This window comes from Phytophthora cinnamomi (assembly GCF_018691715.1).
Source record: "Phytophthora cinnamomi strain GKB4 chromosome Unknown Contig21, whole genome shotgun sequence".
Taxonomy (NCBI): domain Eukaryota; phylum Oomycota; class Peronosporomycetes; order Peronosporales; family Peronosporaceae; genus Phytophthora; species Phytophthora cinnamomi.
In genome coordinates, this window is record NW_027150954.1 from 1,575,464 (window position 1) to 1,645,566 (window position 70,103).

A 70,103-nucleotide genomic window follows, 5' to 3' on the forward strand; every position below is an offset into this window, starting at 1 on the left:
AGAAGAACTATACTTCTCATGTGCCGGACCTAAGCGTGCCGATCACGTATTTAGTTGGAGAAGAAGGGGAGATTATCTCCTCCGCCAGGTCCACCAGTACTCACTCCGTCTGTTGACCGATAACACACAAGCACCTCCGGGCATCCTTTCTCCACTAAGACCTCTTCCTTCGGCACTTTCATGATGTCCTCGGCTGCTTTATTCTAACACGTCCGACCCAAAACCTTAACATGCTGAAACTCGTACATGTATTGGTTCTGTAGCTTAAAGGTTCTATTATACGATATACCTCGTCACAGCAAATGCACCTCGATCTTCTTCCAATTTCGGTCACCACCTGAGGTGGCGACCTCTCTTTGTTGAGTCCAATTTGTACGTGAGCGAGTCCCATGTTCTCCGGACAACACTAGCACGTAGGAGATGCTCAACTTTAGCAGCCCCCCCCCCTCCATTGGGGAACGGATGTTGCTTGCTAGGTTGTAGTTTGCTTAAGTTTAGGCAGTATTATTATGGCCTTAGCACTTGGCGTGGGCAGTTTGTGACTTCACCGTTGGTGCCGTGGGGCTTATTTCGCCTGCAGGGTGATATGCCAAAAGTTATTGTGCTAAATGTTTGGTTATTTAGTTTGAGCTATGGTGGGCTAGTCAGGAAACCTATCTTGTGAAGAAGAAAACCTCCAGTTCTAGGACAACTTGTAGCAATTGTAGATGAGTGGGTCCTTCGACGCGAGCGACCACTGAGTTATAGCGACACGGTCGAGTTATCATGTTATGGTAACATGTTTTGTGGTAATACAGTAAAGCATACAATCCATTCTCCGTAGGCTTAAGGGCCCACCTGAGGATTCAACGTTGTACGCGGCCGTGTATCATCAGTGTGCATGTCGTAGGCACAGCAGCCTTTAATTCACTACATACTTAGTAGCTGTGAGTTGCACAAACGCCTATAATGTGTACACTACGCATGGTTTTCACCAAAGTGGCAACGGTGCACTGCATTGTTCATCTCACAACTATTCTTACACAAAACACTTAGTGTTTCGAATGATTCATCTTTTCAGTGTTGAAGGCCGATCTTTCAGCTTGTCGTTGAGAGCAATGAATGCTTCTTTTTTATTGATATGTACTTCGAAGTATTTCATTCTTTTTTCTAGTATGCTACATTGACAGAGGCTTTGTGTGCTTGCCGTGTATGTTATTGAAATGAACGCAATCGACAGATGCTGTGTGTAGCTTGTCGCGCATTACAACTGGGTAGATCTTAGTTTTAGTTCAACGACAGAGGCTTTATGACTTTTTTTTTTGTTCTGTTTGGTTTGGTTGTCGCTCTAGTTATCGACAGCAGTTTCATATACTTTGTTATCGCTTTGCTTGTCGTTCATATTCATGCGAAATGCTATTTTGACAGAGACATTGTGTAGCATATCATGCAGGCAATTCGATTTATTGACAGAGGCCTCGTGCATGCGAGCCTGCCGTTCATTTTCAGATAGGAACAGTATGGATTGACAGGGCATTGAGTAGCATGTCCACTACTAGTACACTGGATATTCGTGCCTAAGGCCTGTGACTTTGCGGTGTTATGCAAGTCTCTCATGGGCGTATTTACATAGAAGTACACTTCGGTAGGTTTCACACGAGAAAGTGGATACAACGGTATTGTATCTTGCTTTGAAGTACTAGTACATGACCTCACAACTCGGTAGTAGCCGGCTAGCAAGGTATGTGTCTGACTCGTGCGGCGCTGCAGCTCAGTGGCTGGTGCAAGGGGGAGGGGGGCAGCATGGCCAAATAGAGCAGGATAGGCAGCACGACCTCGCGATGGAATTGCCTTGTCGCGTGGTAACCGTCGAGCAAACTCGGTCCGCTGGTCTTGCTTGACACGTGGTAGCTTCGCGCGGGTCATCTTGTTAGTGTTGAGTGCATGACCTGTTAAGGTTTTGGACCGGACGTGTTAGAGGAAGAAAAAAAAATAGCAGAGGAATAGAACAGCCGAGGATATCGTGAAAGAGTGCCGAAGGAAGAGGTCTTGGAGGAGGAAGGATGTCCGGAAGGGCTTGTGTATTAGCGGTCAAAAGTAGAACTGAGGACTGGTGGACCCGGTGGAGGATATCCCCCCACCCCCTATTCTGTAACTAAATACGTGGTCGACATTGTACGTGAGCGAGTCCCATGTTCTCCTGCCAAACGTGAGCACGTCGGAGATACTCAACTTTAACAACGTCGATCACACCGGAAAGTCTCTGCCAGTGTCTTCAGTATCCTCAGTATGACAGACCTCCCGTCGTCTCTCCTTTCGCCCGGCTCTCGTAGCGTGTACCTATTCGAACGAGGAGCGAGAGCCAATTTAACGCACGCCACCTCACATCACACCAGTCTGCGTGGTATAACGCACACGAGAGCTCCGACCTCAATTTATCACTCAGCAATTCGCTTCCTGCAAGCTGCTTCTTGCCGACTTTTCGTCTCGAATGCCATCCCCCACCCATCGTCGCGTAGCACCTCGATGCAGCATCCCCGGGTGCACCAAGCAAGCACAGACTCGCCACTTGTGCAAGGCACATGGCGGTGGGGTGCGCTGCCGCAGCCCTCAATGCCAAAAGCTGGTTCAAAGCCGCGGACTCTGTGTCACGCACGGTGGCGGTCGTCGCTGCCAGTTCAGCGGCTGCGGCAAACTGGCCCAGTACAAGGGCCTGTGTCTCGGTCACGGAGGAGGTCGGCGCTGCCGCATGCCGGACTGCAATAAGTTTGTCCAAGTGCGCGGGTGCTGCAAGTCTCACGCGAAGCTCCTCGACGCGGCAGCCGCATCCACACGACCTCCGTCGCCAACACGTTCTCCGTCCTCCAGGCCCGCTTCAACGGCCGATACGCACGACTTCGGCAATCGTGCAATGGAATCAGCAAGGCGTCCACCAACAGTTCAGCAAGGACTTCACCCACCGTTCAGGAAGACCCCCGTGGACACTAACGCGCTCCGCTTGCAGGGCGGTGGACTTGGTCGCGAGTTCTATGCAGCAGACTTCGGGTTACAAGCGGAAGAGGGCCTCTCATTCTCAAGGCATGGTCAGCATTTCACGGAAGCACCGGTGACAGCTACGTTCGAGCGTGCTTCGTTCGAGTTGTATCGCCCCGCTTGCCGTCGACTGTACTGCCAAAAGAGGACGTCATATGTGTATTAGTAGCACAGACGCAAGGAGTTTTTCTTTTTGCTGCAATGGAGAGATGTAGAAATGGAAGGGAGTCGGATATGTAATTACACTGCTTCCTTAATAGATGCATATTTCTGAACCTTGTATAGAAGAATGAAGTTGATTGACTATGAGGTAGTCTTGTCGAAGTGCTAACCTAAATTGAACCTGAGGCTGAGGTATCCATACACGCGTAATTGCGAATGTGAACGTCGGCGCGAACAGGTTCCGGGAACCCCAGGATGCGCAACACTGTCCTCGTCTCGTCACTATCAAGATTAAACTCGGTTGATCGGCGATAGAGGTGCTGGTAGTGTTGCCGAAACTAGCAGCTCAAACGGCGAATGGTTGGGCTGGTCGCACGCACAGCGTGGAAGTAGATATCGTTCCATAGCGACTGGAACACAATGGCTGTTTGGATTCGCTAAAAAATGAGAAAAGTCTCGCGAAGATGGCGCCATTCGTCATGGACATCGTGGTCGGACGGGAAGCACAATAGCCTCCACCCCAGGAGCATCAAAAAGCTGGAGCTCATGATTCCCATATCTTCTGCCACAACACCTGGACGGGGTCGCACTCGAAGAAGAAATGCGTAGCAGTCTCGATACCACGGCAACCGGGGCGCACACAGTGTGGCACCAGCGGTGGCACTGCATTCAGATAGAGTAGTCGTGCACCCAAAGTCAGGTTACGGAAGTAGAGCCTCGAATTATATGAATAGGCACCACCTGCTCAAACCAAGCGCTCGGAAGCTGTTGTTGTTAATCAATTCGAGGAGGACGGCCGGACCTCTGCCCAGCGAGGCCCCGTGTAACTGCGGAGCATTTGCTGGTGTCACCTATGATAGCCGGCACTCCACTCGATGAAATGTAAGCATCGGGGCAGGACATTCTCTAGGTCGTTAGGAACTAAATGACTGTAATGCACCTCACATGAAAACGAAATGTTAATCAATTCTGCAACAATAACATCCCGACTGCATTCCCCACGCTTTTAGAGAATGTACAGTCGTCGGCAAGCGAAGTATGTATCTAGTAAGGAAACGATGCAATAACATCCCGGCTGCGTTCTCCTCGCTTTTAGAAAATGAACAGTCAACGGCAAGCGGGGCGATACAACCCGAAGAGAACACATTCAAAGTAGTTGTCAGAAGTATGCATGCATTAAGGAAGCAATGCAATTGCGGCTCCAATACACTTCGTTACGTCTGTGCTACTAATACACATATGACGTCCTCTTTTGGCAGTACAGTCGACGGCAAGCGGGGCGATACAACTCGAACGAAGCACGCTCGAACGTAGCTGTCACCGGTGCTTCCGTGAAATGCTGACCATGCCTTGAGAATGAGAGGCCCTCTTCCGCTTGTAACCCGAAGTCTGCTGCATAGAACTCGCGACCAAGTCCACCGCCCTGCAAGCGGAGCGCGTTAGTGTCCACGGGGGTCTTCCTGAACGGTGGGTGAAGTCCTTGCTGAACTGTTGGTGGACGCCTTGCTGATTCCATTGCACGATTGCCGAAGTCGTGCGTATCGGCCGTTGAAGCGGGCCTGGAGGACGGAGAACGTGTTGGCGACGGAGGTCGTGTGGATGCGGCTGCCGCGTCGAGGAGCTTCGCGTGAGACTTGCAGCACCCGCGCACTTGGACAAACTTATTGCAGTCCGGCATGCGGCAGCGCCGACCTCCTCCGTGACCGAGACACAGGCCCTTGTACTGGGCCAGTTTGCCGCAGCCGCTGAACTGGCAGCGACGACCGCCACCGTGCGTGACACAGAGTCCGCGGCTTTGAACCAGCTTTTGGCATTGAGGGCTGCGGCAGCGCACCCCACCGCCATGTGCCTTGCACAAGTGGCGAGTCTGTGCTTGCTTGGTGCACCCGGGGATGCTGCACCGAGGTGCTACGCGACGATGAGTGGGGGATGGCATTCGAGACGAAAAGTCGGCAAGAAGCAGCTTGCAGGAAGCGAATTGCTGAGTGATAAATTGAGGTCGGAGCTCTCGTGTGCGTTATACCACGCAGACTGGTGTGATGTGAGGTGGCGTGCGTTAAATTGGCTCTCGCTCCTCGTTCGAATAGGTACACGCTACGAGAGCCGGGCGAAAGGAGAGACAACGGGAGATCTGTCATACTTGGGACACTGGCAGAGACAATGCGGTGTGATCGAAATGTAGTGATTCACAAGTTACATGTGCAAGATACATGTGATATAAACAGCGTACGCTCAATTGGTTCTCGCTCTTCGTTCGAATAGGTACGCGCCACCGAAAGCAGGGACGACGGGAGATCTGTGATACTGAGGACACTGAGGACACTGGCAGAGATCATGCGATGTGATCGAGATATAGAGAACACACGGTGCGTATATGTGGCGAGTTATCACGCGATCACTGTTTTCAGTTGCCACCTGTTCGACTCAAGTGTTCGAACTTCGACTCGAAGGGCTCATGTTGTGCTGCTTCCCTCCATTTACGCGATCATTGATGTTTCGCCAAATCCCTCATCCTGCCTCTCGTAGGTGGTAAGCTCTGATGACTCTCTTGTACATGCTGCTCAACGTACTTGCCGTGTGCCCATTTTACGCAGTGACCACATGCTCGCATCGTGCCCACTGACAAACTTCCTTCGAGTCCGAGACCCGAGTCAGCAACAGCTATGCACATTATCATCTCTCTGGCCCTGTTCATGGTTGGCTCCCCTTCAAGCTGCATGGCCTCCCAAGTGCCAAAAACGCACTATACTTCTCAAGTACAGGACACGAAGCAATTGGATTCAACCAACAGGGTTCGCCAACCTTAGGTGGAGACCGAAATTGAAAGAAGATCGAGGTGCATTTGCTGCGGTAACGTATACCGTATAGTAGCTACTGTGACCAAAACCAATTTTAGCACAAAAAAGCCGTTCCGAAATTTTCGAACTCATAGCTTATACAGTAAGGCGCTTACTGTCCTACCCCTGGAGACGAAATCAACCTTTTGTATCCAGGGGTAGGACAGTGAGTCTCCCCGCTCGTATGGGTAGGCTCAACTTTGACAACAAAGGTTGAACGGGCTAGAATAGACAAGCGAGATAGACAAACAGAAAGAGGGAAACCTAGAAAGTAGTCAGCTTTTTGCTTCGTTTGATTCAATTTATACTACATCGTGTCAACATTGCAGTCGGAAGACAAATCCATAAAAGTCACAATTTTTGTTTTGTTTTGAGAAAACTAGAGATGCAACGGAGAAACGGCTTAGTACAGTGGAAAGACGATCGCTTAGAGTGCTAGACACAACTTCATGATACTTGAAGCGAGCAAGGGTCGCATCAACAAGATACTTGAAGCGAACCAAGTTTTCCTCAGGCCGAGATCGTCAAATCTCGGATCCCTGTATCGTTTTTGCTATCCATATGTAATTCAATACAATCGTCCATATTAAATTATCTCTAAAGAGTCGGTTTAGCATTAAGCACGCCACTTGGCGCATCGAGGCAACACGTCGAGCGACGGTGCAACTTGGTTTATTTTTACCAGTACATCTATGTTGTCGTTGCACTCGCTGTCTGCACGGCTGAGTCCCTACCGCGAGGCGCACGGCCTGCGCGTGCCACTCGAGGGTGCATTTGAATATGACTGGATTTTGCAACCTGATTCGCTGAACTACATTATAAGGGTGTGACCACGTTGTGGTGGTCAGAGGCAGTCAGCACGGCAGTGGACTTAATCAACCGGTCGACCAACAGTATGCACCAAACGAAGACTCAGTACGAGTTGTCGTTCAAGGCGAAACCTCGGTTGGACCACTTACGTGTGTTTGGATCGATCGGGTATGCACACACTGGCAAGGCAAAACGCACGAAGTTGGAAGCAACGAGCTTCAAGTGCATGTTTCTGGGGTACGCCGAAGACTCAAAGGGTTACCGAGTGTACGACTTGGAGTCAAACAAGGTGAAGGTGACCAAATTGGTGAAACTCGACGAACGAGAAGTAAATGGCATCTACGACACGTCGTCCACCGAAGACTCGGTGACCATACAAGTGACGAAGGATGGCGAGGATGCTGCGTTACCTGAACCTGCGCAGCCACCTACGACTGATAACCCAATGGAGTGAGTCAGTGGGAGAGACTGCCGAAGACTCGGAGATGCGAGAGGAGGAGCTGAACGAGTCATAGGTACAGGATCTGACGAACTTCCAAAGGTGGGGAACCCAGCGATGACTGAGGAAATCGTGTTCCACCCAGAATCGGAACGGATCCGGCGTGTACGTGAATCTGCGATTCTTGGAGATGGATTAACAGATGCCGAAGACTCGAGGATGCACAGCAACGAAGACTCGGACAACGACGATCACTTCTGGCCTCCATCGCCTAAGCGACCAAGGTTTGACGAGGATAACCTGCTTGTAGAAGCTGTGTTGGCGTACGCTGCAGATGTCGGTGATGCGGACGACGCACCAAGCACGTATCAACAGGCGATGCGTAGCAACGAGTCTTCGGAGTGGACCAAGGCGATGAACGCGGAGATAAAAACACACGCTGATAATGGGTGCTGGATGATGGTTCAAAGGACAGCGAATGTTCGGCCGATCGGATGTCGGTGGGTGTTCGTGAAGAAGCGCAACGAGCACGGACAAGTAATCAGGTACAAGGCTCGCCTGGTGGCGAAGGGGTTTAAACAAAAGTTTGGCGTAGACTTCTTTGAGACTTCTTCGAGACATACTCGCCCGTGGCCAGCATGAACTCAATCCGAGTTGCGTTGTCGGTGGTGGCGGCGAAGGCGTACGTGGCCGAGCAGTTGGATGCGGACACTGCGTTCCTCAACAGCGGACTCACGGAGCGCGTGTGCTTGGAGGTGCCCAACGGCGTCGCGAACGCGAGGAACATGATGTGCAGACTCGAGAAGGCGATCTACGATCTGAAGCAAGCAGTGTATGCTTGGCACAAGACAATCCACCGAGTCTTCGTGAACATCGAATTTCATGTTGCGGTGCCGATCAGTACGTCTACGTTAAGGGTAAGGAGGGCAAGTACGTGTACATATGCTTGTACGTGGACGACATGATTATTGGGGCCAAGACGACTGACGGAATCCAGGAAGTTAAGGTGGCGCTCACGAACTCGTTCAAGATGGTTCATCCTTGGTATGGAGATCAACCACGACTACACGGCCAAGACGCTCATGATAAAGCAGACGGGTTACATTGATGACGTGGTGAAGAGGTTCAACCAGCAGGACGCCAAGATGGTGGTCAACCCGTGCGAGTCGGGCCTGACGCTGACGAAGCCTCAGTCACTGACGACTCACGCCGAACGTGCGACAATGCAGGCAAAACCATATCGAGCTCTCATTGGATGGCTGTCGTACATCACGACGCGCACTCGCCCGGATGTGGCATACGTAATCACGCAGTTGTCATGGTTTTTGGAGAATCCTGGGCAGCAGCATTGGAAGGCTGCGATCCGAGTGCTCCGGTACCTGAAGAGTACCCGAGACGTCGGCATCGTCTAAAATGGCAACGGGGAGAAGATCGTGGTGGAAGCGTACACGGACGCGGACTGGGGCAGCACTCTGGCCGACCGCCGCTCGGTGTCCGGAACGATGGTGTTGATCAGCGGGGCGCCGGTGTTCTTCAAGTCGAAGTACCAGCGCACGGTGGCGCTAAGTTCGGCGGAGGCCGAGCATATGGCACTCGGACTATGCACCCAGGAGGTGCTGTGGACCCGAGCCATGTTGAAGGACCTGGGCCACGAGCAAGTGGGAGCTACGCTTGGGCCGCATCCCAGATCGTTTGGGCCAATCCCATGATTGGCAAATTGGTTTGGGCCGCATTCTGGACCGTTTGGGTCGCATGAACATGATACTAGGGGGGCATTGCAGACAGTAGGAAGTGCAAGCAAGCAAAGACACTAACGTAAAACGAGCTTACTCTCGGATTTCCTTCCAACTACCAACAATTTCAACTGATTATGAGCCCAAACTGCGCGGACACCGTCAAGCTCTTGGAATACAACTAGTTCCTCCGGGAATGCAACATCGGGATGAAGCGCACGAAGGACTGTCACCCCACAACATTAAGGCCGAGTTCGACTCGGGGAGCAGTTGCACCACGGACCCATCCAAGGAAGACCGACGATCTGAAATACCTTAGGGTTATCACTGGGGCTTGAGTTCCAAATTTACATCTGTTGTGCGATGACTGGGACAGACGCACGGACCATGCTTCAGGAGCCGTTTAACCGGAGCGCCCTCAAGGACCGACTTCCCGTCACCAATAAGCTGCATTACTTCAAGACGGAACCGGGTATGTGGTTTAGGACTCGCGTGGACCGATTCAAGGAAATCGTTCTCCAGATGGTGACGATTGTTGAGACTCACAACGTGACCCGCCTGCAGTGCTGCTGCTCGGCAGTTTGACCGACGGGTACCGGATGAGCTGTACCGTGCTCGAGAACACACCGATTATGACGCTCTCGTACGTTATTCAAGCGCTCTCTGATTTTCAAACTCGGGTGAATCGTCATCGCCTCAAGAGAAGGTGTTTTCTACGAAGAAGAAGGACATCAGTTCAACGGCAATTGCTTCTACTGCAAGAATACTGGCCACAAGGAATCCGAGTGCCGCAAGAAGAATACCGACAACGAGCGTGGCCAGGTTGCGCAGGCTGCGTCGGACTTCGCATTTATGGAAACAGGTACGGTGAACAAGTCGGAGTGGCCCGTGGATTCCGGTACCAGCTCGCACATGACCAGCGTCCGGGACAAGTTCGTGTGCATGAAGGAGCTGAAGACACCTGTATGCATTGCGAGTGCGGATGTCTCGACAATCGACGCAGTTGCAAAGGGTACTGTCGGAATGAAACTGGTAGACAGCACGTTGGTCGCGCTGTGGGATGTGTTGTACATCCCTGAAGTTGGTGGAAGCCTCATCTCGATTTCGAAGCTAGCCGAGATGGACATCATCGCGTAGTCCAGCAAGGACAAGTGTGTCTTTCGCTATGGCGATTCTTCCGTCACTAATGTCAAGCGCTTCGGGAACGTCTACATGTTGAAACCGGGGGGGGGGGGGGGGCAAGGTGTGCCATGCGGTGATGCAATTTCGTACGGGGCTATCGAGTCGTTGTGCACGCCCGGTTCGGCCACATCCCATTATAACGCAACGAACACTTGTTGATCATGGCGGACGGAGTGCCTCGCGTTTCGGACGGTGTCACCACTGATGCCGACTGCGCAGGCTGTTGCATAGGCAAGATGAGAGCCGACGACTATTCCCAACAACCGGAGACGCTCGTCAAGAGTGCAAACGGACTGGGTCGGGTACACACAGACGTACGCAGACCAATCCCCCGGTGGTTGCACATACGCGGTAACCTTCATCGTGACTACTCACGTCACAGTCTACTTCATGAATGCCAAATCGGAGGTGCTGTCGACGTTCAAGACCTTCAAGGCAGCAATGGAGAACGCAGCAGGCACGGCGGTCTAGCGCCGACATTCTGACAATGATGGTGGGTACACAGATAAGCCGTTCAAGGCCTACCTCGACCGCAGTGGCATCAATCATGAAACGGCGGTGCCATACACGCCTCGGCAGAATGGACTGGCTCATTGAACCGAAGCCTGGTGGAAATGGCACGCTGTATGCTCTTCCACGAAGCCGTCGAGAAGTAGTGGTAGGCCCAAGCTGTGAACATGGTCGCGTGGATCATCAACCGGATCTCCAACTCGGTGAACATCAAGATTGTAACGGGGTTACACGCACAAGTGGCTACAAGACGCATGTGAATTAACACATAAAATATCTATATATTTTTTAGATACTTCATCAACTTGGTGTAAGTCACACCAGTGGATACAATGAAGTGGACCACCGCAAGGAGGGGTCCACACCTACCCAAAGATCCTGTTGGTAGAAAACAGCGTCTTTCTACCAATTTGAGACGTGCATATTGGAAGGGCTCTGACAGCTAGCCGCTGTCAACCCTTTCATAGATGATAAACAATTTTAGCAGATTTAGGAGGTAGATCAATTTATAAACAATACAGTTCTCATTTTACCCTAATTAAGCTACTTGGTGTTTTATTTGATTTATAGTATACTTGTGGACTCAAGTATAATTACCTCAAGGTATTACTAAGTACCTACGCTTCCTCGTACACGTAGCGCAACGTGTAAGCTAAAGCAGTAAGTCAAGTTAGACCCACTACATCTTGACACAGAACGTCGGAGAAGTGTGTGGGGACTTTGACTCCCGCACTTGTCCTGCCTTGCCACGACTTTCAAAGAAGTCATCGATTGCTTTTGCTTGCAGTGGCCACTGCCGCGTGATACAATACTTCGTGCCCGGTACGAGATCAATCTCGTGCTGAATGCCTTTATCCTGCGGAAGCTCCGCAGGAATCTCTTCCGGGAGTACGTCTTTGTACTCCCTTAATAATTCGTAACAGGGACTCGACTTCAGCGAGTCCCAACCTTGTTCCTCGAAGCGCTCTCGCTTCGTCTTCGCACTGAGAGTGTCTTCACTCTCAGTGGTACTTCCCATGAAGGGCTGTCTCACCTCATTGCTCTCGCTCTTCGTTCTTTCGCTATCCGAAAGAACGCAGACCTGCTCGATGCGTCCATCGTGCAAGTCGCGCGTGAAGCGCTTCCAGCTCATAGCTGGAAGTGAAGTCAACTCCGACGCCGTCGTCGGAGGATTAGTGAGTTCCATTTCGCGATACTGGAATCCAGTATCGGTGCGCGTCAAGTGGTTGCCCATTTCAACGTTTGGTATCACCGCCTCAGTCTGTTCAGCAGACAGGTCTTGTCGCGTCTCGGTCCCGGACCGAGCCTTGCGCAGCGTTCTTCGCATGCGCCGTCTTTTTGTTGTGCGGAGCCGGGCTCCGCACAGTTGTTCTTCTGGTCCAGGCCCGGCCGTGGACAATTGTTCGCCGGCGGACCCTGTCCGCGGGCGCGCGGTGGCAAGCCCGGCTAGACCGCATGGCACTTCGTCGTGCAGCCCGGCAGCATGACAGCATGCAATTGTGTCAGTGCGGTACGTTTGCAACCGTCTGTACTGTTTGCATCGTCAAAACGCCTTCGTCACCTCGACGCCAGTTATTGGCGGAGCCCCTCATGACCGAGGGTGCGTCGGCTCCCGGAGCCGACTCGTCATTGTCGACCTGACCTCTTCGGGTCAGGAAATGTCCCTTACACACTTGAATGCGAGTGTTGGCTTCCGTAACTAGCACATCTTTTTCTTCTGACGTGGGCAGCATTGCCGACGATGGCCCCACTCGTGCGCGCCCTCGCGCACTTCTTGGACATTTCAGGACAGCAGCATTAAGCGCTGTCTCGACTGATGAGTCGCGCGCACCTGTTGGTGCGTGCGCTACGGTAACAGGGCCATCGCTCTCTGTTCCGCTGTCTCGTCCGAAGCGCACGAGCGTGCGCTTCTTCCAGTCTATCACCGGATCATGCCGTGCAAGCCACGGCATGCCCATTACTACGTCGAACTTATCGTCCAGGTCCAGGACGATAAAGTGTTCGACAAACACTCGTTGTTTGTACGAGAAGCGCACGTTCACGACGCGCTTCTCGGTCTTTACGATGGCACCTGTTGCCAGTCGTACCTCCAGAAGACTTCGAGGTACATTTACTTCCTCGAAGTCAAGTCTCGACAGGCTCCGTAGTCGAACAAAGTTGCTCGACGCGCCTGAATCTACCAAAGCTCGAAGTGAGTCACTCGCTCTCTTCGAGTAAACCTTCAAGATGACTAGGTTCGGCCTGTCATCTTGTTTCTTGCAGTGAGAGCTGGTCTCACTGGGGGCTGCAGTCCTCAGTGTCGCGTGCCCGATGTCGGCACGCGTGACCGCGTTACCAGTAGGGTGCCCCGCGCCTTCTGGATGTTCGCGTTTTTTGTTGGTCCGCGGCGATGCCTAGCATCGCCACGACAGCCACCTCCAGGGGGTATGTAAGCTGTGCGCTCCCGTGCAAAGTGATCAATTCTTCCGCAACGGAAGCATCGCACGTTGCCTCCCTGTTGCTGGTAGCCAGCAGCCGTTGCGTTCGAGAGGTCCATTGGTTCTGGACCTCCCGTCCTTACTACCGAGCGCGGTTGCAGCCTAGGTACGTTCGCATGGGGTTTAGCCTGGTGCAGATTATTTTATCTGTAAAAATCACAAGTGGCTTGTTGCCATTTGTGCATGTAACCCCATTACTCATTCCATATACCGTCGGGATCCGATCGACACATATCGGGGCAGTCGGAGTACACGATCGCCCGCAAGCCATACCCCTATCTGTTCATTTCGCTGTATGATAAGCTTCTGACCGCTGATATTGGTAATCCTGAGGTATCTCGTGCGGCCAGGCCCATTGGCTACCGTAGGTACCCAGAGGTCCCCGCAACTTCTCTCGATCGGACATCTTCAGGCGCGTCGGGAGCTCAGCCGATTCACCGGGGTCGACCTGCAGATGTCCTCCCACCTCTAGATTTCTGGCGTTCCCGGAGTAGAGCTGTCGTCGACCACTTAGCTTGATCTCGTCCGGCAAACAGATGGATCCGTCAGCCAGATCCAGTCTGATACCCGCCGGGATTATAAAGTCCATGCCTAGAATCGCGTCCTGTCCGGCCAGATCACCAACCCAGATATCGAAAAAGTATACGAATGATCCTGGCAACGTGATCTTGATCTTGGTTCTTCCGTCAGTTGTATACATGTTTTCGCCGATCCCCACACACTCTTGGCTCTGACTCATGTCGATATAGCACCCAACCTTACGATCAAAGGCTGTATCCACTATGGACACCTTGGCGCCAGTAGCTAAGATTAAAATCGTCTTCACATTGTTGATCTTGCCGGCGATCTTGGCTTGGTGAAACCATTTCCCAGGGGAGTGGTATCTGCAGTATCCTCTGGATTCCCCGGGAAGGAGATCGGGTTCCACCGTATTCGATCTACAAGTCTCCCGGATGCGGGGCAACTTTCGATCAAGTGTTGACTGATCTGTCGTAATCTCGCCTTCAGCTGGCTTGAACCACTCTACAGGCTGCGATCGCTCCCAATACCCTCTAACCTACCGGATCGAAGGTCCAAAGGCGCGTCGATGCCAGATCGGCAATATTCATCGACTCGGCAGAGGTTCACAATCTTAGCGGCAGGTTTCACATGCAGATCATATGTATTACCGCATACATCAGGTCGCGCACCTAGTCGATCTACCAGCGTTCATTTGCCCGCGGCGTGTAGCTCGCTGCACCCGCGGCACACAAACAGGCAGTGATCCGCCGGGTGCCCTTTCTTGCCGCACGTCTGGTACGTGATACGTCTCCATCAGTCAGGATCTGTATGCCGGCGAGATCCGCAGTGTGAACAACGTTCACGATCCGATCCGTCATACCGGCTTCGAGATTAAAAGTCCGATCTGGGTTGATCGGTATTATTACCTTTCTGGCGTGGTGATTCCTCCTCTTTCGGTATTTCTCCAACTGCAGACGCTAGGTAGATTCGACGCCGATCGCCTTCCGAGTCCGATCCGTCCGACCCAGTGTCTGATCCGGAATCCGTATTGTGCGATCTGGGCTGCATGTGCGGCTCGATTAGCCGGGGCTGCCGGCGCTGCGGTTGGGCCTTCTGGCTGTATTTCGATCTGAAAGTTGATCGCTTCTGTCTGCTCTTGGTACTCTCGCGAGCGCATAACACCTCTTCTACGTCATCGGAATCTGCGAGTCTCAGTAGCGTGAGTTGATCTGCCAGATCCAGATCGCCTAACGTCTTGATGAAATGTTCCACGTGCTCGTGACGTGCCTTCGGGTCACCATCCTTAATATTCAACTTTGCACCGAGCGCGGCTACATTCAGCCGATAGAGATAATCGAGCGGCGGTTCATCGGATCGCTTGCGGGAGTGATAATATTAACACGCGACCGATATTCCAAGTCCGCACTACTGAGTCTGGAAACTGCGCAGTAGATTGCTCCACTTGTTTCGGGTCGATCGGGCCAGCTGCTAGTACCAATTCTTGGCTACTTCCGTAAGAAGATCGGCGAAAGTGAGGCAATTCTCTTCGTCCGTCGCCTGATCCCGCAAGAACGAGGCCTTGACTTTGCTGATCCACGCCCTAGCCCGTTCTTCATCTTGATCTTTCCCGCTGAATTCCTTCAGATCGGATACCGCCGAGATCCGAACTCTCGGGATCAGGGACGTTCCGGGCGCCCTCGTCGCCGTCGTCGGGATCGCAGCCCGGTTGGGCTCGGGTGCGTCAGCATCGCCGTGATCGTATTCGCCGTTGGATGGATCGGAATCTCGCGAACTAGTGGATTCCATCTCCACATCCTGTGTACCGGGGTTATCAGTCATCTTCTTCGCCGGTCGAGCCGTGCCTACCCGCTGTTCTCTCAAAAACCGACTCATAGCGGTTTGGCAATTCGACTCCAATCGCCCCGTCGATTCATCTGATCGGGACTGATCCGGTTGGGTCGTCACCTTCGCAGTCTGTTTCCACGGTGATTGTCGCTGCACGAGGTCCTTCGATCGATTTTCCAGCATAGTCGCTCCTGATGGGCCGAGGGACATACGCTGGAGCTCCGACGATCTGTCCGATTGGAGCTCAGTGGCCGACAGGTATGGCGAAGAGGTCCGTGACACGAGGCAACCGGAAAATTGCTAGGTGGTCCAGGCGCAGCTGCCCCCGGCCGATCTGAAAGGAACGTGTGATTGCGGAGAATTGAAAATACGCCCAGGATGGCGTACGAGTGGGACACCCGAGTGCGTCCTGCTCTGGAGTTTGAGGGGATTTGGATGCCCTGCAACGTATAACACGAAAGGTTAGGAGGAGCTTGAAGGGCCCAGTACGACCGCCGGCCTTGTTTGACAGTGGGTATCCTGAGCGAAGGAGTCAAGAGCCCTCGGTGACCGTATCCCGAGATGCCACCCGCCTTAACGGGGCCTGATCATCCGCCGACATCGACTACAACCCAAGATCAGAGGAAACCCATCCACCAACATCCAAAACAAGTTTTGACGCCCCGAAGGAAGCCACCATCCAGGTTGCAGAGCTGAAGAAGACCCCGAGCGAGGTACACGAATGTTAAAGACCTCAAGCAGCGAGACAACGTGCAGCGCTCGAGCTCGTGGAGTCGTCGGCAACCTGAATTGGAGATTGACCACCCGGATGGAGAACCTGCCACCCGAATTGAAGACGCTCCGCCTGAATGGATGAAGTTCAGGATGAGAAGCCCAAGCCCAACCCGAATTGACTGATGACAACCCGAATGGAGCAAGTCCAAGATACTGCCGATGACCGCAGCCCAGCAACGCGCCCGGTCCGCGAAGACAGCGGCCGGGATGACGCCCAAGTGCCACTTCCAACCATGACTTGAGTTCACTATGTAGAGCTAGTCGGACCGCACCCGAATGGTCGATGGTGCAGCCGATCCTGCCGTCAGGCCCCAAGTCCCTCCGCCATCAAGTGATGCGTGTGCGCTACCAACTCACGCCCAGGTATACAAATCTCAAAAGATCCTGAGTTGGCGTGGGGAATTACGAAGAGACACCAGCAGAGGAGACCGCTGAAGAATCCAGAGTCCTTCAGGTAATGAAGAAGATAGCCCAAGAAAAGAGATAGAACAGAGATATAAGATCAAACAGAGTTCGTTTTGCGTTCAAAGGCACAAGTGGTTTCTGTGCATCCTAACCTTGAACGCATTTCGTCAAGAAGCGACGACGCTGAGGCAAAACCAATCCCTCGCCCCGGACGGATTGCCTAACGGAAGGCCCAGGGGCGCGAGCGATAACCGACGGACGCCGAAGATCAGGCGCAGCAGACTCGCGTGGGACTCTCACTCCATATTCAACCCAAGTCAGGTACCCCAAAAGCTATCGGTCCACGCGGGCTGGTACACCAGTTTCACTTGACCAGTTGCGGTGTACCCCCCCCCCCCCCCGGGTGTACATTCGCATTTCATATTCCTGTTTTAGGAGGTTGCAGCAATCGCCTCCTAGGATCCGATTGTAGATTTCGTGGGGTAGGACGGTACCTGTATAGTTCCCTCGACCCTTCGGGGGTGGTGCCCATGGGGCATCCTGAATTGACCTGTATTCAGGTTGCAACCCAATTACTTTCAGGCTGCATATTGTGTGTACGAACTCTGTATTTACGTAAGTTATCTATTTTTCGGAGAAGGTTTTTGCTTGTGATCTAACTCCCCATTCAGGACTCCCCTAACGTGTAGCGCCTGGAAGTTCTCTGCGTTTCTGTATATTGATCCCGAATTGATAGCAATTGGTGTTCGGTTAGCAAGCTCGGTCCGCCGAAGATAAACGACGCCTATAGGGATTGCACAAGTTCACACGCCAACCGAGATACGCGGTTTTCTATCGCGTATTTCGGGTTACCGTACGCTAGCCCCTCCCGAGTCTACGACCCGCGGAGTGGCTACGGCATCGCTATACGCCTGGAAGAGAATGGCGTTCACCCGCCTCGCCTCATCCGGCTCATCCGACATCCGGTCGATCCGCTCTGAGGCAATACGTCTGGATCCTGGGTCACTGCGTCTGGAATGTTCGGGATCTCCTTCATCAGGGATCCCAGTCTGTGAGGATCGGATAACTTCCAGATCCAATCCATATACTTCGTTCAGATTGAACACTCCCACCTCGAAACCAGCCTCCTTCAGCAGATGTACCAAGCTTTACACGGCTAATAATATGTCGACCAGCACCGGAGGAGTGGGGATCGACTCCGCCAGATCTCCGATCAGCTTCGGTCGGATGATAAGCATCATTGGGTCCTGGCAAAGAAATCATGAAGCTCCTTCCGGTAGTAATGTCGTTCCAGATCAGCCTCCGTCCACCCGGGTGTAGATTTCCAAAGGTCTCCGTCATCTGATTCAGGGGCTTTCATCTGCCTCTGCGCGGTTTTGGCTTCCATCGAGATCGCGGTGCGTCGGGAGGCATGAGGGATGAATTAGTATGGATCGGGCTTGATCGGCGAGTCTGCGCATGCATATCGGTTTGATCCGACCTTGGTATGTTTTGTTAGTGGATCTCGACTTGCGTCGAGATCCACAGGCGTCCCCGAAGGGACCTGGGGAGGATATTGAGGTTTAACTTCTCGATCTGTCTCCAGATCGCCCTCGATTCCGCTGACAGAGGTCCTCGCAGCCCTCTGTCGATCCGTGGATCTCGTTTCGTTCAGCAGCGTCTTCGCCGATCCGACTTCCGATGACGCCTCTCCCCCTGGTTCTTTCTTCACTTGCGCATCTTCTGCGGACTCAAGGTGAAATCCGGAGTCCCCAAGAGATCCGGGCACGCGCACCATTGTGGTGTAGCGGGATCTGCCAATATCTGGTTAAGGCTAGATCGAGCTTCCCACTAATGCCCAGACACCGACCAACGGAGGGGGTCCCCCAATGATCCGTGATCGGCCGAACTTGAAGATGCAGCGCTTGGTGGGGATTGAATATCTTGACGTGACGCGGGGAAATGGGTGGAGCAGCGCGGGAATCTTCGCTCTACGTCCGGTTGTGTGCCTGGATTGAGTGTCTTCAGCTCCGATCGAGTGGCCTGGAGTCGATCCGGGCCCTGTTGTTAATTTTCGTAGGCGCTCCTTTCCTTCTTCCTTTCCTTGAGTTGCTTACCACTTCCTATAGCGGAATCGAGTTCGGTCGACAGGTGAAACGATCGCCAGCCAAGCAAATAACTCCGGTCGATCGAAGGCTTGCACACAAACAGTAGGTCACTAGAGCAGGGAAAGTTGGTCAATGTATTACTCCAGACTTACCCAGACTGCTAGATCAACTACCTTCTTCTTGTAACTTGGTCAGGGCCAATGCGATTCCCCGAGATGTGAAGACTTGTGTCCTTGGATGCAAATTCAGCTCTGATTTATGTTTACCCTGTATCCCCCTACGGTCTACCATCCCTACTCTGATCCTACAACTAGACGCTACCTGGATTCATGCCCTGAATGTGCCTCCCGAGGTTTCCCATCCTCCGCCGATCGGCGATCTGCCCGAACCTGTATGCCGATCGGTAATCCGTCCCGATCCTCCACCAATCCTGCCCTGTCGCGGTCCCAACCCGCCGATCCCGTCGTTTCTCACGCTAACGCGTGCGTCCCTCCGGCTTTACGCTTGTCGACTTAGTCCGGCCCCAGATCCGGTATCCTCTACTCGCTCAGATCGATAGCGACCACACGGGATCGGATGTCTTCGCCCTCCTGACACTCAGGCGTCACTTCGCCGGATCACACGTCCTCTCCCGTCTTCTCCTTTCATCGTCCTTCATGGATCTGGATCCGTCCCGGTCCTAGCTGGTGATTGATGGGCATCGGCCTCCCTGGAGAACTTTTCTTGATTGATACTTTACCACACCGGCTTCTTGTAGAAGTTCGCAACAAAATCATTTCAACTTTGACAAAGTGCCTGCCACTGGGGTACTTTGCTGCGAGATGATGTCTTCTTGCTTTGAAACAATAGGAGATCATGAAAGAGTCCGATGTAGTAATCGCGCCTTTGATGCGTTTCCGCATCAACGTGCAGCTTGGCGGCCACAGCGTCATCCTTGATGGCGCTGCATACGTACAGCGGCACCTCATTCGGAGGTACCGAGTTTCCATACCGGTCCGTGATCTCGGACGCGGACGGCATCCACGGGTCGCGCGCTGCAGGTAGAGCGCGCGGAGAACTGAGAGCCCCAACAGAAGCGAGTGGGGTATCGCTCTCAGTTCGCGAAAGCTTCGAGCATGAAGCGTCCGACCCCGCGCATCGAACCTTAAGGGGGGGGGGGGGGGGGATGATCAAACGGGGTTACACGCACAAGTGGTTACAAGCCACTTGCGAGTTTAACAAATAAGATATCTGTTAAAAGTTTTAGATACTTCCTCACATTGGTGTAAGGCACACCATTGGATACATTAAGTGGGTCATTACAATTAGTGGTTCACACCTACCCAAAGATCATATTGGTAGAAAGCAGCATCTTTCTACTAATTAGAGACGTGCGTATTGGCGGGGCTCTGACAGCCAGCCGCTGTCAACCCCTTTCATGGATGATAAACAGTTTTAGCAGATTTAGGAGGAAGATCAATTAACAAACAATGCAGTTCTCATTTTACCCTAATTAAGCTACTTGTGTACTCAAGTATATTTTATCCTAAACTAAACTACCGCTTCCTCATACACGTAGCGCAACGTGTTTGCTTAAGTAGTGGACCAAAGTAGGCCCACTGCATGTGCAAGTAATGGGCGAGGCCAAACCACTTGCGAAGGTCCTTCTGGATCATAGAAATCGGGCAGTCAACAATGGTCTTGACCTTGGCCGGGTCGGTCCGCAGGCCTCGCTGCCCAATGAAGCACCCTAAGAAGGGTTTCTCTTTCGCACCTGAGATGCATTTGCCAATGTTGGCGTATAACATATTCGTGCGCATGTACTCGAGCACCACTCGCAGGTGCCCCACACGGTTCTCCACCTCTGTTTTCCCGTACTCCGAACGACCGCGGACGAAGTTATCGTCGAAATACATTTGTGCGTACGCCCGACGGGACCGAAACAACTGCGTCAATAGACGGCTGAACGTCGCCGGTGCGTTCGGCAACCCCTGGAGCATTCCCATAGCATCCCGTTAAGGGTACTCCCAGCCGTGAGAGGGACGTCACTCGCTCTCATGAGCCATTGATATTATCCATCGACCAAGTCGAGCGCACTATACATAGTACAACCCGCCGTGTTGTTCTCAAGAGCATCCTTCCTAGGGATCGGGATCTGCGCCTAATGGTAGCAGCGTCGGGCTTGTTAAAAGCATGCACGATATCCCACTTGGCATTTGGCTTTCTGACACAGAATGTGGCCGTGGAGTACGGAGGCTTTCTCTCACGCACCACCCCTTCGTGCTTCGCACGAAAGAACGCGTCAACGGCGTCACGCTGTTCCTTTGGTAGTGGCCACTGCCTCGTCACGCAGTAGTTAATTCCTGAAAAAGTCAACTTCGTGGCACACCTCGGTCCGGAGGTAGCTCCGAGGGCGACTCCTTTGAGACCACATCTTCATACTCTTTTACCACCGGGTAGAAGGGGTCAGAAGGGTCCTTCAGAATAGCGGTTCCGCTGCGCGCATGCTGCGCCTTCTCGGTATCCTGGAGGACAGCTTCATTAAGATGAGAGGACGGATTCAGTTCTTCGTCTGGCCGTACCACAAACACCATGGCCAATCCGCTGACCCTCAAGGCCTTGCGGAGCTCGGCCAAAGACATTTTGTCCTGCTCCAAGAGAGCGTCCAGCATGGGCAAGGCGTCGAGACGGATGTCCCCGTCGACGTCGCCCGTCACTCCGTTCATGAGTGTGTAGAGTTGCTCGCTCTCGAGTAGAGCAGCCCTGCTCAACACGCCGTTCACAACTCGTGCAAGTTCAGACCGCTTGCTCCTCGCAGCCAGCGCACGGCGCCGCTGCCTTCCCTTCGCAGACGTGGTCCGTCTCGAAGAGATCTTCGACTTCGCGCCCCTACCGGCGTCAGGTATTACCACCTCATTCAGCTCTGCAAGAGCTTCGGTGTCTCGACCGACACCCAACGAAGAGCTGCTCGATCCACAGCCTCCGCTCAGTGGATTATGTGCCACTCCACAATTCCACGGTGTCATGCCGACCGCGCCAGCTGACGGCCGGCATGCTCCTGCTCAGCGGATATAGTGTCGATCCACATCCTTCAGCTCGGCATCGCCCACGGTTCGTCGGCATCGTTTCCACCGTGCCTTCAGCAGCACCCAGCAGTGTCTCGCCCTCCGGCCTCTCTCCGCTTAGCGGAATTCGTGCAGTTCCACGTACAGTGTCCGAGCCACGCTCGGGACACTATACGCATTGTCCATCAACTCGGAAAATCCGACATCTAGCACGTGGCCAGCCTCGGTCCAGTGCTCGCGCCAAAAGCGCTTCGGCTTCCTCGCAGTGGTGAGTTCATGACTCATCAATGCTCCACCAGTGGGAAGTGTGTAGCACCAAGGGTATTGGGCGGCCAATCTAACCAAGCCTCGTGACGTTCCAACTACGTCATGCCACGAATTAGATCGCATCTCGAATCCGGGTCCAACACCAGACAGCGTTTCATGCTATCAAAGTCCAAACCAGGTCCACAAGGACCTTAGGTACCGTTGCACGAGTGCCCGTCGCGAGACGAACAGTGGCGATGTCACCTACACGCACTACCAGCACCTCAGCATACAGCTGACTATCTTCCATCGAGGAACGCCGGACACAGTTACCCGGCGCGCCCGAATCGATCAAAATCGTCCACGGCTTCTTGAAGCCCTTCAGAGTCGCCTGGACGGTTGGCAAGCCCGGCTTGCACACACGTTCCGTGTTAGAGAGTAAGGCTCTCTTCGGGGCTAAGTCTTGTGGACCTCGACCTCGCCAGGGCACAACAGAACATATTTCTTCCCCAGTAGGCCGCCGCGCACCTACTGGGTCATCTAGGTTCCCCGAGATGAACCTAGGGGCTGGCTCGAAGCTGTGGCTTGCCGAAGTTTGACGCTGATTACTCAGCGGCTAGCCGACTCGCAGGTGGTGAGTGTCACCACAGATGAAACACCTGCGGATGCCCCGCCGTTGCTCAGCAGCCCGAAGCTCAGCTTTCTCATCTTCAGGATAGCCTGAGGTCCATGGGTTTTGGATCACTCGAAGAGTTAGCGTACGACCCATTCCACCCAAGTCATGACGACTTAAAATTGAACTCTGCGTTCAATGCGATGTTCAAAACCACTTCCAAAAAGCTGGGAAACACACCGAATACCTCTGTCTTGGTAACGCCAGTGCGTAGGCCCTCCAGGGACATCGTCACGCTGTCTGCTTCGGGTAGAGAATTAGCATACATGCCTGCAATTAGAGTCCTCAACTCCTGGTCATAGAGTCCTTAACTCCTGGACATAGTCCACCCATTCTGTTTTACTCTGTCGAGTAGCCATGTAACGTGAACACACGCGATACGCGGAGCGAACACTCGGGGCAGATGCTGTTTTAGCAAGTCCCACGTCGGGAATTCAACGTCAACCGACGTCCCGCATGTTTGTGCCGACTCTCTCGTCGCTCGTCCACCGAGTTTCAAGATAGCTAGCGCCACTCAATGCTGCTCCGTCCGGAGCATGGCTGAGCTCATAGCCATCTCGACCTCTCGGGTCCACAACAGGAGGCTCTATTCTTCCTTGTCCTCACATGTATTCGCACTCACCATGAGCGGCTTAGGTTTTGACGCAGCGTCGATGACGACGTGGGCGCCGCGATCGCGGCCATCCGTTGCTGAAGGTTCTCCAGTAGAGCATTATCGTAGTTTGAGAACACCTCAAAACGCGGGTTTACCGCGTCGGGGCCTTGCTGCGCAAGTTGAGTCACGCCCTCAGGGCCGAGCAAGGACAGCAGCTTTTTAAGCGTTTCCTTATGGTTTGGGGACAAGTGGGCAAACAGCTCTATCATCACAAAGGGTCACTCTTTCCAGGCTCAGCTGTCGGATTGACAATGTAACGGGGTTACGTGGAATAGTGACCCTGGCACTATTCAGGGATGGCTACATAAGGTCACTCCCCTGAGTAGTAACCCAACAGGCTCCAGAGCCAACCGATACATTTTAACGGATAATACCGAATAGAGTACCTTTCCAAATAGTATACCTAGACCAAATTGTGTACCGCTTTGGCGGTACTCAAATAATAGTGTACCGTACCAAATATAATACCATCACTACCAGCCACCAATGACCAGAACCACCAATTTTCTTGGTCGGCTCTCTTCGTTCTGCGTTTTACCAGTCCCTACAAAACCCCAGCAGCCAAACCACTCCCAGTGAAGATGCCGTCGTCACGCATGCCCAAGTCAACGGCCGAGAAGAAAGAGGTCGTTCAGTGGATCGAGAAAAACGGTGGTGTGCCCACCCCAGCCGCTGCATACTTCAAGAACGAGTGCGGCTGGAAGGTTTCCGAAGTTCAGGTGCACTACTGGTGGAAGCAGCGCACCGCTATCAAGGCTGCGCCAGCGCTACGCAGCCGCCTGAGTGGGGCGGGCGCTAAGCCACTGCTCTCCGAGATCGAGGATATCCTGTTCGATCAAGTGATGTTTCGCCGGTCTGCAAAGAGAAGATCTCTCGCGATTGGATTTGCGACGCTGGGCAGCGGCTTGCCGCATCTGAGCTGGGCGATGCTGATTTCGTTGCGTCGGACCGCTGGGTCAACGGCTTCATGCGTCGGTACGGGCTGTCGCTGCGCCGCACCACCAATCTTGCCGTGTTAACCGATGATGTGTTGACCGACCAGGCGGTAAGCTTTCTAAGCTATCTCACGTCATGCATCGATGGTCTTAGCGACGATCACACCATCCTGATTGACGAGGCGCAGTCTACTTCGAGGACCCGCGCTGTAACGGGGTTACACGCACAAGTGGCTGCAAGCCACTTGTGAATTTAACAGATAGGTTATCTGTTAAACGTTTTGGATACTTCCTCACCTTGGTGTAAGACACACCGATGGATACATTGAAGTGGACCACCACAGTGAGTGGTCCACACATACCCAAAAGATCCTATTGGTAGAAAGCAGCATCTTTCTACCAATCAGAGACATGCATATTAGCGGAGCTCTGACAGCCAGCCGCTGCCAACCCTTTCATAGATGATAAACAGTTTTTGAAGATTTGGGAGGAAAATCAATTTACAAGCAATACAGTTCTCATTTTACCTTAAACTAGCTACTTGGAGTCTTGTCTAAGTTAACTTATATTTGTGTATTCAAATATAATTAACCTAAGTAATTACTAAGTACTTACGCTTCCTCATACACGTTGCGCAACGTGTAAGCTAAAGTAGTGAGTCAAGTTAAACCCACTACACCTGGTAGCACTTTGTAGTCCGTCCAACGACCGACCGCTTGACGTTCGTACGCGGTGTACGAACGCGGAGCCGAGAACCACATGAGCACGGAGGTGCCCATGGAGAGCTCCAACACGCCTGCAACGCATGTTGCACGCGCGGACTGCCCCCACCTGTCTGACCCAGAGTGGGAAGCCCTCCAACGACTGTCAACAGTCATTGGAGAAGCGGCGATAGCTACGATGCTGCGTACGCTATCGCCGACGGAGCAACATGGTGTTGCTCTGGGGTTCATCATGAAGGAGCAGCGTGACGCTGCTTCCTCAGTGACGGCGTCGTCAGGGACGACACCGCGTGCTCAACCATTAAAGTTGAGCGTAAGCAATTACGTGGGAAGAGAGGGCGAGCCTCTCCTCCGATGGCTTGTCGAACTCGACACAGCCATAGCGGCTCGACGCACCGTCGACCCGCTGTCGAAGGTCACGTTCGCCATGTCCTGCCTTGGCGGACGCGCAAGGAGTTGGGCGTATGGACGCCGACTCTCCGATCCTACGTGCTTCAGCACGTACGAAGTGTTCAAAGAGGAGCTCAAACAAGCGTTTGAGCCCCCGCAAAACGAGTTCCGGTCGAGGGCGGAGTTCCTCGACCTTCAGCAGGGTAAGCATGACGTCCATGCTTACGCGCAGCGCGCACGATATTTGGTATCAAATATTGTGACTAACCCGATTGACGAGGCGACCAAGGTCGTCACGTTCATGAAGGGGCTTAGAGATGGGCCTGTGAAGACCTATCTCTTCCGAGAGTACCCGAGTACTGTCGAAGCTGCGATTACTCTTGCCATGCAAGAAGAGTTTAGCCTGCGGCAGGCTAAACTGCATGTGAACGTGCCGAGGCCGCAACCGCGCCCGGTAGCGAGGCCGGGAGGTCCAGAACCAATGGACCTCTCGAATGCAACAACTGCTGGTTACCAGCAGCAGGGAGGTAGCGTGCGATGCTTCCGTTGCGGAAGGATCGGTCACTTTGCACGGGAGTGCACAGCTCCCATGCCCCCTGGAGGTGGCCGTCGTGGCGATGCTAGGCATCGCCGCGGACCAACAAAAAACGCGAACATCCAGTAGGCGCGGGGCGCCCTACTGGTAATGCAGTCGCGCGTACCGACATCGGGCACGCGACACTAAGGACTGCAGCCCCCAGTGAGACCAGCTCTCACTGCAAGAAACAAGATGACAGGCCGAACCTAGTCATCTTGAAGGTTTACTCGAAGAGAGCGAGTGACTCTCTTCGAGCTTTGGTAGATTCAGGCGCGTCGAACAACTTTGTTCGACTACGAAGCCTGTCGAGACTTGACTTCGAGGAAGTAAATGTACCTCGAAGTCTTCTGGAGGTACGACTGGCAACAGGTGCCATCGTAAAGACCGAGAAGCGCGTCGTGAACGTGCGCTTCTCGTACAAACAACGAGTGTTTGTCGAACACTTTATCGTCCTGGACCTGGACGATAAGTTCGACGTAGTAATGGGCATGCCGTGGCTTGCACGGCATGATCCGGTGATAGACTGGAAGAAGCGCACGCTCGTGCGCTTCGGACGAGACAGCGGAACAGAGAGCGATGGCCCTGTTACCGCAGCGCGCGCACCAGCAGGTGCGCGCGGCTCACCAGTCGAGACAGCGCTTTATGCTGCTGTCCCGGAGTGTCCAAGAAGTGCGCGAGGGCGCGCACAAGTAAGACCCACGTCGGCAATGCTGCCGACATCGGAAGAAAAAGATGTGTTGGTTCTGGGAACCAACACCCACGTTCAAACGTGTAAGGGACAGTCCCTGACCCGAAGTGGTCAGGTCGACAACGACGCGTCGGCTCCGGGAGCCGACGCACCCTCGGTCAAGAGGGGCTCCGCCAATGAATGGCGTCGAGGTGACGAAGGCGTGTCAACTCCGGGAGTTGACGCTGCAAACAGTGAGGACGGTTGCAAACGTACCGCACTGACGCAATTTGCATGCTGTCGTGCAGCCGGGCTGCACGACGAAGCGCCATGCGATCAAGCCGGGCTTGATATCGCGCGCCCGCAGACAGGGTCTGCCGGCGAAGGGACACATTACCGTGCAGCCGGGCTGCACGATGGAAAATGCGGTCAAGCCGGGCTTGATACCGCGCGCCCGTGGACAGGGTCCGCCGGCGAACAATTGTCCACGGCCGGGCCTGGACCAGAAGAACAACTGTGCGGAGCCGGGCTCCGCACAACAAGAAGACGGCGCAAGCGGAAAACGCTGCGCAAGTCTCGGTCCGGGACCGAGACGCAACAAGAGCAGTCTGCTGGGCAGACTGCGGTGGTGACGCCGAATGTCAAGACGCTAAGCGTCTTGACGCGCACCGATACTGGATTCCAGTATCGTGACATGGAACTCGCTAGTCCTCCGACGACGGCGTCGGAGTTGACTTCACTTCCAGCTATGAGCTGGAAGCGCTTCACGCGCGACTTGCACGATGGACGCATCGAGCAGGTCTGCGTTCTTTCGGATAGCGAAAGAACGAAGAGCGAGAGCGAAGAGCTGAGGCAGCTCTTCATGGGAAGTACCACTGAGAGTGAAGACACTCTCAGTGCGAAGACGAAGCGAGAGCGCTTCGAGGAACAAGGTTGGGACTCGCTGAAGTCGAGTCCCTGTTACGAATTATTAAGGGAGTACAAAGACGTACTCCCGGAAGAGATTCCTGCGGAGCTTCCGCAGGATAAAGGCATTCAGCACGAGATTGATCTCGTACCGGGCACGAAGTATTGTATCACGCGGCTGTGGCCACTGCAAGCAAAAGCAATCGATGACTTCTTTGAAAGTCGTGGCAAGGCAGGACAAGTGCGGGAGACAAAGTCCCCGCACAGTGCTCCGACGTTCTGTGTCAAGAAGCCACAGGGCGGATGGCGCATCGTTCATGCCTACAACAAGCTGAACGATGCGACGGTACCGGCGCAAACGCCGATACCGCGAAAAGATGTTATCATCGATTCGATGGCCGGGAGCACCGTTTACAGTACTCTCGACTTGCGAGATGGATTTTATCAAATCCTAATGCGTGAGAGCGATATCCCTCTCACGGCAGTGAGCACGCCAAGCGGCATGCTCTGGGAATGGCTAGTAATGCCACAGGGGCTTAAGTACGCTCCTGCGACCTTCAACAGGTGCGTGACGCACTTGTTGCGCTCGGTGCGCGACTTCGCGCCGAGCTACTTCGATGATGTATTCATCCACAGCCGAGCTGTGGACGGGAAGACCGACGTAGAGATGCACAGGGTGCATCTCCGGAAGCTACTTGAGCTTATGCGAAAGCATAAGCTCTACGCGAATCTGAAGAAGTGTATCTTCGGGGCGAGCGAGATACCCGTCCTCGGGTGTCTCGTAGGGAAAATGGTGTTCGCCCTGACCCGGAAAAGGTCAGAGTGATTAATGAATGGCCAACGCCTTCAAGTGTCAAGGAACTGAGGCAGTTCCTTGGCTTGGCCACGTACTTGTGCAAGTACGTGGAGGATTACGCGGGCAAGATTCCCCGCTGTCACAGCTTCTTAAGAAGGAAGATGTGTGGAATTGGACACCCGATTGCCAAAAGGCATTCGATGCAGTCAAGCGGGGCTTGACTGAGGCGCCGATCTTGGCAGTGGCTGACCAAGATCGCCTATTTCACGTAGTGTGCGACGCATCCGACTTCGCGATCGGATGTGCGTTGATGCAGCACGATCACGAGGGCCGCGATCGTGTCGTCTACTACCAATCGCGTCAGCTGAAGCCAGCTGAGCGCAACTATCCGGTACATGACAAGGAACTCCTTGCCATGAGGTACGCACTCGCAAAGTTCCGAGTGTATCTACTTGGAAGTAGACCGTTTGTGGTCTGCTCCGACCATGCATCACATTGCACTGCAGTGAAGTCGCCACACATATCACAAAGAATGGCGAGATGGCTCTCATTCTTTGCGGAGTATAACTTCCGGGTCGAATACAAACCGGAAGATTGAACGTGGTGGCCGACGCGTTATCGCCGGACTGCAGAAGCTGTTGACGTCAATGCCATTGACGCCATGCGATCGAGCAAACCCACATCATCTCTGTTGGATGATGTGAAGGCCGCGTACGAGCACGACGCGGACGCGAAGCTCTTGCTGGCCTTTGGCACAGCGCCTTCTGACAAGTCCCGTCAGAAGCTGCCCAAGCACCTTCGAGCGCGTGCACACCGCTTTCGTGTGCACGACGGACTACTGCTTTACAATGCAGTCGACGACAACGCGGATCGCGTTGTCGTGCCAAATGACCATGACCTGCGACTCAGGATCATGTACGAGTATCATGATGCCCCGACTGCGGGACATCTCGGACGTGAGAAGACTTACGTCCTTCTCACGCGCGACTTCTACTGGCACCACCAGTATAAGTGGGTGCGCAAGTACATCCGTGCTTGCGAGGTATGTCAACGCGTAAAGCCTGCGCCATTCGCGCAGGCTCCACTGCAATCACTACCGACTCCGTCGGAGTGTTGGAAGTCCATGTCGTTGGACTTCATCTTTGGTCTTCCCCCGGATAGCGGAGGGAATACCGGTGTTGTGGTCTTTGTAGACCGCTTCAGCAAGATGGTACATCTTGCTGCGGTGCCAGCAGAGGTGACCGCGAAGCAGACGGCCCGTCTGCTCGTCGACATGGTGTTCAAACACCATGGCATGCCGTCCGACATCGTGTCGGACAGAGACCCGCGCTTCACAGCGCACCTGTGGCAAGAAGTGTTTACACTTCTTGGGAGCCAGCTTTCCATGTCGACTGCGGATCATCCGCAGACGGACGGTCAAACCGAGCGCGTGAATCGCGTGCTCGTCGATATGTTGAAGAGCTACGCTCACTCTTTCCAATGCTGGAGCGAGTGCTTATCGATGGCAGAGTTTGCCATCAATAACTCAGTGCATGCCTCGACCGGGCATACACCGTTCTACGTGAATGCCATGCGGCATCCACGTCTACCGAGTTTACTCGGAGTGATGGCTCCCACTTTAAGTGGGGGAGGATCTACGACTGCAACACAGCAGCCGCAGAAAACCGCTGACACTTGCACAGTGTCAGCTGCAACAATGGACAAACCACATGAGTCTGCGCAGGGCGCAGACTCCCCCAACAACATGGCCAACGACCACGGGTCTGCGCAGGGCGCAGACACCGCAAAGAACCACGCAGAGGCCGGGCCTCTAGCGGAGAGCGAGCTGAATGACTTCAGCTCGGATGCAATCAGTTTCATCACCAAAAGACAAGCCGTGATTCGGTTTGTCCAAGACACAATAGCAGACAATGCGGGCAGAGGCAACACAAATGAATTTAAAGTTGGTTCATTAGTTTTGTTAGCTACACAAAACCTGCCTAGACATGCAGTTTCGGATTTCGGAGCAAGCAAGCTTGCTCCGCGCTTCATCGGGCCGTTCACTGTGTTGGCACGGCACGGCAACGCATACACGCTAGACATACCGTCTAGCATGCGCCTCCATCCGACCTTTTACGTCGGACGGCTGAAGCCATACCTGCAGCACGAGCCATCTAGCTCGGCTGAAGCGGAGGACTTGGCCTCGGCGACGAGCAGCCTCTCCTCCAGCGCGCGGACGCGCTGGAGCAACCCCTTCATCTGGGTCCCCAGCTCGACCTGGATATTCGAGGCGGTCTGCGAGACCGCCGCGACTTGGGCCTTCTGGTTCGCCAGCTCCTGCTTCAGGGCGGCGAACTCAGCGCCCTGCAGACGCTCCACGACGGTCACCCGGTCGTGGAGAGACGTGTACTGATCAGCTCGGGGCTGATCATACCCGGGGCGTGTTCCCACCCCCGCCACCGCCGATCCGTGACGCCCTCGGCTCAACCCGCTGGATTGTTGAGCGGATTGTTGACCATAGTATCCCGAAAACGAACTCTCAAGGGGCTCGTTTTCGTATTCGTTGGAGAGGATTTCCTCCCCATCGAGATACATGGGAGCCGCGGAACGTCTTCCTGGAGGACGTTCCGGAAATGGTGAGGGCGTACGAAGAGCGGTACGCGCTGGCGCAGCGGAAGTAACACGAGCGCTGCGATCATCGCTAGCGCCCGAACCCTCACGTGCTAAGAACTTAGCACGGAGCTCTTTGAGACTCTCGGGCACACGGAACGATGTGTACCCGTTCAGGTCGCGGTCGCTCAAGCGGACCGCGCCTGGAAAGCACTTCGTGCATTGAAAGCCCTCGGGCACAGCGCACGGCACATTTGCCTCCTCAGCAGCAACATGAAGTTGCTCCAACTTTCCACGCTTCGAGTACGTCTCGAAGCGATCACGCGCTTACTTAATCCGATCACGGTAAGCACTCGGCCTCTTGTTGAAGTTCTCAACAAAGGCGTTCCAGCTTTGACAAAGTGCCTGCCATTCGGGCACTTTGCTGCGAGAAGAGGTCTTCTTGCTTTGAAACCATCGGAGCTCATGAAAGAGTCCGATGTAGTAATCGCGCCTTTGATGCGTTTCCGCATCAAAGTGCAGCTCGGCAGCCACAGCGTCATCTTTGATGGCGCTGCATACCTACAACGGCACCTAATTCGGAGGTACCGAGTTCCCAAACCGGTCCGCGATCTCGGACGCGGACGGCATCCATGGATCGCGCGCTGCAGGCGCAGCGCGCGGAGAGCCTTGAGCTTTGACATCACGCGCTGCAGCAGCAGCGCGCGGAGTACTGAGAGCCCCAGCGAAAGCGAGTGGGTATCGCTCTGAGTACGCGAACGCTTCGAACTCGAAGCGTCCGATTCGTCCCCTTCACGCGGGCGAACGTTCTTGGCGTGAGGGTCGAGCGATTCGCTCGACACGGAGTCTTCGCGCTTTGAGGGCGAGTCCTCCTCGCCCTCCATGTCTTCATCGTCGTCGTCGAAGTCGACGACGTCGCCGTACTTCGCCCGAAGTAGTCGTCGATGGAGAGATGACTCTCCACCCACTTCGAGGTCTTCTTCTGTGGCGCGCTCAGCGTTGAATGAGCGCGGGTTTCTTCTCCAAACGCGGAGAATTGACGAATGGTCAATTCCGAAGATTGACGTGCGGGGACCCCGCGCGTCTAACCTTAAGGGGGGATGGTGTAACGGGGTTACACGTACAAGTGGCTTGCAGCCACTTGTGAATTTAACAGATAGGTTATCTGTTAAAAGTTTTGGATACTTCCTCACCTTGGTGTAAGACACACCAATGGATACATTGAAGTGGGCCACCACAATGAGTGGTCCACACCTACCCAAAGATCCTATTGGTAGAAAGCAGCATCTTTCTACCAATCAGAGCCGTGCATATTGGCGGGGCTCTGACAGCCAGCCGCTGCCAACCCTTTTATAGATGATAAACAGTTTTTAGCAGATTTTAGAGGAAGATCAATTTACAAACAATACAATTCTCATTTTACCTTAAACTAGCTACTTGGAGTCTTGTCTAAGTTAACTTATATTTGTGTATTCAAATATAATTAACCTAAGTAATTACTAAGTACTTACGCTTCCTCATACACGTTGCGCAACGTGTAAGCTAAAGTAGTGAGTCAAGTTAGACCCACTACACGCGCCGCCAGACGGTGGACCAAGTTGGAGCGCGCCACGTCGTGCTAAAGTCTACGGGATTTGCTTCAATGCGGGTAACGGCTGTGCTGGCCGTCACGGCAACCGGCCGCAAGCTGCCCTGCTGGTTGTTTGGAAAGGGGCCAAGCAGGATGGCAAGATTGAGCGCTACGGCAACGTCTACGTCGCGAACCAACCCAAGGCATGGGTCGATTCGACGCTTCTCACTCGTTCGCTGGATCGGGTGTTTCTGCCCATTTTCGACACGTGCTCGCAGGGAAAAGGGCTGGTCTGGGACAGCATGCGTGCACACATCTCCAAGATGGTGAAGACTCGGTGCACCGCGAAAGGGGTGCAGATGTTCGTCATCCCAAGCAGATTAACAACCTATGTGCAAGCGGGAGATATCGGGATCTACAAGTCGTTCAAGGACAAACTGTCGCCCATCATTTACAGCTGGAAGAAGTCTGATGCTGTGCTCTACTCTCGCGGAGGAAATCCAATGCCGCCATCGGTTGAGACCGTGGCGAACTGGGTGAACGTCGCTTGGCGTGATGTTCCAGCTGACGTCGTTGAGCGCTCGGTGGCAGCAGCTGGGTTTTCTCCAAGATTTGGAGATTGATATGTGGCGAGACACGATATTTACGGCGAGCACTTTTGCTCAAAGTGGAAGGAGCGCATTTGAGAAAGTGCTAACGACGTGAGCGACAACGGTGGTGCCCTCAGTGAGGACTGTTTCGATGAGCTTACGATTTGGGACAGCGATGAGTCTGTGTAAGACTAGAATTAGTGTACCGATCCAATTTGAGTACCTTTTGATAACTGAAGGTATAATACAGGAATTGTGTACCGTATACAAATTGGCATTATCCGTTATATAGGATAAACTATGGGGAACTTCGAATTTGTATGCAGGCCAAATCTGTACTAATCTATAGATACACTCAGTCTTAGATCTACCGTACTTCTGATCAATCCGTCCCCTTAGGCCAGGTACACGTGAACTGCTGTTCACTGAGAGTTTGTATACTCTCGTAAGCACACTTCTTCTGTGCAAGATGCTCGTGTGGCCCCATCACAGACGACAATTACTACCTAGTGCAGCGGGGTTGTCATAGCTTTGCGCCGGAGGAAGACGGGTTAGACTCACCGAGTCTTAGCTAAGGATAGCGGTCATTCTAACACCAGAAAGACGTACGAGTCCGTGCACCCTACGGACGCCAAGAGTCAATACAAGACGTTTTGAATGTTAATTCCGAACTGAATATATTTCTCTTTGTCGGTGTAAATGTATGACGCTCACTGTATAGCATAGTGAGCCGTAGTCTCTTGCATATCCATTGGCTGTAAAGTTACAAGAAGAAAATTGCTACGTCATCTAGGAAAAAAATGAACTTGATCTGGCTAACACAACGCGAACCCCGAGGAGTCCTCATGAAGGTTACGAGCTAGCCAGTGTACGACGTCGCTGGACGCATAAGCAGCAACAGCTGCCCATCTTGGAGAACGGTAGTTTTCCACGCGAAGTGAGCGCAGTGTTGAAGCAAGGCGGAATGAGCAAGCAAACGAAGCTGGGGAAAAGATGTTTTGAAGCAGAATGAAGACATTACGACCAAGACCTCAAATTGAAGACCCAACATCTAGGTGTGCAGAAAATGGGTAGGTGAGCTGGCCAATGCCGATCCTGGACCAGGAATCTTGGCCCCCCTTCTTGTCGTGGTTCATTTGGAGTTACGTCGACGCGGGAATAAAGCCCTCACGACCGCGCTGCCGTACCAGTGTTGTGGGCGTTTCACCAGCGTTGCGTCCAGCACCACGCCTGCCATATCGGCGTAGTTGTAGAAATTCAACCCACCCACCACCCCTGAATCGGTTCATTTGGTTAAGATCAAAGGCATGAAGATGCCTTGCCTTGCCTCTCAAGCATGCCTTGCCTCTCAAGCAAGGCAAGGCATCTTCATGCCTTTGATCTTAACCAAATGAACCACATTGACCCCTAATCTGATTGAATGCTGCAAAATGTGCCCGGGTCGATTGGTCGTTGCACACTAGTGGCCGTATCCAAGGCGATGTTAGCGAGCGCATCAGCTGCCTTGTTGAAATTTCGTAAATGGTGTTGCCAAGAAATAACTCCCAGCGTATCGGCTATACTGCGGCATTGCCAGTGGATTGGCCTGAGGTGGGCTGCCAGCGGCCAACGTCGCCGCTCGTGCTGACGAATAATAATCGCGCTATCGCTAACGACATGTAACGGCGTCCAGTGATGCCGTTTGCACGCGCGTAGGCCAGAGAGAACTCCCATACTTTCAGCGAGGTTGTTGGTAGTTGTCTTGGCCGCATAGGACATGCTAATTAACCAGCAGACACTAAGTCAACGGCGGACGCTCCAAGTCGAATCACTAGCGCCCCACTCCCACCAGGACCGGGGTTACCTCTGGAACCTCCATCGCAAAACAGGATGAGCTGCCGACCTCGCGAAACGTTGGGACGTCGTCAGAGCCCTTCCTAGGACCATTGCTGTCCGCCTCGTCACAATATGATGCACGTGGTAAATGTAAGTAGACCGTGTCGTACCCTCGTCTGAGTCGCATCGCGAATCGTGTAGTGTGATCCGCTGACGTAACCGTGTTGAGAGAGACAAAGAATGCTACTCGCCATCGCCACACCGCATGGAAATATAAGGCCGCCCCGATTCTCTGGCAACCGTCTGCCACCTTCTCAATGCACTCCGCAAGGACAACCTCGTCACTTTGAGGTAGATCCGGGTACAGCATCTGGGCAAGTTCTCAGAATCCAGCAGGGACCGCTGGCAAAGTTAATCCGAAAATGGACTGTTCAGCTGGGTCCGCCTCTACAGTGTAGACATGAGGGAGGCCTTTATCTGACGGAAGCGTGATCGGCTAAAGGTAATTTGCAACAATCGATAGAGGAGGTGCTTGTTGATACGGACGTAGGGAGTCGTTAGAATTCTAAGTGACATCAATGTACCTAACTTCGAAACATTGGCTGGAAAGCCACCTACTGATGATCTTGCTGATTTATGTTAAGATGTGGCCCCCATATTTCATGTGTGTCTCACCCTTCATAACCTTCGGGTAATTCTCGTGTAACCCCGTTACAGCGTCACCTTAGTTAGGTGTACAGTAGCACCCAGCTTCGAAAAGTCGAATTGAAAAGAAGATACCATAGAAATGATCCTGTTTAAGAACGGTCTTGGTTTGCCACTGATAAGGTTACTGTAGTATATCTAGTTTTAAGCAACCGTCATATTATGTGTTGGTTTCAGCTACACGTACGTTTATTGGTTGATTCGCTGCAGCATGTTCCACTTAAGTGGTACAGTATGTCATTGCGAAAGTATAGCCGCATTCGCGATACTATTAAACGATAGCACTTCGTTTAACGTGTTAGCTTGACAGAACCCTCTCATTTACTTCTCCGTTACATTGTACGGCAATGCTGCACCAAGAACGAGCCTGGCGTCAGAAGAGTGACTGCTTTTGTCCTGAGACGCTGCTGTCTGCAGACTCCAGTAGAGTTGTGTCGTTAAGAGACACAAATACTTCGGTAAACACGTCCGGCGCAATCCGTACGTGAATGCAATACCGAACAGGTTACAAGCCGCAACATACCGCAAGTAAAAAACAGCGTGTGGAGATCTGTATCCTTTATATCGAAACACGCCCCCGTATTCCCATTTTGAGCGATTTTGGCTTCGGGTAACCAAGATTGTTCAGCTTCAGCTCGAAGCCTTCTAATAGTTAGCGGGGTTCATGTGATCGATTTGGCAAGCGTGAGGAGTTATTAATTGGAGTTGATGGGCCGTGTCAGGGCGCAATGCCTCTATCCACGGTAAATTACCGGGTAATCTCAGCGGCGCTCAAGTATCGCTGAAGCGCTGCAGCTTGCTACATCTTGGTCTGGATGTCAAAGCACCGAACTGGGTACAGTATACGCTCACCCGGGGTCCAGCCGCCGCCCAACTGCCACCATTCTTGGTTCTGTTTTCTTTTTCGTGCAGACAAAGATTTGAGCGCGGGCGCCGCAATTGCTCGCCACGCGGGCACCTGTCACATCTAAATCTAACCGGGGCTATTGTTTGAAGCAATATACGGATATCAGGGAGGGGTTGGCATTCGTAAACTGTTGACGAGCGATACCTTCCTCCTTGCAGTTATGCTGTTTGCCAAATATCATTATCCATAGGTAGATAAGTATGAAAAATGATATAATCTGCTTTCTATTACCTCTGATAAGCCACAGTCGGGAAATGTTTACTGATCAGACGTGGGACCGACTAGCGAAAAAAACGGCCAAGCTTGACCTGTTCAACGTTACGCGTACATGTCTGCTCGACGCTGATGCCACGGGAATCCTGCCGACCTCTTCGGCTGAATTCCTTGCCGGTCAAGCTGGTCAAGAGCGCAGTGTCGTCCACCTCGACCTCTGCACGGGCTCGTCGCTCACCATCGGTCACTTTCGAAGAGAGCGTGGCGTGAAGGACCCCTTCAGCCTCTCGGGCAATGACCAAGCGCTTCGCCAATCCGTTTCCGCCGCTAGACCTCAATGGCACGGCGGCCGACGAGCTGGAACGACTGGCACGCATGTTTGTGCAGGACCACATCGGTCTCTACGAGCAGTTCCTACATGAGGAGAACAGCCGCGTGGACCCGCAGCGATGGAAGTTCGTGAGCGAGCAGGGCGCGTGTCGAGCATACAGCGAGCGGCGGGGCAGTATCGACGACAGCTCCAGTTCCAGCGGGGACGACGTGCCTATGCATGCCGATACGCCCAAATCGGAGCTGCCTACGATCTTGGTCACGGGCACCGTACTGGGGGATCTGGAAGACGCGATATACGGTTACGTCTGCCCGACGCTGGATCAGATGCGCGTCAAGACTTCGTACGTTAATGACCAGCTTATCGGAGCCCATGTGCTGGCCACGGTCGTGGCCCCGACGCTGGAAGACCCGTTTCGAGCTGTGACGATCAAGTGGATGGAGAAGGGTCAGCGCGTGCACGTTCGCGCCGTGGTGAAGAATCGAGATTTCGTGTACATGGAGTCAACGGGGGTGGATTATCTTCGCAACGGCGAGCGGATAGGATACCAACTTATTCACTCGGTGCAATTCCTGGAGACGCCGCCGCTGGGTCGGTACGTCCGCGGGAACATGTCGATGTGCGCATGCTATCGCCAGAAGGACCCGTTTTCCACGGAGGTTTTCATCAAGGGCTATCTCAATCCGGCAGGAGGACTCATGCGCTCTATCGTCCTCCATTCTGCTGCGGCAGCGTTGCTCTCTGTGTCGAAGAACGTCTACTGCGCGCACATGAAGAAGCTAGTGTGGACGATCCGAAATCGTCGCCTGACAATAGATGGAGGCACAGCGGCCGACATTGCGAAGGCCTCGGACAGGTGTGTCACCTGCAATGCGCCAGCCAAACAGTCCATCAAACTCTTGGGCGGCAAGAAGCGTAGACGCACGTGTAAGATCTGCTTCCGCTACGTGTGTAAGGAGTGTCGCGAGGTGCGCAAGCTGTGCTTCATGCTGCCGGACCATCGACTGGTAGAGCAGGAGGTGTACTTCTGCAAGCCGTGCTTGAACGGCGCCCTCTCAACCAAGGCACAAGCAATAGCGCGAGACGAGGTCGTGATGTCCGGTGAACTGTACGAATGGAACAACACATACGGAAGCTCGTCCAGCAACGAGCCCGTCCCGATCGACGACCTCAATGACCACTAAACGGGCGGATAAGTATGCATATTCGCACGGAACGCTGAAGGCGAAGAGGGCTATCCGGTTTACAGTGAGTGCGTACAATGCAGATGGGAGAGCAGTATGTTAAATAAATAACATCGAGGTGAATTGGTCGCCGCTAATCATGTCCTGAAGCAATGAGGACTTCACTTCACGGTCCGCCGTGCAAATCATGTCGGAGTTCAATGAGCACGCGCAAGTTGACCACCGCAGTTTGTCTGAAGAAGAGACCAAGGCCTCCTTCTGCTGCAGAAGAGCTGCCTGTCGAGAGGTAAGGTCACTAACGTGAGACGACAGCCATCAATGAGTATCCGAGGCCCTAGTCTTCAAGCCACACGCCGTATCCGACAATCGTCGCCAACACGATACATATACTGTAGTATATGTATCGCAACGCAAAGCTTGCGGCCGCCTCAGCAATTCAGAGTTTCCGGTCTCTCAACTTGAGACTCTCAAGACTGAAGGAATCGAGCGCCTGACCGGAGATGGGCTGGCGAACTGGTGCAACAGGAGTCATGTTACAGGGCTAGCGCGCAGCGGGATGACAGTCGCGCTAACCCAACTCCTATCGCGCGTTCTCGAAGCTGGGCGCATGTACAGTGATCTTTCTTGGCGGTGGCACAACCAAGCCGCGAGTCAAATCCTGCACAACCAAGCCGCGAGTCAAGTGATGTAGTAGCAGCGCAATTTGGAGTGCAGGTTCTGCAGAGCAGCAGGATGCCATGCGACTGGATGATTCGTGAGACGACCGCGTCCACCGCCCTGCGTGTCCTTCAGATGCTACCACCGACAGACCCCGACAGGCCCCGCCACGTAGGACTGGCGACATACGCGTCGGAGAAGAGGCTGGCATAGTACCCCTTCCACCTACACTGATAACCAGCCCGTTCACGATTCGCTCGCAGCGTTCGATTCCGTTGCGTCCGCAATGTCCGAGTCACGTGGATCTCATTCCTCGACTTGCTCGGCCGCGCCAAAGTCATGAAGTTCCCGCTTGCACCTGACATGATGCCCACGCTGCAGTTGCCACTGGGTGACCAGCAGTGCATCGAGCGCCTGGCGTCGGTGTTCGTGAACGAGACCATCGACCAGTATATGGAGCACCTGCAGGCTGCACGAATGCAGCGCAGCCCGCGGGTGTGCAAGAAAAGATGGAAGCAGATCAAAAAGAGGGGTAACATGACCATCTACCAGGACCAGCATGCAGACGAAAGCATACGACAAAAGATGAGCTTCCGGACGTTGTTGGAGACGCCGGGCGAATTGGCCAAGACCCACGTCGTGATGGGGCTTGGTCATTGTGAAGGTCTCATGGAGGACGCTGTGTACGGATCCATTGCGCCGACCGAGGAGATCATGATGGTCAAGACAGCGTACGCGTCGGACGGCGTCGTGGACTGTCGGATCCTGTCGTCCATCGTGACCCCGTCGCCGATTGACCCCCTGCGCGCGCTGCAGATCAAGTGGTGCGTGAACGGGTCGGCCCCCATGATCGTGTCCAGCATGGTGCGCAAGCGGGACTTCGTCTACGTCGAGTCCTCGGGGATCGTCATGACCCAGTCGGGCGAGCGCATCGGCTTCAACTTCCTCCACTCGCTGGAGTTTAAAGGCGTGCCCGACCTGAGCCACCTCGGTCTCGTCCGGGCGAACCTGAGCATCTGCAGCCTCTTCAGACAGCGAGAGGAGGGCGGCGTGGAGCTGTTTCTTCAAGGCTTCTGCGACCCACTGGGAGACATGGCTGCAAGTGTGGCCATCCTGACGACGGCGGAGGCCATCCTGAGCTACTCGGGCGTGGTGCATTGCGGGCGGATGAAGAAGCTCAACTGGGTGCTGAGCAAGAATTCTAACATCGTGTACGCGCAGGCGCCCGAGGTGTGCTGCGTGTGCCACAAGAACCAGAGCAGCAGCGTCCTGCCCAAGAAGTTCTGCCGCATCTGCAAGGGCCGGGTATGCCACTCGTGCCGGAAGCCGCGCGAGCTGTGCTTCGTGGATGTGCGCTCGAGGAAGGTGCGCAAGTACAAACTCTCGTTCTGCAAGGGATGCGTGAACGCGGCGCACCACCAGAGGGCGCTGGAGATCGCGCACGACGAGCTCATGGAGGAGAACCCCATGGGCGCCTACGAGGTGGACCAGGAGTCCATCTCATCCATTTCTTCCTTCCGGTCCTCGTCACAGTCGGATCTCCGCCAGTTCTTCGCCGCGTAGTGCGTAGTTGCAGTCTACATGTAGCAAGCATGTACAATACAAGTAAAACAAACCAAGACTCGTGCGGACAGCTTCAACTTGGATCCGATCAGAGTTTGCCAGCGATTGCTCGGAGGTCTTCAACGCGTTGAACTACATGTACAGATATGATATCTGTGAAGCGAGCCACAGCATTGATGATGACACACACGCACCGGTGCTTGGGTGCTTGAGCTGCTGCAGAAGGTTGACACGGGGCGCGGAGCGTTCTGCGATAATCAATCGACTCGGCGCCACGTTGCCCTGATCGAGAGACACACTCGATGGCGACAGCAGAGGAGGTCCAGTCGTCATGCACTCGCGTTGCGTCAGGCCATCACGGCTGTCGTGACGAGCTCGAACTTCGAAGCTACATGTATGCGTGCGCTGAGTCAGCGCTGTGGTTGAGTTGAGACGGAGCCGAGACTTATCATACCGTATGCTCAACGCGCGGTGTGCCATGAATCGGCTTGTTGGACACTTGGGAGGCTGCCGGTGGTCGACGCCGCTGACTTCAGCGCCGGGAACTCGAGGGAAAAGCCCCGCCACGTCGAAGGGGGCGGCAGTGGCACCGGCACCTGCTGCTCCTTGGCCCCAGACCAACCGCACGGCGGTACTCCCCATCGCCAGCTGGGCATCCGCGCCTGACGCATGTGAGGTGGAGCCCATCTGCCTGGTGGTTAGCGGAGACTTTGGGCAGGTCTCACGTAGCACTCGCCCTTGGGCCTTGGGGTGGACGCGGGATTGGCAGTCGAAGCAAGCCCCCCGGTCTGTCTGCCTGCTCTGCAGCGCGTGCAGTGAGTGCACCTGCCCCAAGTGGCTGCGGTGACATTGTTCATTTCGACGATCCCGCTCCATTCGCAGCGTACGCGGCGCTCATGCGGTTCCCGTTGCCCGCCGACACGTTCCCGACTCTGTCGCTGCCGCTGGACGACCAGGACGCGCTCAAGAACCTGGCGACGGCCTTCGTGGACGACGCGCTGGTGGAGTACCGGGCCTTCCGGAACGCGCCGCTAAACGGGGTGGTGGACGGTTCTCGCTGGAAGCTGCTGAAGAAGCGGGACGGACTCACGTCGTACTTGGACCGGGAGCTGGGCGACCCCGCGGCCACACGCAACGCCGAGCGCGAGAGCGTGGGGACGATGAGCTTCTCCAAGAAGCTGCATGGAGTGCTGACGGTGGGGACCATCGACGGCTCCCTCCACGATCAGATGTACGGCATGCACCACTGCAGCATGGAGCTCATGCGCATCAAGTCCGCGTACATGGAGGACAAGATCGCGGACGGCAAGATCATCTGCGAGATCAGCCACGCGACGCCGGAGAACCCGGTCAGCGGGCTCTACATCAAGTGGAGCGTGTCGGACTTCGCGCCCGCCATCCTCCGCCAAATCGTGCGCCCGCGAGACTTTGTGTTCCTCGATGGCACGGGTATGATCGAGGACCCGGTGACACAGGAACAGGTCGGCTACAGCGTCATGCACTCGCTCCAGATCCCGGGCATCCACGAGCTCAAGGAGTACCAGATCGTGCGCGCCACGCTGTCCATCTGCGCGCTGTTCCGGCAGAAGTCGTCGGGGGTGGTGGAGGTCTACATGAAGGGCTTCGTGGACTCGATGGGCGACATCCACACCAGCGTCGCCATCCCCGCCACGGCGGAGGCGCTCATGTCTTACCGCAAAGGTGCGTACTGCGGCCAGATGAAGAAGCTCAACTGGCTGCTCAAGACCAAGAAAACCGTCATGCTCGACCGCCTCAGCGGCGTCTGCTCCGTGTGCGAGCGCACCGTAAAAAAGTCCTCAGCCCCTCAGCACATGTGCCAAGTGTGCATGCACCAGGTCTGCTCTGCGTGCAGCGTGATGCACAAGCTGGCGTTCCTGTCCCCGTCGCGGAGAATCGTCAGGCGAAGCTTCCCGTTCTGCATCCGCTGTATCCGCGTGGCCGTGCAAGCCGATGGCCTGGACGTGGCCTCCGAGGAGCTACGGCGACAAAACCCCCTCGAGTACTTCGAGATCTCCTCGAGCGACAGCGGGACGCCAGCGTCACCGTCGAACTCGACTCTGCCCGACACTCAGCGAGAATTCTTCGGCTGATCAATCCACGGAGAGCTGCAAATTCTGCCACGAAAACTAGTGAAGCAAGCTCGACGAAATATCAAACTATAAGCGTAAGTAAATGTATGAAGTCTACACTGGCGTGCACATGCTCAAAGTTGTTTGTGCTGTTGCTCACTGTTGTACAGGCTCTCCAAGCGTGGTTACCAGCTGCATGGCAAATAGGCAAATGTTGAAGACCCCCTGGTCATTGTACCCAAGCTCAAAGGTGCAACCTACGCAAGTTGCTGCCCTCTAGACTCACTGTTTTGATCGTTATAAATCCACTTTGGCTCTTCCGAGCGAAGAAAGAGTTATGAAAAGTCTTCACGTGTCGGGTACAAACGCATTTCCATGACATTGACTATTTTCAAGTCGCAGATCACGACTCGGAAAGCTGGATAAAACTAATTTTTGGCGTGAATTTAGCTACGTGGAGAGCAAACCTTTTTGGAGATTGTGGCTGGAGACGTACGTATTGACGCAAATTGCTGCTCTTTAGGCACACTGCTAGTGTGCATTCGTGCTTGATTGAAATCAAAGGGTGACGTCGAGCTCAAAAGTGGTTTCAGCCGACGGAATCCGCTGCTGAAATCGAGACAGCAGTGATATTCGCCCGAGTGTGTAACAATGCATTATTAGTAGATGTTCTTCCTGCAGGGTGAGACAGAGCGATGTCCCAACGCCAATTGTAGAATCGTGGACACTAAGTGTCCACGATTCTACAAATGATAAATAGCCTATTTATCTTGTGTCTTCAGGCCTCCATTATTTTGAGTCGTGGATGCCGGCGTAATCCGTCTTTACGATAGATGACTTGAAGGATTTGTGCAAGTACGTTCGGGTGGCAGATCTGATCAACAAGGTGCTCAAGCCTGCCGATTCGGGATTCGGCAGCGGAATACTCTGAGCAGGTTTCAGTTACCGTTGTGCAGGAACTCGGTGTTGGGTCCTGCATGAAACGAAAGGTGAAGGCTATTCCACCACCCACCAGTCGAGACACACACGACCGTTCTTTCGAGTGAGCAGCGTGCGATTTGTGCTCCAGTTTGCGTGGATTGCCAGAATCACGGGAAGCCAAGCTCCCATGAGCCATCTGTGGATAGGCACGCCGTGGGTTGGTGGCATTCCTCATTTTGGCGCGCCAGGTTCACAGGTCGAGGTTGCTTCGAGCGAGCAGCATGCGCTTTCCGCTGCCGGTTGACACGTTCCCGGCCCTAAAGGTGTCTGAAGATGACGAGTTCGAGATCGGAAAGCTAGCCGAGGGCTACATTCATGAGGCTCTGGAAGAGTACATGGACTTCCGCATCGTCAACGGCGGCGTGCTGAACAAAAAGCGCTGGAAACCCATAAAGACCCGCAAGGGGGTGACAGCCTATCGTGATCTGCACATGATGGATCCGGAGTCGTCTCGAGTCGCATCGAAGGCGAAAGTAGGCTCCGGCGCTATGACAGCCTCGACCAAGCTGCAGGGCGTGCTGGCAGTCGGCACAATCGACGGGGAATTCAATGACATGGCCTTCGGACTCCTCAACACGAACATTGAAATGCTCAAGATCAAGTCGTCGTACACCAACGACAAAATCGCAGACGCCAAGGTGCTGGCAAGTATCGTGGAGCCTACCCCGACGCAACCTGTTCGCGGGACGTACATCAAGTGGAGTGTTTCAACGGGTGTCCCTCTGCTGCTGAAGAAGCTGGTTCGACCGCGAGACTTCGTGTTCTTGGAATCCATCGGCATCATCAAGACCGAGTCGGGGGAGCGGATCGGCTACAGCTTGCTGCATTCACTGCAAATTCCGACGATCCGCGAGCTCTCGGAGTACCAAATCGTGCGAGCGAACGCCTCGATTTGCCTGTTGTTCCGCCAGAAATCGCCGGGAAAGGTGGAGCTCTACGTGAAAGGCTTCGTGGACGCTATGGGCAACATCAGCCCGTGCGTGGCTCTTTCCGCGACGGCAGACGCGCTCATGTCGTACAGGAAGGTTGTGTACTGTGGGCAGATGAAGAAGCTCAATTGGCTTCTGAAGACCACGAAGACGGTGATCCTCGACCGCAACAGCAGCGCCTGCGTCGTTTGCACCAACCTCGCGCGTCGACCAAAATGTTGCGAAGTTTGCCTGAACACCATGTGCGCTCGCTGCAGCGTCACCAAGAAGCTGAGCTTCCTGTCGCCAACGTCGCGTCGAATCTCTCGTCGCAGCTTGGTCTTCTGCGTGCGCTGCTTGCTGGCCGCGTTCAAAGCGGACGCGCTTGCGATCGCAGGCGAGGAGCTGGTCCGCCAAAACCCGTTCAATTTCTACGAGCCGTCCACGGCAACGCCGTCGTCCAGGCTGGCCTCGCCGTCCAGCACAACTCCACCTGATGCCACCTCCGAGTTTTTCGGCTAAGCTGGAGCGCTGGGGCCGTTACCATTATTGCTGCAGGCGTTGGTCCCAGACCAGGCTCGTTCGTTGCCAAACCAAACCAAACCAACCGTCCCTTCATCGCTGGTTAGAAGTCCATTAAAGCCACGATGCCGTCTTCGGAAGGTGAAGCTGACGATGTGCTGGAAGTTCGAGACAATAGCGATGGAGAGGACAGCTCTTCGTTGTCTTCCTACGACTCGGAGGACTTTGGACTCGTAGCACGCAAAGGTTTCGCGCGCATGTACGTGCTGTCCCGGAACGTGACCGACGAGATGGATTCGAAGGGCGAGTCCTCCTCGAAGCAAGGGAGCTGGAACTTGCTGTATGCCAGTGGGCAGCACTACTTCTATGGGCCGATCGAGCTGCCCGAGGACATTCAAGTGCGTCAAGAAGCAGAAGAATCCCGGAGTCGACCCGTCAGCTTCTTTGAAAGCATCACTCGTCAGCATGAAGGAGGCGTGGAGCTCGTAGACATCCCGAGGCTGCTACCGCTGCTTCACGCGCAACAAGATTCACTCACTGCCGTCGATGACGTGGTTGAGTTGAGCTCGGGACAACGCGATGCCGTGTACCAAATGATGGAGGTGGGGGAGTTTTTCGTGGAGGAGTTGGCCAAGCCCCGCACGACCGAGAGGCTTGAACTCGGGGCCCAGGAGCTCCCGTGGCTGGCCGAAGCAACAGAGAACAACAACCCGGCGTTCTTCGAGCTGCAGACCCACCCGAACACTAACAATGACCTCGCAGAGGCTGGTGTTCGGCTTGTTGTGATGAAGCTGGTGGTGCGTGGAGTACTGCTCGACATTATCTACTCACGAGACTCGTACTTCGTCACGTTGAGAGATAATGCGGAGGAGATCGCTCTCGAGGACACGTTCGTCCCGAATGTGGCCTGCGCGGGCCCATGCTACTTAGTGCGGCGCTACAGTGACGAGGATCTGAAGCAGTTGCTGCTCTGGTGCCCTCTCCCCAAGGAATCACCGACGTCTCTACTGCTGCATCCACCGCAAACTACGAAGGCGAGCAGCCCCAGTGGGAAAACTCGGCGAGCTTTTGCGGCTAATGACACTCAGCTTTACTGTCTTATCGCAAAGCGTCCGCAGACGAGAATGAATGCCAAGAAAAAGAAGAAGTCCCGAGAGAAGGAATCGAAGCGAGGTGAAGAAGACGGCGATGCTGATGATGAATCGGGCCACATTATGGACGATGCAGTTGTTTTCCAGTTCAACCAGTTCGTCTACACTGGATATGCTCAACTTCCTACCAGCATGATGGACGATCCGGGAGCCCTCGCTCGACGTGGATTCCCTCTGCTCCGGGCCCAAGCAAGTGACCTCGCTATTGCTGGAGTTTATGAAGAGATTCTGGGCCCTGGTGGCGAGCATGAAGCAGAGTTCCCTCGAACGAAATTCTTAAGCCGCTTCGCCACCGTTCACCGTCGATTCCAAGAGGAGGTTGGTTCCGTGCTACTAGATCTGCTCGTTGGGGCCCAGAAGTGGGTCAAAGAGTTCATGGCGGAAGTTCCATCGGCAAGTGGTGGAAACGCACTCATCGCCTCTCATTTGGCACGCTGGCTGGAAGTGGAGGATGGATCCGAGTCCTTCTTCGAGCTTGAGCTCGCTCGCGGCTCTATCTGCCCGTTTGCCCAAATTGTGGACGAAGACCTTGCTTATGGAGATCAACAGCCACTCGACTTGATGGTTTGGAAGGGAATTGTACGTGACGCGCTGCTCGGGATCATCTATCGTCGTGGCAGCTTTTTCATGACGCTGCGGCCGGTTGCTGAGTCTTCAGATGTTGTGAGTGATGGAGTGCTAGACGACGATGCATCAGCGCAGCTTTTTGCCGGTGTGCCGCCACACCTCAACAAGGGCCGAGGGTATCTTGTTCGTCGACTGCCAAGCACAGCAGGAACGCCAGCGTGGCTGGCAGGAGCGAAGCTGCTGTTGTGGCAAACCAGTCACAGTCTCGACCGAGAGGAACGGGAGGAAGCTCACATTCAAGCGAGCGAGTGCAAGACGCCGTGCAAGGACTGGTTCGAGGACAGCGACGCTAAAGTGGATGCCAAGGCCACGATGAAAGCTCAATCAAAGCCCCACGCTCTGCGTCCTGTGGAACTCGCAGACGATAAAGTTTCTTCTGAGGCTTCGACTGCGTTTCCCAAGATGGACAAGGTGGCGCGACCTCATCACCTCTCTCGTCTTTCGACAAATGAAGCGCTTCTAGCCTTACAGGCGAAGGCTCAGGCGGCACTGCAACCTGTGCCCTGGGATCTGCGTTCGGGTCGTCCGCTCTAGGCTAAAACCCAGGTAACTTAGTCACCGGGCTTTCATTCCTACCAACACATGAAATACAACACAGCTCATTATTCGCTTTATTGAGCTGTAGTATCGATTGTGAATCTACCTGTCGGGCGCACCAATAGTGTTGGAAGTCGTTGCAGTACTTGTCGGGCGTCTAGCATCATGTCGTCGTGGGTGAGGAGCTCTCTCGCGCTCAGCCCAGACACGGCTGCTAGGATTTTAGTGACGTCTTGCTCGGGCATTGCTGCATCAGCAGCATGCAAACAAGCTCGAAGGTCATGAAGCGAGACCATGAGCGCTCCTGCCTCTCCAAGCGGCTCGTTGATCTCCACCTCTGTGACATTGGGCTGCACCTTTCGTCGAATATGGAGCTGCACGTGCTGGCGGAAGCTCAAGAGATCGTCGAGGCGCTGCATCTTCAGACATTCAGCAAACTGGCACTTCGGTTGTCGATTTCCAGCGTCGGGTTTCGCCTTGGAGGTTTGGTTAGTGCTCATGTGCGGATGGTGTACCAGCAAAGTGGCGTAGTCGACCTGCGGATGGCCGCGCAAGTCAAGAAGCAGTGCGCGGTGCAGTTGACTAAACGCTGCGTCAGACTTCCACGGGAATGTCAGACGTAGAGTTCGCACTACGTCTGCAAGCGAGACGCGACCTGGAGGTAGAACCGAGTCCGTCAATTCACTACTGCCGGGCGATGTATTTGAAAAGTGCCGGTCATGGTCGACAACTGCAAGAGCCTCACGCAGCCGTGTCAGCTCTCGAGTTTGGTCCCCGCGCGCATCGACCGGCAGCTCTTGGCTGAACACGAGGTGGAAAAGTCGACAAGCGCTTGACTGCGAACTAAACCGTTCCAAGCCATTCAGAAAATTGTACACGAGTTCTACTCGATCCGCGCGGTTGTCACGAGACCGCTGCAAGAAGCGCTCAAGTGCCATGGTGAGCAGCGACGACCCAGAAGCAGAAGCCAACACAGCTTTGGTGCCGTCGCTAGCGGAACTAAACGAAGCTCGAGTAGTGGAGTGTCGATTCTGCGCCACTCTAACCTGTTCATCAAATTGGTCCCATACCTGAGCTACGAGCTGCTCTATCCTCCCGCGCGGGAAGAAGAGATTCCTCACAAAACCATCGTGCTGCAAGTAGCTGGGCACGTCTGGGCCCATTCCTCGACCAGGTAAAAAATCCCCACGCGCTGTGGTCCGAACAGCGGACGATGCCACCAGTTTATCAGCAATAATACCGTTGAGAGTGATCAATTCTGCTGGTTCTGTGAGGAATACAAGTGGGCTCTGCGTGCCTTGTTCAGCGTCTCTTTTGGCAGCTAATAGAGCAAATTGCTGCTGTTGAACCTGCCTCAACCGCTGAGCGATAGTTACAGCAGTGGCTTCGATGCCTTCGGGAATCGTTGGCGCGTTCGTGATACCCGCGAGAAGCTCCGAAAGCTCGAGCTCGAGGCCAAACCCATCCAAACCCGCCACAAACGCGTGATTTAAGGCAATGTACTTGCTGTCTTCGTTATCTTGGTTTGATTTGAGAATGCTGGTAGACTCCGACGCTGCAGCTAGAGCTGTAGACAGTTCCTGGAGCTCGCGACTTAGCAGTACAATGGTGTTCTTGTCTGCAGCAACATGTTCTCCATTTCCCTGCTCCTCCAGCGCTGCAACCGTCTTCTTGAGCTCTGCGAGTTCATCGCAAGCATGATAGTATCGAGCTGTCACTTTCTGCAGCGCCCTTGCATCCTCAAGGGAGCGTTCGTGGCCAGCTCGAAGACTTTCATCGTGTCGGCGAACGCTACTAGCCAGCGCCAATGTGGAGCGTTGCGCCTCTGCGAGCTTATTTTCCGCTTGGATGACGTTGTCTTTCTCAACTTTCAGCGCGGCATTGAGTCGAGCATTTTCCGCCGCACTCGCAGCCACCATCGCTTGTGTTTCTGCGAGTCGTCGTTTAAGTGAGATCAAACGCGCCTTAGCTTCTGCACTGTTAGCACTGAGCTGCCGAAGACAATGAGTCTCCACGCTCTGCAGTCGAGTGTTAAGCCCCGGGACCATCAAACTCCGAGCATACAGAGCTTCCAACGCGTGTTCGTATTCATCGCGGATGCGCATCAGCACTGGCGCGTACACGTTGAATCCGTCGATGAGTCTGTTGAGTGCCTCACGAACGACTTGAAGTCTCCGCAGACCTGGTGCCGAAGCTTTACCGGGTGTCGACGACTCGCGTTCATCCCCGTCCAACTCGACATGAAGATAAGACAATAATTCCTGTAGCAATGCTGGTCGAGTTCGACTGTCATCTACGAGCTGCGTCCGCGTATAAAGCTTGCTCACCTTGGGTGAGATCGGCGAGAACGGGTTGAGGTCGATAGTGGAGTCGGGTTGCTCTCTCTTGATGGGGCTTCCAGGCGCAAATGTAAGCGGCCACGATGCTACCTCAGCAGCCCGTGGCTGATGGTGGTGTGGAGACTTCTCAAGGTGAGAATTGCGTACTGTCGCCGGTGATCTGGGTGACGCAGCTTGGAATTCACTGATGCATCGCCTTGGAGACTGCACGAAGTCGTTGGTAGCAGATAGCAGAGGTGGAAGAGAGGAGCTGGTACTTGCAGTGCCTTTGGGTTGTGCTGGACGTCGAGGTGGCGGACTGGCAAGACCAATGGCAACGAAATCCATCACGAAACACGTTTGGAGACGACCAGAACACTGCTAAAAGCGTAAGAGGAATCCCATAAGCGATTGAACGAGCAGTCGGCGGGCAAGCCCAGCCGTTACTTGGTTTCCTGCTTTCAGAGCTGCAGCGATGGGGAATACGCTCAACCTCGAGTCTTCCGATCCGATAGTGAGCGACGACCCGTTGCTCAAGGTACGCCCGAAGACGCTTTACTTGCTGTAGATTGAGACGACGTTGACATCCCCCTGAATGACCGACGCAGGATTACCGAGCAGGTTGGTTGGGGCTTTCGTGGACCGTGAAGTGACGAAATTAACAGAATTTTATCTTTTGTGGGCGTGTTAATGATCGTCGCTAGCGACCATCGATGACTTCATGGAGGCCAAGGACAATTTCGACCAGCTGCAGGCAGCGGTGGGGGACAAGATGACGGTCACCCCCGAGGAATTCGACGATGTATTCTCACTTATCTGTCAAGACCCCCAGGAGCATTTCGCGCTGTTCGACTCATGGGAAGTCGGCAAGGTGGTGTGTTGAGAGCTCTTTCATTGCGAATGAAGCGTGAATCTTCTTCGGTATCTCACAAAGGCTGCAAATGTTGTGCTAGGTGGACGTGATGGAGGTCTTCGCTGTGATTATCGTGTATTGTGACGCGATGATCGAGGAGAAGGTTCCTCTGCTCTTCGATCTCTTCGATTTTGACCACTCCAAGGAGATGTCACAAGATGAGTTGGTACTTCTGATGCTGTGCACAACTCGAGGACTATGCAAGGTGGTAGGGATGCCTCGACCAGCCACTGACAGTCTGGAAGCCCTGGCTACCGATGCTTTCGCACACATCGACGCCGACCGCAGTGGCCAGATCTCTCTTGAGGAGTTTTCGAAGTGGATCCTGCATGAACAGAGCGCCATGGCGTACCTCGCTAAATTCGCCAACACGCGTGTGATCTACGAGAACCAAGTTCAGTACGACTTGATGATGAAAGAGATCTGTACAGCCTTCATGAACTTCTCCGAAGCAGATGCAGCTAATGATGGCAAGGAAGGTCAACAAACCTTGCTTTGTTCCGAGGAGTTCTGTGAGGAAATGATCCAGCGCTATTGTCCTGCAACTGAAAAGCACGAAATCACTGTCTTGCTGCGTGCGATGAAGGCCATCATGGCAAAAAACACGAAGGAAACCAATCCCCTGGAAGATTACGATACGACTCCGACAGACAAAGCGCACACAATGATCTCGATGGACGCCTTCTTCCTCGTTATATCTCCGTATGCTGCATTTCTCGCCGCTGATGACGATGGGGAGCACTCGATCAATATTAAGGAGCTCAAAATCCTGATCTGGCTGCTTCGTGGGTCGGAACCGAGCCAAGCTGTGGTGGACAGCTTCATGAAGTCACTTGACGACAACCGCGACGGCTTCCTCAGCGCCGCGGAATGGGTCTCGTACGCACTTGAGACCAACAAGGAGACCGGAAGTCAATCGTTTGCAAACCAAATTCATCTGCTCTTTGCAACTGCAGACCTGAACGGAGACGCTGTGCTGTCGTTGTCGGAGTTGGAAATCGGGCTGAGGTCCATTTTTGCGGATCATTTGGATCGCGTGAAGTCTGCACCTAAACCAGAGGCTGCTGCACCGCCCGAGTCGGCGTGGGAAGAGCTCACCGCTCCAGAGCGCGTGGAGAGACGACGAAGGTCACAATTTTCATCCATCACCAGCCTTGTTGCGGAATTGGCCAAGGAAATAATGCAAGAGCTCGATGGGAACGAGTCCCAGCGTATCGAATGGTACGAGTTCCGCCAGCACCTTGACTACCTTGAACAGCGCGTGATGGACACGAAAGCCTACATCCAAGAGCATGTGTTAGACCCTGAAGACTGAAGAATACGAGCATAGATCACGTTTGTCCTTCATGTCGGGTTGGAGCGCTATGCAGGAAAAAAATGAAGAAGATAAACTATAGGGAATGAAGAAGATGATGATATAAATGTTCTTGCTGCTCCTCATCGCTGCCTGCCTACGACGCCTCCAATCCTGTCTCGCGACGAATTACTCGACTTGATGTCCAAGCCATAACGCACTTAAGCCCAGATCTTGAGTAGCGTGTCCCAGCTGCCTGTGCACAGTGCCTGTCCTGCCGGGTTGACGCCGAGGCACGATACGCGGTTCTCGTGGCCGGCGAGCTGGTAGATGTGCGAGCCCGTGGTGCTGAGCACGTCCCAGCAGTAGCAGTTGTAGTCGTCGTAGCCGGCGAAGAGGAAGCGGCCCGACTTGGAGAAGCTGACGGACGTGATGCCGCACAGGATCTTGTCGTTGCTGAAGTTGTTGAGCTCGCCGTAGGCGCGGAGGTCGAAGAGGCGGCAGCTCGAGTCGTCCGAGCCCGTGCCCAGCGCGTTGCCGCTGGGGAAGAAGTCGACCGAGTTGATGTCGGACTCGTGGCCCTGGAACGTGTGCGTGGTCTTGCCCGTGCGGATGTCCCAGACCTTGGCCGTGGAGTCGCACGAGCCCGAGATGAACATGCTCGGGTTGTGCGGGTTGATGCTCACGGACATGACGTCGCCCGAGTGCTCGCGGAAGGTGGTCTTGACCTCGCCGCTCTCGACGTCCCAGAGGATGCAGTTGGAGTCGCCGGAGCTCGTGACGATGCTGGCCTCGTCGATGAACCTGCAGCAGCTGAGGTAGCCGTCGTGGGCCGCCAGCTCCTTGGTGGCGCGCATGACCTGCGCCTGCGAGAGGTGGAAGATGCTGCAGAGGTTGTCGAGGCCCCCGCAGGCCACCATGTTGCGCTGCTTCTGCTCGAAGGCGCAGGTCATGACCCAGCTCGAGCGCAGCGGGATGGCCTGGATCTTGTTGGTGGTCTGCGCGTTCCACACGATGAGCTTGCCGTCCTGCGAGGCCGACACGAGGCTCGAGCTGTCGCCGCCCCACTGCATGGCGTAGATCTTGCCGAAGTGGCCCTTGAGCAGCCGCCGGCACTTGGGCGGCGCCGGGATGGGCTTGGCGCCGGCGCTGGCGTTGGCGCTCTGGAAGCCGCCGTCGGCCTTGGCCTCGCGCGTCTTCTCGATCGTCTCCTTGAGGCTCTCGCACTTCTTTTTCAGCTCGGCGGCGTCGGCCATGGCTGACGAGTGGCGGGCTTGGAAATTCGCGGTGACGGGCTACAGGCGTCGGGTGTCGGCGCGGGGCGGCTCGTTGGGTAGCGGAGACGCACACGCAGCTACGGGCCAAGTTTCGGGCGCCACGGAGCTCGGGGAGGCGCGGGGCGGGGAATGGCGCGGCGCGGCGGCACTTGGCGTCACGACGGTTGGGCCACAACTGCCGTCGCGACGCTTGAGGCGAGAATATCTTCCACGGAATGGGCGCGCGTGATTGGGCGGCGCCGGGGCCCGCCGATTCGACCGAAAATAGAACGAACGTGACGTGGACCACAAAGCCGTTGAAGCGCTCTGAAAGGTGAGGAAGTAGATGAGGGGTGTGTAAGGAAATGCATTGAGGTATATGAGAGCGATAAGAGTTTTGTGTGTGTCATGGATAAATGTGGTATGCATCTTGCATTTAGTGAGGGTAAGAAGCGTGACGTGCTATTAGCTCGAAACACTGCCATGTAGTACCATCGTCAAGCCAAACTTTGGCTTCTAGACCAATTTCCTCAGCACCGAGTGTCGCTAGAATCGCGACCTATGCAACTTCATCCCAATAATCATGCCTGACAATAGAAATTGTGCGGCTTGGGTTGTTTTGGCGACCTGGGTCGTCGCCAGCCGGTTCATATACACCGAGGACCGAGTAAAACAGTGTACTGTTTGCCAAAAACGTTGCGCCGACTTTGACCTTTGTCATTCAATTTAGTCACTCACAATTTACGACGATCATAAGCGGAAAAGCAGCCTGTTCTCAGACTGGCTCTTGTGCATAGTTTGGTGATATTACGTCAAGATGGCGAGTACCGTAAGCAATGAGCCACACATCGGGCAAATTTACAAGTCATTTCACAACTTTCAGCCTTCCTCCACATCTCCCACCGCAATGCACTCGTGCGTGCTCGTCCCGCCCTACACTCGAACATTGAGTGACAAACTGATATGTGACGTTGAGCAGCGGACCGAGGGACCTCGTGCCATCTCTGTGGCAAAACTCGTGAGTGCTGGGCAAACCGAAGCCAACATCAAAACCAGGCCGTATCTGCAGCAGCTAAGGTACCATCCGCATCATCACACAGTTCGAACAGATGCATCCCACGTTCGAGTTGAAGCGTCAACGGCTACGCGTGAATTATCTCCAGAGGAAGAGCTAATTACTCCGAACGATATATCATCGTCCTGTAGCCTCCCGATGCACCTTCCGTCCGACGTGAAGACGGCAAACAAGATCATTGCTACAATCAAGGCATCGAATCACCCGATTGACGCCAATTTACAAAATGTCATCATCGCTGAAGCTCTAAAAAAGAAGATTCGTCATCGAGAACACTGTCGTGCGAACCAGGCTCGCTACAGAGCGAAACATCTCAAGTTCGTAGCCGATACTCAAAATGCCATTGTTCAGCTGCGGAAGGAGATCGAAGATCTCAAATCAAGATGCAGGAGTACGTTCCGGATCCCAACCTCCCAGACCCCATGGACTGTTGCTGCTGATTACTTTCGCCACTTCAACAATTTCGTAGCTTGTCCTGGGACTCAACAGGAAGCCGCGTCCAAATTCCTGAGCGGAATCATGGCCCCGGATACGGTAGATGGCGTTTTCCCCGGCGTGAACACGCAGATAGAAAACTGGAGGCGCTTTGCACTTTTCTTTGGCGACACGCGCTTGGAGCTTCGAGGGATGGAGATGCCAACCGAACGCGATTTGGTCGCCAGCACGTCGATCAATATTACTCTCAGTTGGAACACTCTCCGATACGCGTTTCCGCACATGAACTCTGATGGAAAAGGTGGCACCCAGGGAGGAGATTGGTCGCCCATTGCCACCAGAATCCTGGGTCTAACTCTTGTCGTGCGCGGGTCGGTGATCTTCGGCTGGGACGACACCAGCGACGAAGTGGTGAGATTCCATGCGCAAGCGGATTTGTTGACTCCATTGCTCAACGTGCTGGGCAGTTTAGCGGATGTGTCGCTCTTCTTCAGCGAGGCTCTCATCACCCCGGACGGTAACTTCATTTGATGAAATCAATGAATATTTGCTCGTTTCTCCTTGATTCCGATCGTATTTTCATTCGATTACAGAACACATAGGTCCAACGTGCACATTCCAGCAAACAACAAGCGCGAAGAACCATGGCACATGACAGGATAGTTCCATCCACTACACTATTTTGTTTTCAGACCATCGCATGCGACATGGGCGCGTCGCACTTGCGGCGCACCAGTCGCCTATGAATTTCTCGACGGCAAACGACACATAGACATGCCTACCTTCGCGGCGTACTCGCCAAGCCGCCTATAGCTTCAGGCATCATATATCGTAGCGAGTACGTGCCTCCCTGCTTCAGTTGAACAATTCGGCGACGTGCACCAAATCCAAATTGACTTGTAGCGAGCTACTGCCTCATCCGTAAAAAGTGGTTGTCAGTCCAGAATAGTATTCTCCGCTCGAGGCAGCGAAATCCATCACCACCATCGACTCGATTGGCTTGCAACCACTGCACTATTTCGAAAGCTTTGGTGTAGTCCATAGCGGCAGTAGTGCAGCCTTCTGCACGGCTCGTGTGAAGCCACTTGATAACGCCAAGCTTGCCGTTGCGGGCAGTACCACAATATGGTACTGCCCGCAACCATGTAAATCACCGGGAGGCTGTTGTGATATAATATATCACATATTATGCTTTGCAATGCGTTTGTCGTTTTCACTTAGTGTTTTGCCCGAGTATATCTGGTATACGTTGTTTTTGACCGATGGTGTGGTTGATGAAGGAGATCGAACTAACCGCGCGTCCCGTTGGCCGAGTGCCGTGGTTACCCGTGTTCGAAAGTACGTGAAAGCCCACCCTACATTTTATTTAGAGGAGCTACAGCGGTTCATACGAAACGCTTTTCCTAAAGTAAAATGGTAGCGTAGTATCAACATGTGGTCTTACATGGCGGGGAGCTGCTCGCGCCACAGAGAAGCGGAAAGCCCAGTGTTGCAGGGGCCGCTCGTGCACTCACAGACGAAGCTAACGAGCCGTTAAACATGTCCAACAGAGCCGTACCGGAGTAGCAGTGGCCGGCGACGTTACCTCGGTGTCCTGAGAACCAACGATGCACCCGTTATGTTAAGTAGGACGAGGTGGTGCGACTTACCTACGCCTGGAGGTCGATTTAGTACCGTCTCGCATTTTTATGTCTTTGAATTATTTTATCTCAGAGATCGATCTAAGCCCTAAACCCGAGCGACAAAATATCTGCAAATCACAATAATATATTATTATATCACAACAGTCTCCCGGTGATTTACATGGGACCGGTTGACCACGTCCATGTAGCCATTGCTGGCAGCGCTGTCCATAGCTTTTGTAGTGCAACAAGCCTTTGTTCGTCCGTGAAGCCACTTGACGACGGATAGATGTCCATTTGTGCTGTGCTTTCGTTGTACTGAGAATTTTCATGTAACGGGGTTACACGAAGATTACCCGATGGCTACAGAGTGTGGGACACACAGGAGTTATGGTATCCACGTATTAACCTAAATCAGTAGAAATATCAGTAGGGGGTTTATAGCCAATGGATATGCAAGAGACTAGGGCTCACTATGTTAGATAGTGAGCGTCATACATTTACACCAGGACAAAGATAAATACATTCAGCTTGGGATTTACACTGAGGAGTCTTGTGTTGACTCTTGGAGCCCGTAGGGTGTGTGGGCTCGTACGTCGTTCAGGTATTAGAACAACCGCTATCCTTAGCTAAGACTCGGTGAGTCTAACCCGTCTTCCTCTGACACAAAGCTACTGCAGCCCCGCTGCATTTCAGGTGGTCGCCACTCGCAGCATAGTCCAAGGCACCTGTTGTGCAGCCTTCGGTGCGATTGGAGTTAAAACGCATTGCCGCATCAAGATAGTTCATAGCTGCGGCTTGATCCATCGCCTCAGTTGTGCATACCAGACGCGTCCCACACTTTGCAACCCGCTTAGGAAAACTGAAGAGGATTTGCCCAAGAAAACGCACGACCGCCGGTCTAACCTTCTGACTTGATGCTCCTCTGTCGCTCGCATGACGAAGCTGCCCCCCCCCCCCCCCCGGAGGAACACACCAGTGGAGAACACCGGATCCTGGTGTTTCAGGTGCGGACCCCGAGGACGCGGCTTCTGCTACCCTGGCAGGGTCTTTGACAAAGCGACCGGATTCTTCGCTGCTGGACGAGGGAACAGAGTCTGTGACGACACCATCGGACGCACGGGCTTCCCGTCCCACCCCGGCAGCCCTCCCCCTGTCCGTGTCGCGGCAGTTGCGCAGGCAGCGTCTGCTGGACGAGGGCAGAAACCTGGACACCTCCCTACCACCCAAGAACACCACATGAACTGGCCATCTGACCTTGGGCAAACTCGCCAGGACGCTGGATAAGGACTGGGTGACCCCAAGGTCCCTCAAGTTAACAGAGGAACTGGATCACCTGCGGGAAGTGGCCTGGGCACCCTCTCGTATCCATACCGACGTGATGATGCGGGCCAGGTCAACGAGGAGACTATGGCTCTCATGGCGTATTTTCGGTGGATTTGGAACTCCCCCATCCTCCAATCTTCCTCAAAGCTACCTGGCCCGTAATGATGAGGGCAATGACAGAGCAATCCCACGAAACCCACGTTGAAGCTACGCTCACGGCAGACATCCCACCACAAGTACGGTTGCGAGAAAGAAAAAAAAACGACTCGTGCGGCGCTGTTCGAGGATCTGTATTCAGCAAACTGTGACTCACGCAATGGCCAAGCTATGGTCGACAGTATGAAGAAGGCTGTGAAGGTGCTTTATTTTGACGGTCACCACACTCTGAAGTTTGTATTCAATTCCAGGCGCATCGCCGAATACTACAATGGTATAGTTGTGAGATTGCAACATGTCGTTATTGACCTGGAAGACGCTGGCACCCAAGAAGACGGGGCGTACAAGTCAGCTCAACTCCGTCGCTGCTACTCGATTGGAGTCCTAGGAGGAACCGATCTTGGAATTGCTACTCTCGGATCACTCTCTCAACTTTCAGGAGTGGCAGTGCCAGACACGGAGCGGCCACGACTCGGGATCTCTTCGCTGGAGGATAATCGCTATTTCCTCGTGCGATTTGATCACGAGCATTGCCCGGAGGAGTTGCGAGGGGTAACTCAAGAGAAGATCGGTGACACTCAGGTCGTGGTTCACCAGCACTTACTCCACAAACGTCAGCTGTAGTGGTTGTAACGGGGTTACACGTACAAGCGGCTGCAAGCCACTTGTGATTTTAACAGATAGGTTATCTGTTAAAAGTTTTGGATACTTCCTCACCTTGGTGTAAGACACACCAATGGATACATTGAAGTGGGCCACCACAATGAGTGGTCCACACATACCCAAAGATCCTATTGGTAGAAAGCAGCATCTTTCTACCGATCAGGGACATGCATATTAGCGGGGCTCTGACAGCCAGCCGCTGCCAACCCTTTCATAGGTGATAAACAGTTTTAGCTGAGTTTTAGAGGAAGATCAATTTACAAACAATACAGTTCTCATTTTACCTAATCTAAGTCACTTGGAATCCTTTCTTACTTAACTTATATTTGTGTATTCAAATATAATTAACCTAAGTAATTACTAAGTACTTACGCTTCCTCATACACGTTGCGCAACGTGTAAGCTAAAGTAGTGAGTCAAGTTAGACCCACTACACCTGGTAGCACTTTGTAGTCCGTCCAACGACCGACTGCTTGACGTTCGTACGCGGTGTACGAACGCGGAGCCGAGAACCACATGAGCACGGAGGTGCCCATGGAGAGCTCCAATACGCCTGCAACGCATGTTGCACGCGCTGACTGCCCCCACCTGTCTGACCCAGAGTGGGAAGCCCTCCAACGACTGTCAACAGTCATTGGAGAAGCGGCGATAGCTACGATGCTGCGTACGCTGTCGCCGACGGAGCAACATGGTGTTGCTCTGAGGTTCATCATGAAGGAGCAGCGTGATGCTGCTTCCTCAGTGACGGCGTCGTCAGGGACGACACCGCGTGCTCAACCATTAAAGTTGAGCGTAAGCAATTACGTGGGAAGAGAGGGCGAGCCTCTCCTCCGATGGCTTGTCGAACTCGACACAGCCATAGCGGCTCGACGCATCGTCGACCCGCTGTCGAAGGTCGCGTTCGCCATGTCCTGCCTTGGCGGACGCGCAAGGAGTTGGGCGTATGGACGCCGACTCTCCGATCCTACGTGCTTCAGCACGCACGAAGTATTCAAAGAGGAGCTCAAACAAGCGTTTGAGCCCCCGCAAAACGAGTTCCGGTCGAGGGCGGAGTTCCTCGACCTTCAGCAGGGTAAGCATGACGTCCATGCTTACGCGCAGCGCGCACGATATTTGGTATCAAATATTGTGACTAACCCGATTGACGAGGCGACCAAGGTCGTCACGTTCATGAAGGGGCTTAGAGATGGGCCTGTGAAGACCTATCTCTTCCGAGAGTACCCGAGTACTCTCGAAGCTGCGATTACTCTTACCATGCAAGAAGAGCTTAGCCTGCGGCAGGCTAAACTGCATGTGAACGTGCCGAGGCCGCAACAGCGCCCGGTAGCGAGGCCGGGAGGTCCAGAACCAATGGACCTCTCGAACGCAACGACTGCTGGTTACCAGCAGCAGGGAGGTAACGTGCGATGCTTCCGTTGCGGAAGGATCGGTCACTTTGCACGGGAGTGCACAGCTCCCATGCCCCCTGGAGGTGGCCGTCGTGGCGATGCTAGGCATCGCCGCGGACCAACAAAAAACGCGAACATCCAGTAGGCGCGGGGTGCCCTACTGGTAATGCAGTCACGCGTGCCGACATCGGGCACGCGACACTGAGGACTGCAGCCCCCAGTGAGACCAGCTCTCACTGCAAGAAACAAGATGACAGGCCAAACCTAGTCATCTTGAAGGTTTACTCGAAGAGAGCGAGTGACTCTCTTCGAGCTCTGGTAGATTCGGGCGCGTCGAACAACTTTGTTCGACTGCGGAGTTTACCGAGTCTTGACTTCGAGGAGGTAAATGTACCTCGAAGTCTTCTGGAAGTGCGACTGGCAACAGGTGCCATCGTGAAGACCGAGAAGCGCGTCGGGAACGTGCGCTTCTCGTACAAACAACGAGTGTTTGTCGAACACTTTATCGTCCTGGACCTGGACGATAAGTTCGACGTGGTAATGGGCATGCCGTGGCTTGCACGGCATGATCCGGTAATAGACTGGAAGAAGCGCACGCTCGTGCGTTTCGGGCGCGACTGCGAAACAGAGAGCGATGGCCCTGTTACCGCAGCGCACGCACCAACAGGTGCGCGCGGCTCACCAGTCGAGACAGCGCTTAATGCTGCTGTCCCGGAGTGCCCAAGGAGTGCGCGAGGGCGCACACAAGTGAAACCCGCGTCGGCAAAGCTGCCGACGTCGGAAGAAAAAGATGTGTTGGTTCCGGGAACCAACACCCACGTTCAAGCGTGTAAGGGACAGTCCCTGACCCGAAGAGGTCAGGTCGACAACGACGCGTCGGCTCCGGGAGCCGACGCACCCTCGGTCATGAGGGGCTCCGCCAATGAATGGCGTCGAGGTGACGAAGGCGTGTCAACTCCGGGAGTTGACGCTGCAAACAGTGCGGACGGTTGCAAACGTACCGCACTGACGCAATTTGCATGCTATCGTGCAGCCGGGCTTGATACCGCGCGCCCGCGGACAGGGTCCGCCGGCGAACAACTGTCCACGGCCGGGCCTGGACCAGAAGAACAACAGTGCGGAGCCGGGCTCCGCACAACAAGAAGACGGCCCATGCGGAGAACGCTGCGCAAGTCTCGGTCCGGGACCGAGACGCAACGAGAACAGTCTGCTGGGCAGACTGAGGCGGCGACGCCGGATGTCGAGACGCTAAGCGTCTTGACGCGCACCGATACTGGATTCCAGTATCGTGACATGGAACTCGCTAATCCTCCGACGACGGCGTCGGAGTTGACTTCGCTTCCAGCCATGAGCTGAAAGCGCTTCACACGCGACTTGCACGATGGACGCAACGAGCAGGTCTGCGTTCTTTCGAACAGCGAAAGAACGGAGAGCGAGAGCGAAGAGCTGAGGCAGCTCTTCATGGGAAGTACCACTGAGAGTGAAGACACTCTCAGTGCGAAGACGAAGCGAGAGCGCTTCGAGGAACAAGGTTGGGACTCGTTAAGGTCAAGTCCCTATTACGAATTGTTGAGGGAGTACAAAGACGTACTCCCGGAAGAGATTCCTGCGGAGCTTCCGAAGGATAAGGGTATTCAGCACGAGATTGATCTCGTGCCGGGCACGAAGTACTGTGTCACGCGGCAGTGGCCACTGCCGCGAGGGCAAGTAAAAGCGATCGTCGACTTCTTTGAAAGTCGTCGTAAAGCAGGACAAGTGCGGGAATCAAAGTCCCCGCACAGTGCTCCGACGTTCTGTGTCAAAAAGCCACAGGGCGGATGGCGCATCGTTCATGCGTACAACAAGCTGAACGACGCGACGGTACCGGCGCAAACGCCGATACCGCGAAAAGATGTTATCATCGATTCGATGGCCGGGAGCACCGTTTACAGTGCTCTCGACTTGCGAGATGGATTTTATCAAATCCTAATGCGTGAGAGCGATATCCCTCTCACGGCAGTGAGCACGCCAAGCGGCATGCTCTGGGAATGGCTAGTAATGCCACAGGGGCTTAAGTACGCTCCTGCGACCTTCAACAGGTGCGTGACGCACTTGTTGCGCTCGGTGCGCGACTTCGCGCCGAGCTACTTCGATGATGTATTCATCCACAGCCGAGCTGTGGACGGGAAGACCGACGTAGAGATGCACAGGGTGCATCTCCGGAAGCTACTTGAGCTTATGCGAAAGCATAAGCTCTACGCGAATCTGAAGAAGTGTATCTTCGGGGCGAGCGAGATACCCGTCCTCGGGTGTCTCGTAGGGAAAAATGGTGTTCGCCCTGACCCGGAAAAGGTCAGAGTGATTAATGAATGGCCAACGCCTTCAAGTGTCAAGGAACTGAGGCAGTTCCTTGAGCGGCCACGTACTTGTGCAAGTACGTGGAGGATTACGCGGGCAAGATCCGCCCGCTGTCACAGCTTCTTAAGAAAGAAGCTGTGTGGAATTGGACACCCGATTGCCAAAAGGCATTCGATGCAGTCAAGCGGGGCTTGACTGAGGCGCCGATCTTGGCAGTGGCTGACCAAGATCGCCCATTTCACGTAGTGTGTGACGCATCCGATTTCGCGATCGGATGCGAGTTGATGCAGCACGATCACGAGGGCCGTGATCGTGTCGCCTACTACCAATCGCGTCAGCTGAAGCCAGCTGAGCGCAACTTTCCGGTGCATGACAAGGGACGCCTCGCCATGAAGTATGCACTTGCGATGTTCCGAGTGTATCTACTTGGATGTAGACCGTTTGTGGTCTACACCGACCATGCATCACTGCGCACTGCAGTGAAGTCGCCACGCATATCACAAAGAATGGCGAGATGGCTCTCATTCTTTGCGGAGTATAACTTCCGGGTCGAATACAAACCCGGAAGATTGAATGTAGTGGCCGACGCGTTATCACGTCGGCCGGACTACGCAGAAGCTGCTCCATTGACGTCATGCGATCGAGCAAACCCACACCGTCCCTGTTGGATGATGTGAAGGCCGCGTACGCGCACGACGCGGACGCGAAGCTCTTGCTGGCCTATGGCACAGCGCCTTCTGACAAGTCCCGTTAGAAGCTGCCCAAGCACCTTCGAGCGCGTGCACACCGCTTTCGTGTGCACGACGGACTACTGCTTTACAATGCAGTCGACGACAACGCGGATCGCGTTGTCGTGCCAAATGACCATGACCTGCGACTCAGGATCATGTACGAGTATCATGATGCCCCGACTGCGGGACATCTCGGACGTGAGAAGACTTACGTCCTTCTCACGCGCGACTTCTACTGGCACCACCAGTATACGTGGGTGCGCAAGTACATCCGTACTTGCAAGGTATGTCAACGCGTAAAGCCTGCGCCATTCGCACAAACTCCATTTCAATCACTACTGACTCCGTCGGAGTGTTGGAAGTCCATGTCTTTGGACTTCATCTTTGGTCTTCCCCCGGACAGCGGAGGGAATACCGGTGTTGTGGTCTTCGTCGACCGCTTCAGCAAGATGGTACATCTTGCTGCGGTGCCGGCAGAGGTGACCGCGAAGCAGACGGCCCGTCTGTTCGTTGACATGGTGTTCAGACACCATGGTATGCCGACCGACATCGCGTCGGACAGAGACCCGCGCTTCACAGCGCACCTGTGGCAAGAAGTGCTTACACTTCTTGGGAGCCAACTTTCAATGTCGACTGCGGATCATCCGCAGACGGACGGTCAAACCGAGCGCGTGAATCGCGTGCTCGTCGATATGTTGAAGAGCTACGCCCACTCGTTCCAATACTGGAGCGAGTGTTTGTCGATGGCGGAATTCGCCATCAACAACTCAGTGCATGCCTCGACCGGGCATACACCGTTCTACGTGAATGTCATGCGGCATCCACGTCTACCGAGTTTACTCGGAGTGATGGCTCCCACTTTTCGTGGGGGAGGATCTACGACTGCAATACAGCAGCCGCAGAAAACCGCTGACACTTGCACAGTGTCAGCTGCAACAATGGACAAACCACATGAGTCTGCGCAGGGCGCAGACTCCCCCAACAACAAGGCCAACGACCACGGGTCTGCGCAGGGCGCAGACACCGCAAAGAACCACGCAGAGGCCGGGCCTCTAGCGGAGAGCGAGCTGAATGACTTCAGCTCGGATGCAATCAGTTTCATCACCAAAAGACAAGCAGTAATTCGGTTTGTCCAAGACACAATAGCAGCTTCTGTTGATCAACAGAAGCTGAACGCAGACAATGCGGGCAGAGGCAACACAAATGAATTTAAAGTTGGTTCATTAGTTTTGTTAGCTACACAAAACCTGCCTAGACATGCAGTTTCGGATTTCGGAGCAAGCAAGCTTGCTCCGCGCTTCATCGGGCCGTTCACTGTGTTGGCACGGCACGGCAACGCATACACGCTAGACATACCGTCTAGCATGCGCCTCCATCCGACCTTTTACGTCGGACGGCTGAAGCCATACCGGCAGCACGAGCCATCTAGCTCGGCTGACCCGAAGCCTCGGCAGGAGCCGAGGCAGAAGCGGAGGACTTGGCCTCGGCGACGAGCAACCTCTCCTCCAGCGCGCGGACGCGCTGGAGCAACCCCTTCATCTGGGTCCCCCGCTCGACCTGGATATTCGAGGCGGTCTGCGAGACCGCCGCGACTTGGGCCTTCTGGTTCGCCAGCTCCTGTTTCAGGGCGGCGAACTCAGCGCCCTGCAGACGCTCCACGGCGGTCACCCGGTCGTGGAGAGGCGCATACTGATCAGCCCGGGGCTGATCATACCCGGGGCGTGTTCCCACCCCCGCCACCGCCGATCCGTGACGCCCTCGGCTCAACCCGCTGGATTGTTGAGCGGATTGTTGACCATAGTATCCCGAAAACGAACTCTCAAGGGGCTCGTTTTCGTATTCGTTGGAGAGGATTTCCTCCCCATCGAGATACATGGGAGCCGCGGAACGTCTTGCTGGAGGACGTTCCGGAAATGGTGAGGGCGTACGAAGAGCAGTACGCGCTGGCGCAGCGGAAGTAACACGAGCGCTGCGATCATCGCTAGCGCCCGAACCCTCACGTGCTAAGAACTTAGCACGGAGCTCTTTGAGACTCTCGGGCACACGGAACGACGTGTACCCGTTCAGGTCGCGGTCGCTCAAGCGGACCGCGCCTGGGAAGCACTTCGTGCACTGAAAGCCCTCGGGCACAGCGCACGGCACATTTGCCTCCTCAGCAGCAACATGAAGTTGCACCAGCTTTCCACGCTTCGAGTACGTCTCGAAGCGATCACGCGCTTGCTTAATCCGATCACGGTAAGCACTCGGCCTCTTGTTGAAGTTTTCAACAAAGGCGTTCCAGCTTTGACAAAGTGCCTGCCATTCGGGCACTTTGCTGCGAGAAGAGGTCTTCTTGCTTTGAAACCATCGGAGCTCATGAAAGAGTCCGATGTAGTAATCGCGCCTTTGATGCGTTTCCGCATCAAAGTGCAGCTCGGCAGCCACAGCGTCATCTTTGATGGCACTGCATACGTACAGCGGCACCTCATTCGGAGGTACCGAGTTCCCATACCGGTCCGCGATCTCGGACGCGGACGGCATCCATGGATCGCACGCTGCAGGTGCAGCGCGCGGAGAGCCTTGAGCTTCGACATCACGCGCTGCAGTAGCAGCGCGCGGAGTACTGAGAGCCCCAGCGGAAGCAAGTGGGGTATAGCTCTCAGTACGCGAACGCTTCGAACTCGAAGCGTCCGATTCGTCCCCTTCACGCGGGCGAACGCTCTTGGCGTGAGGGTAGAGCGATTCGCTCGACACTGAGTCTTTGCGCTTTGAGGGCGAGTCTTCCTCGCCCTCCATATCTTCATCGTCGTCGTCGAAGTCGACGACGTCGCCGTACTTCGCCTTCTGGCGTTCGAAGTAGTCGTCGATGGAGAGATGACTCCCCACCGACTTTGAAGACTTCTTCTGAGGCGCGCTCATCGTTGAATGAGCGCGGATTTCTTCTCCAAACGCGGAGAATTGACGTGCGGGGACCCCGCGCGTCTAACCTTAACGGGGGATGGTGTAACAGGGTTACACGCACACGTGGCTGCAAGCCACTTGTGAATTTAACAGATATGTTATCTGTTAAAAGTTTTGGATACTTCCTCACCTTGGTGTAAGTCACACCAATGGATACATTGAAGTGGGCCACCACAATGAGTGGTCCACACCTACCCAAAGATCCTATTGGTAGAAAGCAGCATCTTTCTACCAATTAGAGACGTGCATATTGGCGGGGCTCTGACAGCCAGCCGCAGTCAGCCCCTTTCATAGATGATAAACAGTTTTAGCAGATTTAGGAGGAAGATCAATTCACAAACAATACAGTTCTCATTTTACCTAATCTAAGTCACTTGGAATCCTTTCTTACTTAACTTATATTTGTGTATTCAAATATAATTAACCTAAGTAATTACTAAGTACTTACGCTTCCTCATACACGTTGCGCTACGTGTATGAGGAAGCGTAGGAGTTGTTAATAACTTGGGTTAATTATACTTGAGTACACAAGTATAATATAAAGCAAATAAAGACACCAAGTAGCTTAATTAGGGTAAAATGAGAACTGTCTTGTTTGTAAATTGATCTTCCTCCTAAATCTGCTAAAACTGTTTATCATCTATGAAAGGGGCTGACTGCGGCTGGCTGTCAGAGCCCCTCCAATATGCACGTCTCTAATTGGTAGAAAGATGCTGCTTTCTACCAATAGGATCTTTGGGTAGGTGTGGACCACTCATTGTGGTGGCCCACTTCAATGTATCCATTGGTGTGACTTACACCAAGGTGAGGAAGTATCTAAAACTTTTAACAGATATTTTACCTGTTAAACTCGCAAGTGGCTTGTAGCCACTTGTGCGTGTAACCCCGTTACACGTGGCCTTCAAGCTTCAGCTTGTCCCACCAGTCAGAAATATTCGCCACTGTCACACCAGGTGCAGATATGCGCTCGTGAAACGCCTTCAGCACGCTCCTAGTCTGATCTTCCACTGCTGCTTGAGCGTGATCTGGTACTGTGTAAATCCGGTTTTCGGGCCCGGATCGGGTCTACCGGCGAGCTCATGTGCAACTTAGCTCCACGGTGATCTGCATTTGTTCCGTTCTCTATAATCTCCCAACCAGCGACCCAATCGAAAAGCGGCGGATTGACGTACCACCCATCAAGTCGGAAAGAGACTGCCTTTCGCCCCTGCACCGGGTAATGGTAGGTACGGGTGTCAGCGAAGTGGTGTTGAAGACCCTTGTCGGTCTAAATGTGGCGATGCGTCTTCCAGAAATCGCAAACTGAGATCCCAGAATCCCAGGTTAAAACCCCAGGGATTCCAGAACCCAAGCCCTTGATCCCGGAATCACTCGACGCTCGGACTGCGTTGCGTGTGTGTTCCCTCGCTTATAATCCCTTGGGTGGTTCTTGACAGGAGCTACGCTGCGGGCCCAGACGTGGCCGGCCACACCAGCTACTGCTTGATCCCAGAAGTCTCCAAATCCACTTGAGCGAAGCTTGGCCCTGGCCCAGTAGATTCCAGTCTACACGTGTCCGCTCGAACCCGAAATACCCAAGGGTTTTTCCCTTTAATATACACAAACTTCACTCTCCACACAAACTCTTGTCCACTTCTTCTCAGACCCTGGACTCGGGTCTTAACAGCCTCCACTCTCCCCGCGACTCCGGCTTCGAGTCGATTCAGTCGCTCCACTTCCTCCAGGCGGTTCAGAAAGAGAACCGCCACCCGGATCTACGCTCGGTCCTTGATCCGAAGGAGCCAGAGAAAGTTGACTCAGAATGAGTCTACCAATCCCAGAGTTCTGCGTCTGCACCCTGGGGGCAACCGCGCACCACGCCGACTTGGGCGAAATAATACTTGGACCCAGAAACCACTATCCTGGGATCCAACCCACACGGATTTCTCAGCAACGCTCGCAAACCACTATCACGATGCGTCGCTCTGCCTGAAACCTCAGAGCCGATCACCTTCGACCCGAATATGAAGCACCACCAGCCGTCCAACCGATGAGTGGGGCGCACATCAACTAAACCAATAACGAAAAGAAACCCGAAAACAAATTAGTTGGCGAACTTGAATTTATTTGGAGTAAGTCTTTACACCGGCGCGCGCTTGGTCCTTGTGCCGCTTGATCCCTTTGCGAATCCGCAGCACTCTCTTACGTCCTTGGGGGCAAATCGAACTCTGATTATAATTAACACATGCAAACGGAGACCTACCAGCCCGCATCAAATAGCTACAAAAAAATGAAGTGACTGACTGCGCATCTTATCCCGGCTCTTCCCATCAATCCCGGGATTGGTCAAAAGTAATGTTCAACCCATCTCGAGATTGTCCAAAAGCCGGGTCAGCATAGACGTTTCATCATGACGGGCGTCTCATCATCCCAGGACTGGTCAAAAGCCAGGACCTGAGTTGAGCGCCAATCGACGTGATAGGCTGGCCGTAGTTAGGTCATCGAATCTTGCTGGGTGCGCCTCACCTGAGTTGTACCCACATTAGCCCTCCGACTGAGAGTGAGTGTGCCGACCGTTCCTTGACCAAATATATCATTCACACGAAATCTCCACCAAGTCGGAGTGGCCCACACCGCGATACCTGGAACGAAAAATCGCTTCCTGGGATCGACAATCGACACTGGTATCCGCGACGCCGACCCAATTCATGTCACATAGGTGCATGACGAGCTGGGGTCGGGCACTCACAGCTGGGATCAACCATCTGGTACTGGGATCAACTACGTTGATCCGGGATCCGCCAAGCCATGTTCAGACCCACACCGCACTCCGAAATCCGAGGGTCCACGCTGGAATGTGTGCGACAATATTGAGATCACCGCGTAACTCTGGGATCGACGAAGCTGATCTGGAATTGATCGAAGTGCATTCATGCCTATACTGGAATCCGAGATCCGGGCGACCATGCTAAGACAACCCTGGGATCCCCACGCATTTATGGGATCGGAAGGTACTTGCAGACACTTCAGCACACCCAATACTCCTCCAGAACGCCGTGACTCGATCGCAACTTCGCTGGTTTTCCCAGTGTACAAGGTCTTCATCGCACTATCGTACTCTTGGATGGCCATTAAACTCTGGGATCCAATGTTGTACGCACAGACTCCACTTTGGCTTCTAGAACGTCACCGCATCACAATAGCGTGCCTGCAGCACTCGCGCGCAATCTCACCACCTCGCTGCTCAGTTCTGGGATCCGGAGACCTAACTGGGAGGTCGCCCTGCCGATGCACACTTTGTCACACACTATCGAGCCAGTTTCCAAACGTAGTTGTAATGTTTCAAATCACTCGATTCTGGGACCGAGGGGGGTCACTGACATTCGTTGATGGGTTGAGACCAAAGAATTAGGACCAACTTCAGCACACAAACACTAGGGCAGGAGGTTGCAATTGGGTCAATCAAGCTCCAAGACGACAATAACGATTTGAGTCATGTGCCGCCGCAGCCGCTGAGTAGCACCGATCTACTACCGGGTCTAAAGTGCAGTTGAAGTTGCCGCACACCATGACTGACGCGGTTTTCGGTTGTTCAATCTCTTCGAGCCTTTGAAAGAATGCTTCCCGGCGATCAGGTTGCTGAGGTGCACACACGTTCACGAACACAATCGGGGCCCCGGCTATCTGCCCCTGTACCGCCATGAAATGCGGTGACCAATATTACTCTAGCACAGGCGTAGCACTCTTGGAGGCCCCATACGAGTACACTTCGATTGCCACTCCATTCTTTCGAGCCACCGAGGCAGACCAAAAGGAAATCGTCCCCGGAGCGAAAGCCCAGCGGGCTGCGTACCTCTCCCCCTATTGTTTGATCTCATTCTGCTCGACGTGCGTTTGTTGCAACACGATGACGTCCTGACATCCATGCTGGTCGTTTTCTCGAAAGGCCTGGAACCAGCCCTCTGGGTCCTGCGCCGAAGAGACAAGCCCGTTCACGGTTTTGAGTAACACATCCGTAGGTTTGCTGCTCCGAGTACAGATCTGCGCGTTCCCCTTTCTCTGGACGGCTTCCTTCGTGTCGTTTATTCTTTGCCGTCGTTTGAAAGTTGTGTGTGCGTATCTGTTGCCACTGCTGCTTACGTTTCGCTTCGTCGGATAGGTTTGGGAATAATTCTCCTAGGGTCCTGTGGTTTGTCCGCTTAGTCCTCCCGTATATCTCCGATTTCTCCGAGCCTCTCGTTGACAAAGGGTGTCGCGAGCTGACCGCATCCGGCGTTTCTCCACTCAGTCGTTGCTACTCCTGGCCTTCGTGGACAGCAACGTGATTGAGGGTGTCGGCACCTTT

The 70,103-nt window shown here is 54.1% G+C and overlaps 10 protein-coding genes across 10 annotated transcripts; 8 read left to right on the top strand and 2 right to left on the bottom strand.

Moving 5' to 3' along the window:
* Nucleotides 1-23,973: 23,973 nt before the first annotated feature.
* IUM83_03704 (Pogo transposable element) lies at nt 23,974-33,167 on the top strand (the record flags this gene model as incomplete). Its single annotated transcript, XM_067927732.1, has 3 exons — nt 23,974-24,231; nt 24,294-24,437; nt 32,697-33,167. The coding sequence occupies 3 exons, from the start codon at nt 23,974-23,976 to the stop codon at nt 33,165-33,167; spliced, it is 873 nt and encodes a 290-aa protein (XP_067795476.1).
* A 3,901-nt stretch (nt 33,168-37,068) lies between these two features.
* Nucleotides 37,069-38,289, top strand: IUM83_03705 (uncharacterized protein; the record flags this gene model as incomplete). The annotated part of the gene is made up of 1 exon (XM_067927733.1): nt 37,069-38,289. One exon carries the CDS (start codon nt 37,069-37,071, stop codon nt 38,287-38,289), a length of 1,221 nt encoding a protein of 406 aa, XP_067795477.1.
* Nucleotides 38,290-39,285: 996 nt separating this feature from the next.
* Nucleotides 39,286-40,509, top strand: IUM83_03706 (Zinc finger, RING/FYVE/PHD-type; the record flags this gene model as incomplete). The annotated part of the gene is made up of 1 exon (XM_067927734.1): nt 39,286-40,509. One exon carries the CDS (start codon nt 39,286-39,288, stop codon nt 40,507-40,509), a length of 1,224 nt encoding a protein of 407 aa, XP_067795303.1.
* An 896-nt stretch (nt 40,510-41,405) lies between these two features.
* IUM83_03707 (Zinc finger, RING/FYVE/PHD-type) lies at nt 41,406-42,817 on the top strand (the record flags this gene model as incomplete). Its single annotated transcript, XM_067927735.1, has 3 exons — nt 41,406-42,568; nt 42,661-42,694; nt 42,770-42,817. 3 exons carry the CDS (start codon nt 41,406-41,408, stop codon nt 42,815-42,817), a joined length of 1,245 nt encoding a protein of 414 aa, XP_067795184.1.
* Nucleotides 42,818-43,801: 984 nt separating this feature from the next.
* IUM83_03708 (START-like domain) lies at nt 43,802-45,010 on the top strand (the record flags this gene model as incomplete). Its single annotated transcript, XM_067927736.1, has 1 exon — nt 43,802-45,010. One exon carries the CDS (start codon nt 43,802-43,804, stop codon nt 45,008-45,010), a length of 1,209 nt encoding a protein of 402 aa, XP_067795182.1.
* Nucleotides 45,011-45,135: 125 nt separating this feature from the next.
* Nucleotides 45,136-47,322, top strand: IUM83_03709 (uncharacterized protein; the record flags this gene model as incomplete). Its single annotated transcript, XM_067927737.1, has 1 exon — nt 45,136-47,322. The coding sequence occupies one exon, from the start codon at nt 45,136-45,138 to the stop codon at nt 47,320-47,322; it is 2,187 nt and encodes a 728-aa protein (XP_067795183.1).
* A 77-nt stretch (nt 47,323-47,399) lies between these two features.
* IUM83_03710 (uncharacterized protein) lies at nt 47,400-49,244 on the bottom strand (the record flags this gene model as incomplete). The annotated part of the gene is made up of 1 exon (XM_067927738.1): nt 47,400-49,244. One exon carries the CDS (start codon nt 49,242-49,244, stop codon nt 47,400-47,402), a length of 1,845 nt encoding a protein of 614 aa, XP_067795209.1.
* Nucleotides 49,245-50,118: 874 nt separating this feature from the next.
* Nucleotides 50,119-51,871, top strand: IUM83_03711 (putative EF hand containing protein; the record flags this gene model as incomplete). The annotated part of the gene is made up of 4 exons (XM_067927739.1): nt 50,119-50,181; nt 50,252-50,264; nt 50,348-50,517; nt 50,597-51,871. The coding sequence occupies 4 exons, from the start codon at nt 50,119-50,121 to the stop codon at nt 51,869-51,871; spliced, it is 1,521 nt and encodes a 506-aa protein (XP_067795391.1).
* Nucleotides 51,872-52,071: 200 nt separating this feature from the next.
* Nucleotides 52,072-53,106, bottom strand: IUM83_03712 (Guanine nucleotide-binding protein subunit beta; the record flags this gene model as incomplete). Its single annotated transcript, XM_067927740.1, has 1 exon — nt 52,072-53,106. The coding sequence occupies one exon, from the start codon at nt 53,104-53,106 to the stop codon at nt 52,072-52,074; it is 1,035 nt and encodes a 344-aa protein (XP_067795390.1).
* Nucleotides 53,107-54,319: 1,213 nt separating this feature from the next.
* On the top strand, nt 54,320-55,147 carry IUM83_03713 (bZIP transcription factor 1; the record flags this gene model as incomplete). The annotated part of the gene is made up of 2 exons (XM_067927741.1): nt 54,320-54,572; nt 54,651-55,147. The coding sequence occupies 2 exons, from the start codon at nt 54,320-54,322 to the stop codon at nt 55,145-55,147; spliced, it is 750 nt and encodes a 249-aa protein (XP_067795389.1).
* Between the last annotated feature and the right edge of the window lie 14,956 nt (nt 55,148-70,103).